Source organism: Glycine soja, chromosome 2, assembly GCF_004193775.1.
Source record: "Glycine soja cultivar W05 chromosome 2, ASM419377v2, whole genome shotgun sequence".
NCBI classification, from domain to species: Eukaryota; Viridiplantae; Streptophyta; class Magnoliopsida; order Fabales; family Fabaceae; genus Glycine; species Glycine soja.
This window is the reverse complement of record NC_041003.1, coordinates 34,492,510-34,564,598: the sequence shown is the minus strand read 5'-3', so window position 1 is coordinate 34,564,598 and position 72,089 is coordinate 34,492,510. Positions and strand designations below refer to the sequence as shown.

Genomic DNA, 72,089 nt, shown 5'->3' with positions numbered 1-72,089 from the left:
GACCTCAACTTACCACTCATGAGTCCGAGCCTAGAGTTATACAACAAAACTTTATGTCCAACCATGAAGTCCTTCTTAGCTATCAAGTTGTCATGGAACTTCTTGGTCTTCTCCTTGTAGAATTTGGAATTCTCATAGGCTTCTAGACAGATCTCATCTAGCTCACTTAGTTGCAACTTCCTTTCCTCTCCAACCTGATCAATAGAGAAGTTGCAGGTCTTTACAGCCCAGTAGGCTCAGTGATCTATCTCTACAGGAAGATGACATGTCTTGCCAAAGACAACCCGATAAGGAGACATTCCTATGGGTGCTTTGCAGGCAGTCCTATGCGCCCAAGGAGCATCATCCAGCTTGGTGCTCCAATCCTTTCTGTTCGGCTGCACTATCTTCTCCAAGATCCTTTTTATCTCCTTGTTTGAAATCTTAGCCTACCCATTAGTTTGGGGGTGGTAAGGTGTGGAAATTCTGCGCACGACCCCATACTTTTTGAGCAAGGCATACATGGATCTGTTGCAAAAATGGGTGCCTTGATCACTAACGATGGCTCTAGGGACTCCAAACCTGCAAAACAGATTAGATCTAACAAAATCCATAACAACCCTAGCATCGTTAGTTCTGGTGGCTTTGGCTTCCACCCATTTTGAAACATAATCAACAGCAAGGAGAATATAAACAAAACCAAAAGAGACAGGGAAAGGCCCCATAAAGTCTATACCCCAGACATCAAACACCTCACAAAACAACATGGGTTGTTGAGGCATTTGTTGTCTCCATGAAAGTGAGTCGTCTGCTCTCTGACAAGGCTCACAAGTGCTACAAATTCTCCACGTATCCTTGAAGATGATGGGCCAATAGAAACCGCAGTCAAGCACCTTGTGAGTTGTCCTCTGTATGCCAAGATGGCCACCTGGTGCGGAAGAATGATAGAATTACAGGACTGTGTCGATCTCATGGTCTGGAATGCATCTCCTAATAACCTGGTCACTGCACAACTTCCACAAATAGGGGTCATCCTAAATATAATGCTTAGCATCACTTTTAATTTTATCAGTTTGAGCTTTAGATGCTAAGGAAGGAAAAACAGAAGCAACCAAATAATTCACAATATTAGCAAACCAAGGAGTGGGGAAGGAATCAGAAATATTATACAGAATGTACAAATGGTCATCCAGAAAATCATCCCGAATGGGTGAGTCCTCAGACGCACGCTCAATCCTACTCAGGTGGTCAGCCATGAGGTTCTATGCACCGCTTTGATCACGGATCTCCAAATCAAATTCTTGGATCCAAAGCATCCACCTGATCAATCTAGGCTTTGATTTAGCCTTCTTCAACAGGTACTTCAGAGCTGCATGTTCAGTATAAACAATAACACGAGTACCAAGCAAATATGAACGAAATTTCTCAAGAGCGAAAACTATCGCTAATAGCTCCTTCTCTGTGGTAGTGTAATTTGTTTGGGCAACATCCAAAGTTCTGGAAGCATAGTAGATCACTCGAGGAAGCTTGTCAATCTTTTGAGCAAGGACAGCCCCCAATACATAATTGGATGTGTCGCACATCAGCTCAAATGGGGCTGTCCAATTAGGTGCCTGAATGATAGGGGTGGTAGTCAACGCACGCTTGAGGCAATCAAAAGCCTCCTTGCCCCGGTCATCAAAATCAAACTTCACCTCATTTTGCAGCAGATTGGATAGTGGAAGGGCCACTTTGCTAAAGTCCTTGATAAAGCGCCTATAAAACCCTGCATGGCTAAGAAAAGAATGAACCTCTCGCACACAAGAGGGGTAAGGCAATTATGAAATAACAGTTATCTTTGCAGGGTCTACCTCTATGCCCTTACTGGAAATGATATGCCCTAAAACTATACAGTGTTCTACCATGAAGTGACATTTTCCAAAATTCAGCACAAGGTTAGTTTCAATGCATCTACTAAGAACTCTATCCAAACTGTCCAAACATGCATCAAAAGAGGATCCATAAACAGTAAAATCATCAATAAACACCTCTATGCAACTCTCTAAAAAATCACTAAAAATGCTAAGCATACACCGCTGGAAAGTACTAGGGGCGTTGCATAGGCCAAAGGACATCCTTCTATTGGCAAAGGTGCCAAAGGGACAGGTGAATGTGGTCTTTTCTTGATCCTCAGGAGCAATATGAATTTGTAAATAACCAGAAAAACCATCAAGAAAACAGTAATGAGACTTACCTGTTAAGCACTCAAGCATTTGGTCAATGAATAGCAGGGGAAAATGATTTTTTCTGGTTGTCTGGTTGAGCCTCCTATAATCAATGCAGACTCGCCAGCTGTTCTGCACTCTTGTGGGGATAAGCTCATCCTTCTCATTCTTCATCACTGTGAGGCCTATCTTCTTAGGAACAACTTGGACTGGACTCACCCACTAACTTTCAGAAATGGGGTAGATGATTCCAACTTGTAAGAGCTTGGTCACCTCCTTTTTCACCACATCTAGAATGACAGGGTTAAGTCGCCATTGTGGCTGCCTCACTGACTTTGCTCCATCCTCTAAAAGTATCCTATGCATGCAGGTAGATGGGCTAATACTAAGAATGTCTGCTAAAGTCCATCCAATGGCTTTCTTGTGCTTCTTGAGCACTAGCAACAACTTCTCCTCTTGCTTAGCAGCAAGGGAGGCAGAGATGATCACTGGAAATTTTTCCTTGTCCTCCAAGTAAGAATACTTGAGGTTTGCTAGTAAGGGCTTCAACACTGGTCTGGGTGGTGGCTGAACAGTGGGAAGAACCAGGGTAGGAGAAGAAGAAGGTTCCTCAGCCTGTACCTCATAAAGCAAGTCAGAAGTATATGTACTTCCTGCAACATGGTTAGTGCATTTTGACTCTAAAAAATCAACATCAAGAGGTACAACACCCAGATAATCAGAACCAAACTCAAATTCAAATTTACTCTCAGCATAAAAATCAGATACAGGATCAAATTCAAACTCAGATTCAAATTCATTGCATGAGGAATGAAAAGTATGCAGATCAGACAAAAATGGATGTTTCCTACCATGACGAGAATCAAAATCAAACATATAATCATCAACAATCTGATCAAGTATCTCAGCACGAAAAACAAAATGATCCTCAGATGGATGTTTCATGGCATCAAGAATGTTAAAATGAACAACAATATCACCAAATTCCATAGACAATGTGCCAACATAAACATCTATCTTGGTTCGGGCTGTTTTCATAAATGGTCTGCCTAAAATAATTGGAACTGAAGCACGGGAAAATCCCTTTTCCATATCAAGAACATAAAAATCAGCAGGAAAAATAAGTTCACCAACCCGAACCAACACATCCTCTATGAAACCTACGGGGTAAGCAACACTTCTATTTGCCAAATGAATCACCACATCTGTAGATTGCAAAGGTCCAAGAGATAAAGAATTGAAAATGGACAGAGGCATGAATCACCACTTCTCAAATTTTTTGTTCCCAATAATGCAAGGTATACAGAAAGTACCTGGGTCCTTACATTTCTCAGGAATGTGAGGAACAGATTTACATATCAAAGCTGACACATTTCTGCCCATACTAATCCTTCCATTGCCTTTGAGCTTCCTTTTGTGGGTGCACATCTCCTTTAGAAACTTTGCATATCTTGGAATTTGCTTGAGGGCATCTAGCAAAGGTATGTTCACCTCTACTTTCCTGAAGGTCTCCAAGATCTCCTTATCCACTTCTTCCATCTTTTTGTTTGGAATTGCTCTAGGTGGAAATGGAAGAGGGATAGGAGGCTGCTGCAAGTCAGAACTATTAGAAGAAGGTCCACCTGCATGAAAATTTTTGTTAGCTCCCTCATAATCAGAAAGCTTTCTCTTTTAGGCAACTATCTCATTCTCTTTTTCAGGTGTAGAATGAAGCTTGACAGGTTCAGGTGCAGGTGCTGCTACTGGTGGAGGCACTCTAATTTGCTTGCCAGACCTCAAGGTGATGGCACTCACATTTTTCGGATTCTACACAGTTTGTGAAGGCAAATTGTTAGAATTTTGGGACTGAGCTTGATTCAACTGAGTAGTCATTTGCCCCATCTGATTTGTCAGACTTTGAATGGAGGCTCTTGTTTCTTGCTGAAATTGCATATTCTGGATGGTCATTTGCCTCACTAACTCCTCTAACGAAGGTTAAGAAGGGGCCTCAGTTGCTTGTTGTCTTTGTTGTTGTTATTGCTGTTGCTGCTGCATTGGAGGAGGAACATATGGCCTGCTTGGACCAGTAGCATTCTGGAAAGGAGGGACAGGCTGTTGTTGTTGTGGAGGGCTTGCCCATCTCAGATTTGGATGATTCCTCCAACCTGGATTGTATCTGTTACTTGAAAAATCATAATTATTCTGCTCTTGTTGGTTTTGATGCTGAGGAGGCCTATTATAAATGTTTGTAGCATAAGCTTCAGGTTGCTCATTGACTCCAAATTGCTGCAAAGAAGGACAGAGATCTGTATGGTGATCTGCAAAAAAACATAGACCACAGACTCTTTCAATAGGTGCAGATGCAGATTTCTGATTCATGGCAAGCTGAGTTACTAGGTTGACCAAGGCATCAAGTTTTCCCTTAAGCTTTTTATTTTCAACAGATGAAGATGAATCCGTGGCCACCTCATGGACTCCTCTAAGGACAATAGCATCATTTCTTGCACTGAGTTGTTTTGGAGTTGGAAGTCATCTTCTCAATCAAATTCCTAGCCTCAACAAGAGTCATATCACGAAGAGCTCCACCACTAGCAGCATCAATCATACTCCTCTCCATGTTGCTAAGTCCCTCATAGAAATATTGCAGAAGGAGTTGCTCAGAAATCTGGTGGTGAGGACAGCTTGCACACAATTTCTTGAATCTTTCCCAGTACTCATACAAGCTCTCTCCAATAAGTTGTCTGATGCCTGAAATGTCTTTTTCTGGTGGCAGTGGTCCTAGATGCAAGGAAGAATTTCTCCAAGAACACCCTCTTAAGGTCATCACAGCTGATAATGGACCTGGGAGCAAGGTAGTACAGCCAATCTTTCGCCACTCCCTCCAGAGAATGTGGAAAAGCTTTTAGAAAGATATGATCTTCCCGGACATAAGGGGCTTTCATGGTGGAATAGACAATATGGAACTCCTTAAGATGCTTATGAGGATCTTCACCAGCAAGACCATGAAACTTGGGCAGCAAATGTATTAGTCCAGTCTTGAGAACATATGGAACACCCTCATCAGGATATTGAATGCACAAGCTTTCATAAGTGAAATTAGGTATAGCCATCTCCCTAAGAGTCCTCTCATGAGGTGGGGGTTGAGCCATGTTCTCAGTATGAAAATTAGTAGTCGAATGCTCAAAATCAGAATGTTCAGAATCACCAGCAACAGAATACTCAGAATGCTCAAAATGCTCAAAATGCACAAAATGACCAAGATGCACACTATTCCTAAGTAATCAATGAAAGGTTCTATCTATTTCAAGATAAAAGGGTTGTAAATCACCTAGATTGCCCCTACTCATGCACTATATGCAGCAAATCATGTGTTTCTCAACAAGCACCAGGGGAGGGATAAAACTACAACTATAGTCAAACGATATCCAAATGAGCTGAAATTTTGTAAGCAACACCCTAAAATCATGAAAAGATAGCACAAAAAATTTCAAACAAAAATTCAAAGTCTAACTAGGAAATCTGTCGAAGGAAAGTTTAGAAAAATAAGACAATAATACTTGAAAAAAAAACTTAGTAAACAACTGATTTTTCGAGTTTGGGAAGCCCCAACTGGCTAAAGCCAATTTTCATAATATGGGAAAATTTTTCTACCCCAAATGCATATATAATAATAGTCATTCTGATACCCGGAGCAAAAGTTATGACCGTTTTAAGTTTTGCTAAAAACAAGTTCCCAAATTTTTTGTCTCTCTCAAATTCAGCCACACCAGGTGCTTCTGGTATTTTTCATACAAAATATGGATCAAAAGAAACCACCACACAAAAAATCAGCCAAAAATAATAACTCTAACTATCAAAAATAAATCACCAATTAAATTGCAAAATCAGTCGCTAGTTCTCAGTCGCTAATCACTGTTCACAGCATTACACAAAACTGAAACAGGGAAGTGCTAAACAGGGGACGCGACTGAAATGCACAATAGAACACTGCATAAAACAAAACAACACACACTCACAACACTAAACAACAGAGCTACACTCAAAACAACTAAACACTATTATGAACCTTTGGACCACTACTCCCCGACAACGGCGCCAAATTTGATCGAGGTCGTACCCAAATCAAATAAACATTAAAAATGCAGTATCTAGGAAGTGATCATAGGTTGTCTCTCAGTGAGCAATGATCAACCAAACATTCATAACATATGTTAATCAACAGTAATGAATTGGGGGGGGGAGTTTATTTGTTTTGTAAATTAAACAGCAAGCAAACTAGAATAAGAAAATATCAGAATCAAAACATTTTGTTTCCCTTGATTCAAAAACAAGTCTCTTATCCTAGGTTACGAGAATTTATCCCTAATCAGTTCAACCACTTAATCCCACTCGAAATTAATTGACTAAGCGAAAATTAACATAAGGCTGTCATTATGTGATTAAGCAACACATACACCAATTAATCCCTCTCACATGTCCATTAAGCATGAACGAAATGATCATTAAGCAAGAACGTAAATTAAGCACAACGGAAATTAATCAAGCATTAAGCATGCATGGATTAATAGCAACAAATACAGAGCAATTGCTGAATGAGAAAAACTTATCAGAATTCAATAGTAATAACAAAACCTCAAAGAGAGTTGTGCTTGATCCTCAAGAGAAAACAACATTGGAGACTTAGTCTTCCATTAATCAGCAGAAATGAAAACGAATTCAAAGACAGAAGCAAAAAGACGAAATTGCAATTGAAGCAGAAAACGAAATTTAATTGCTACGCGAACAGTGCGCTGAGCGGTAACTGAAAATGCAAAACCCTAAAATTCTCTCCTATGTCCACAGTCTGTTCTACTAAAACCCCGGTGCTATTATATAGGTCCTCAGCACCAAAGCTTACAAATAAATCTCTTTTAAGTCCAGGCCCAAAAACGAAGTAAAATAAAACTGGACAAAAAATAAAATTGTCTGCTCTCTTCAAGTCCAAGCCGATTCAACCCAATTCCAGATCCAAGCCCAATTGCTTATAATTCTCCTGAAATTAAATAAAAAACATAAAATTAGTCAAGTAGACCCAAATGATAAAACTGCATAATTAATTTGACAATTAAGACTAATCAGTAATTAAAACGATGACAAAAAGAGTTAAGAAATAAGAAAAAATAATGACACATCAGGAAGTCATCATATAAGGTCCAAATAGCTTCAAAACAGGTCTTTTATGTTGCTTTCGTCTAGTTTGGTTTTCTAATCTTGGGAGAATAGGCCTCTGATCAGATTTTAACCATCCTAGATGGACCACCACACCCTCCTGAAACTTCAATCTCCAGTCAAGATTAATAAGGCATCTATCTAGTCTCACTCCCATTCTGTCATTCCTCCAAGTCAGCATATTCCCTTAAAAGCCCATATCTAACAAGTTCCCATGATGTAAGAATTCATGAAACTTGTCCATATCTCGGTGACCTTGCATATTAACACCTCCAATACTATCCATAGGGAAAAAGTGCAATTAAAATCCCCTATGATAGCCCAACTCCCATTCACTTGTCGGCCAAGCTCATAAAGCTCATCCTATAAGTTCTGTCGTTGGGCAACTTGAGGGGCCCCACACACTACTGTAAGAAGCCAATCACTGCTATTCCTCCATTTAACTTTCATATGAACCAGTTGTGTCGAGCTTTTAATCACCTCCACCTTCCAGTCCTCTGATCTCCATAAACACCATATACCCCTTAATGGCCATTCGCTTCCTGGATAAAAGAGCCTCAATGACCAATATTGCGAATGATATTCTTAGCCCTATCTCCACTATTATGTGTCTTCAATAGGTTAATGAAAGAAGAATTATTTCGCTTCATCAAATCCCTAATCAGAACTCCAAAACCCTACAATTCCAACTGATAAAATTCATAATTAAAGAGTGGCTGAGTTTGGTACATCACTACTTTTACATCATGAGAGACTTCACGCTCCAAATCTTACATCATAGATTCCTGCACTCCTACCATATCAGTACATTCCATAACTGCCTCCCCTTGTAACTAACTTCATTATCTAGTTGCCTATTTTGAAGAACAAAAGCTGCTACTTCTTCGTCTATATGCACATTCACAACGGATAAATTATAAGCATCACTAGATTAATTGTCCGTAGGAGGCCATCTTTAGAAGCCTTCAGCTTTCATCCGGGACTAATTCTCTTTTCGCAACACCATCAGGTACCTTTGAAGCAAAATTCTTCACTAACACCTCACCCACATGGTCTTTGTATTTAATGAGTTGCAGTACATTCCTTTTAAACTTTTTTTTCCTCCTGCGTGAAGCTCCCCACCTTTTGTCAATTGCGGATTCTTCCCCCCATTAGTGTTACGAACACGGGTTACATTGCTTTGATTGGCTTTCTCCTTTTCCTTCCCCATGAGAATAAGAGGACTGTGCTTGGGGGCTATATATGTTTTGCTGGAGACAGCACGTCCAGACCTATGCGGCTTTTTCACGTTGTTTCCTGTTGCCACTGCTTTGGCTTTGTTACTCTCTCCTCCCTTGTTGACTCCATCAACCATCCGTTGACTTTCTCCATTTGAGCTTGATCAAATACGTTCTAGTTTCCATTATTAGTTGTGAGGATATCGAATTTGTTATTATTTTGGTGTGTTAATTAATTTGTTTATTAGATTTTAGAAACACGTATTTAATTATCAATGTTTAAGAGGTTTATTGACATTCTATCTGTTCTTATTGCCCACCATAGACGTTTCATTTTAAATCTTATGATTAAGTTTTTATCACTTCAATCCTTAAAAACATTTACTCTAATATTTCCCCCCAAAGAAAACAAAAATAAAAAAAATTACACTATTTTATCTAATGTTTTCTTAGTAATTCATAATCTTTAAAAGAATTCCAATGGTCCGACTTTATTTACTTCCAGTCAAACCCCAAATTAGTCAGGATTTTTTTGTCTCCTGATGAACTGAAAGGTTAAAACAAGAAAATATGATAAAACAGAAAACAAGTTAACAAAAAATAAATAAATTAACCATGGCTCACTTTTCCCATTAGCACCTTTCATACCATTATTTCATTACTTGAAGAGCTATATTTAAGTTACGAGGCACAAATTGGTTCAGTTAAACCCGCAAGGCCCAAAAGCAGCCCAATTAGCCTTTTAATTCTCCCAAAATGAGAACAAAACCCTCCAGAGCATTAGGTTGGAGAGAAATTTTTTAATGCCCGAAAATCATATTTACTGGACCAGTAAAATCTATTTAGTTGATTATCATAAACATTTAGTTAAGTTTTTTAAGAATTGAAGAGTTACGTGATATTTTTACCTTTTATTTTAATTATTTACCACATTAATAAGAGTAATATGATATTTTTCCTGAAGTAAAAGAAAAATTAAATTCGTGAAAGTATGATTCTCACTTCTTCCATGGAAAAGTTTTTGTAGGAAACTTTTTAAAAAATATTATCAAGAAGCATTATTTCTCAGGAATTTTATTTTTAAAATTAAAACTAAGATTCTCAACCTTGATTTTCAGGAAATTCAGAACTTCTCCCCCTACCAAACGACTCCTTAGTGTGAGAAAAGAGAAGGAGGGTTCATGGTTTTACAAAGACATTAATGACACTATTGAAATAACAATAATTGCACTAAAAGGAAATAAAGAATATGTTAATCAAAGATTTTGCTATCTCGGTTATGATGTAAAATGATATTTATGTGAAGAAGAGAGTTCTAATAAGTAAAGCACAAGCATTGCAGTTATATATATATATATATATATATATATATATATATATACATTTGAGAAATGGTACATATCTCAGTTATGTATATTTTTGTGTGAGAAATTTTACATATGCACTCCCTAAACTTTACTAGTTTTTACGATAGTTATAATGAATTTTTAGTTTTAAATAAAATGTCCTTAAATTTTCTTAAACTTGTAAAAAAAAAAAAAGTTTTACACAATTGTATAAAATTTGCATATGCATCATTATTTACTATCACCGCATCACATCCATCTCCATTATACCTTTATAACTAATTAAGGTTATTAAATTTGAAAGACTACTTGAACTTATGAAACTTCTGAAAATTCAACCCATTGCAAGAATTTACTAATTATTAAAAATAACTTTAGAAAATTTATTAAAGAGATATATGCATAAGATAACACTATTATAACATATTAATAATTCAACATTTTAACTCTATAATAAAAATAAACTACCAAACCACAATTTTAAAAAAAAAACTACATAAATAATCAAATCATACTTTTTAAAACATAAGTTCATAAAGTGAAAACATTTCAAAAAGAAGTTGATTTCTTTAAATCATTTGAGTTATAGTAAAATACAAATACTGAAGGGTCAACAGGGGCAAAAATAACAGTTATTTCTAATTCACTAATTTGCTTCTTGAATCGAGAGTTTATGGGAGTTTAAACATTTGAGTTTTTCCAGATAAGACTTTGGCAACAAATAAACTAATTTCTTTACATGTTTACTAGTAATTAATTTGAGAGTTTGATAACATTAACTTTGCATCTTCATCTATCAAATAATTTATTATTATTATTATCATCATCATTATTATTATTATTATTATTATTATTATTATTATTATTATTATTATTATTATTAAGGTTTTAATTAAATTGTGGTTACGGATGCAATCGTAGTTGCGATTTTATTACAATTATAGAAAAATTTGATTGATATGGCCACAATTGTGGTTATGAAGCAGTTGCGGTAAGTAAAAAAAAAAAAAAACTTTATGGTGTAGTCGCAATTGCAATTTAAAATCATGATTATCATCATTATGAAAATAAAACATGTAGTTGAATAAATCGTAAAAGTACTTAGTGAACTGAAAAGGAAACAAATTAAGCTAATAAAAAACAAAAAATTAAAACAACTAAAAATTGTGGACAACGAGTTCAATTATAAAAATAGAGGAAAAAGATAATAACACCTAATATATACTTGTATTTTTTTTCAAAGTTAGGATGCACCCCAACTGATAAATTATTTGTGCTACCAACAAGGTGTCCTCATATTCTGTTATAAGGTATATTGACAAACATTCATCTTTTAAGGTTAAGGTACCAACAAAGTTTGTATTTGAGCTAACATATAAGTAGCAATATTGCATAATTCGGTAATTCCTCATATTCTGTAAATAACATTATTCTTCTTACACAAAATGAAAATTTGTCCAGCTACATATACATGATAGAGTTTATGCGAATTCGGTAATATTTTATTTTCCTCTGATTTCTAAAACCCATGTAATACGAAACTAGCAAGGAAATTCAAGCTACGGGTTCCACATTAGCCGAGCAGAAACGCGAATGCCATTGTTGGATACAAGCTCTGCTCAAATTTGTTGTTTTCCAAATCAGACATTCAAATCCCAATCACTCGTCTGGCTGAAAAATGGTGTACGTTGAACTGGTCTCAGTCTTCGCAACCTGCACATCAATCGACCACTTAGTGAGGTGAATTTTTAAGAATGTGATAAGTAATTCCTGTCTTTCCATATACGGCCATCAGGGGTTGAAGGGAAAAAATTTTAACTGATATTTTGAACAATTACTGTGCTTTCCACCTTATTATGGTCTGATAGTTTTAATGCCAAACGGGAAGCTTTTCCTCTATAAATCATCAGATGATAATTAGAAAATACGGGTTAGAAAGATGGGCCAAATAGTTGTGATGTGTCTAAAATTGTGAATATCCGGCTACACAATGAAAAAAGGTACCATTTCTCATAAAGATTGGCCATCGGCAACTATTCTCTCGTTATATTTGAACATGAGAGAAAACATTCAATTTTATCTACACTACCTTGTTAGTTTCATGGCATAAAACAAGTATATATAAACATGCAATCACCTAACTTAGGGAAAGTTATTATGTTATGGTATTGATTCAATCAAAGAATATTTTAACGTAGACATACATATTTATGCAGATTATTTACTATATTACCATTTTTGTGAGTGATTTTTCTGTTCATATTTGAATTTTATTTCTGATTCAATAAATTTTTATCTTGAATATCAGCTATTACTTAATTTATAATATGAATCATTATTTCAAAACTACAATGACTAACTGAAAGGTTCTGTGCTATTTGCAAGCAATGTTCAGCAACTATACCTCAGCTACACCAGAAAGGCCAGCAGAAAGTATAGGAACCTGTGGCGTCCAGAGAACAGGATCTACCGATGGATCAACAGTGTTGTAGGCAGTCAAAAGTGGAGCAATCAATAACGATGTCGGTGGGTAAACATTTCTTTGAAGAGGCAGCGATCCACTCATTCCCATTGCAATGTCAAGTCTTTCATTGCCACTGTCATTATTCAATGATTTCTCTGCTGCCTTCCCATGGTCCAACTTATTGATGATGGTATCTTTATTTTCATTCTCGTCATTATAATTGCTATTTTCCTGTCTCGTTGATGCTCTCTGTTGCAAGTTCTTGTAAGCAGCTGATTGTAACACAATACTTAAAGCCGAGACAGAAGAATGTTCATGTTTGATCCTTTCACAGGGCATGCCTAATGCTAGCAACTGGTATGGTTCTGAAGGATGGACGTTTTGTTCCAATGTTTTGTGTTCAATGCAAAAATCTCCAGCAAAACCATGCTTTCTAACATCTGAAAATCTTACTCTAGAATCAGGTTGCTGACTTTTATTTGACCCCCACCATTTGATGTAACTTGTTAAATCAATCTTTCTTTCTATGCAGAAACTACTTAGATATTTGGTTTCTGCAGCTGAATCTTCACCTGCATTTTTAACATTCAGAAGCAGGACAGGATGATCATAATCTTGAATATAAAACAGGTGAATTTAATTGAATATTTTAACTCCCTTTCAATAGCCAAATGTGTTGCCCAAATGAATTTGATTTCTATAATTTGGTTCAATAGAGCAAAGTTCAAATTTGAATTTGACTAGAACTTACCATAATATCTACTGTTGAAGTAGTCAGATCCAGCCATACGACCATATGTTGGATTCCATCGACTAATTTTAGTACCACCACATGTAAAAAAGAAATGCAAAATTAGACCATAACATTCACATATATGCATTGAACGAAAGCCATGCTAGGTCACAGAGATATAGCAGAGCGGAAAAGGACAATCTATTGATCAATGAAGAACTAGTTGTGCTGACAAACCCAGAGAGGCCTGAGATGTGCGTATAATGTTAATATAAATAAAATTTCAATTGCCAAAAGTTTCTATTGGAGATGCCACATTGACTTAACGATATGGTCAAATTGTATATATAAGTGAAGCACAACCCTCACGACACGAGCTAGCTTTTAGAGCAGAGTAAGCTCAAAACAAAATAAATTCTAAAATGGTATCAAATCTTATTCTAATAGTTGGGATTGAGCCTATCAAGCCAGTCGTTATCAGGTTGTTATCAAACCATGTGCAGATGTCCAATCCTACAGACTTCACACCTGATATGTCTAGTTTTGCATATTGGAGATCAATGCGTGATTAGTGATATTGCCAAAATAGTATAAGCGAGAGACATCCCTCACTCCATGAGTTAGCTTTTGGAGTTGTTAGGCTCCAAACTAAATTATAAAAGTTTTTTTAAAACTAATATGAGGTTTCATGATGAATGTATGTATAACAATAGATGCCTAAAAACCCTGACAATGGTGTATGTATAACCTCAAACTGATTTCTTCCACCTAAAAAGTTATTAAAGAAAAATAGCTATCAACACCTTGAAGGCTCCTTTAAATGGAGCAATGATGAGCATTACAAAAGCACAAAGATGATGAATGAAAAATTGTGTACGTGAGCCTGTATGTGCACTTTAATTGCAATCATTTGGTATTCTTTTCACAGAATCACACCTGGAGAGTCCCCGGTATTTGGAAAGTCCTCTTGAAAAACCACTGCTCTTCCTGCACAAAGTATCACAAGTAATCAGTAGGATGGTTTCATGCTAGAAAATATTCCGGTGCAGTATATACACACCTCCGTAAAGATGCAAGGTATTCCTCTCTGGATACATTCTGCATTTCTTCAAGATCTCTTGCATAATCAGTCACCTGTAGCATACAGTTCAAACTTAGCACAGAATTATTAAATTACCAGAAAAGAATAGGTGGTGTGTGCTTTTACTACCAGATGCACTAGATTTATAGCACCAAACCCTTGTTTCCAACAAAATATCAATCTTATGCTAGTGATATATAAGGTCTTGCAAATGCTACCGTCAATAGTCAACAAGGTATCTGTACCAAACTCTAGAAGCACCAATCCCAACTAATGGTTTTTAACATCAAATTTATGCAATCTCCAAAGCATCTTTTGATATCAAAAAGTAAAGCAGGATATAAGCAGACATCATTTGCACCCAGCACTATGAAAAGACAAAGTACCAAACTATATAGCATTTCTGAACTGAAGTATCCTTCAAATCAATATTCTCATTGAAGCAATTTTCTTACTGGAAAGTTTATGAGAGCACTCGGACCCCAATATCTCAGAGCAGCAAGGTCATATGCTCTAGCTGCTGCCTCTTCATCATCATATGCCCCTGTTTGAAAACCATCAGCAACAAGCAGCAAGTTCATTACAAAACCAGAAGAAAGGAAAAGAATAAGGAGGGGGAGGGGGCAGGGTTCAAGTAAAGTGAGCATCACATATCCAACTTACCCAAGTAAACTGGCATCATAAATAAATTGTTGTCCAATCAATTCATGCACCACAAAAAAATAGATTATGTAAGTTAGTTACTGTAAGAGATATTTTCTTTTTCTTAATATTAAGAAACAGGTTGAGAAAGAAAGTTACACCTTAGTACTGACCTTGCTTTCCTTTCTTATTCTGATTCTGGTTCCAGGTACTTTTGTCCCAAAGATGTGCTTCATAACGACCAGTCCATCTATGCCTAAAAGTAGTTCATGAAGCTAGGACAATGAGTCCATGATCAGAGACACAAACCATTAAATCCCAACACCAGTGACAAACATAAAAGCATTTCAACCTTGAAAACAAAGCCTAATGACAGAAATAATGTGCCAATAGGCAGATCTGCAAAGCAATGATAGCATATTGATAAAAAAATTATTTCAAAATCGATTCTGGTGTGGGATATATCTATTGTGGCATGTTTGGAAGTGAGATTCTGGAAGAAAAGGGAAGGGAAGACAAAAAAAAAATTAAAACAAAGTCTAATGACAGAAATAATGCGCCAATATGCAGATCTGCAAAGCAATGATAGCATCATGATAAAAGAATATTTCAAAATAGATTCTGGTGTGGGATATATCTATTGTAGCCTGTTTGGAAGTGAGATTCTGGAAGAAAAGGGAAGGGAAGACAAATTTTTTATTTTTAAATTTGTGTAATGCTTATAAAAAAAAAGAAACAAAATATTAGAACATTAAATTTATGCTAATATTATTTCATTTCTCTTATTTACTCTCCACTCACTTTCCTTCCAAAACTTGACTTCTAAACATACCCTTAACATCTTCGATGTAGCTTTTCATATTCATAGTACGAATAAATTCTTCATTTGGTTCCTAGCTGCCTAAGTCGCACGCACTATTTCACTAGTTTGTCACACAAACACAACGGTATTTAATTTTTTTCTATAAAAAGAAACATTTAATTCTTTCTTACTGTAATTTTTTTCTGCTTTGTGAGTTACCATGACAAATGCTAGGGAATCGAGCTGGCCACCTGTGATTTCTCCTCCTAACTATGGTTTTACCTTGCACAAGACTCAAATACCTTGCTTAAAAGATCTGAGTTCAAATCCACTCGCACCAACAACATGTTGGTATAGCATAATCTTTACATTTTAATCCCTAATTAAAAACTACTCAGTTTACTCCCTATACATGCACTTTTTAATCCATTTTTAGTTCCTGCCATTTGAAATTATACAGACTAAAATGGTTTAAAAATTGTACATGTAGAAACTAAAACGAGTTAAAAAGAGTATGTACAGGAACTTAAACAAGTGGTTTCAAACTAAAGAACTAAATGGTAAAAATTGTACAAGTATATGAGGACCAAATAAATAACTAAACTATATGTTATTATATCAGGCAAATGGTCCCGAAATGCATCTTTTTTCAATCCAAAATGAGCAAACAAGAATGCAAAGCAGAACATTCACTTGCCACTCACTCCACTGCAAAGAATCATCTTTAAGAGGCGAACGCAAACGCAAATCACCCAAACGGAACATTAAAATTACATAATCCTACACACACACACATATAGTGGATCGCTTTCTCAGCAAGGGAAGCGAATAATTGACCTGGTGACGCCGCGGTAAATGGAGCTGCGTTTGCCCACAGCGCAAGGAGGCATCTTGCTGATTCGCTCCTTCGCAGTGCACACTCTCTCTTTCTTTGCCTTCTTCATCCGTAACTGTCCATCCTTCGCCGCCGCGGTTGCTTCCGACAGAGTCTCCGAACTGCCGTCAGCTTCGGACTTGCCAGGATCGGAAGAAGAAGAAGCCATTGACGTAAACCAAACCAAACCTAACCTAACCCTAACGTTAGTGAGAGAAAACGCTTTAGAAATATAGTGTGGATGTGTTTCCATTGGCAGGGGAGGGGGATGATTACTAACTGCATAGGATTCGCTGGGAAGGAGAGGAGAAAGTGGTGAAATTATGAAAAAGGGCTTTGGAGGTTACTGGCGTGCGGTCTTAACTGAAAGTAACGGCTAGGATGGGATGAGGGGTAGAAGCGTCATTTAGGGATTTTGAAAACATAATGACTGTCGTGCATGTTCTGAACACCCTTGTCTCCTGGTTCCGAAGCTAGGGTGATGCTTGATGAGCTTGTAGCCCTTGAGGGAACAATTTTTCAAAAAGTGTAGGTTTGGACTTTGGGTTAGTTGGTTGGTTTAGCTTTCGTGATGTGTGGAAAATAGATTACCAGGCCAACGTTTAACAAATATTTAATCAATATTAATAGTTACATTTAACCAATTCGCATTTTTCATCTAATTTGTTGTTCTCACTAGAGGAGGATTCTTAGGAATTCTAAGCTAGTTGAGAGCCATGGGTGTTTCCCGAAAGGAATCCCTTTTATTAGTGAAATGTGGCTTGACTATATGGTGTTAAGCTTATTTAATTAAACTTCAAGTCTCTTCTAGCATCACAATATGTGTCACTTATGATATGAAGATGCTTGCTTACTACACAGGTTTGAGTGTCTTGGAGTGTCGTTAGGCCTGATTGTTGTAGGGCTCGACATGCATGTCAAGCAGTATATGCTTCTGCACCCCCGACATGTTAGAGGTGGTATTTGTGATTCGGTAATGTCGAGGGGTGTCTCCTAATCAATATACTTTATAATTGTTGGCAGTATTACTCATAAGTTAGTTGTGATGACTGGTCTTATGCTTAGTTGGTCGACCTTTTAGTGCAACCCTTGGAATGGCAAGATGCATGTATGGGCATATAAATCAGCCTCTGATGTTGTTGAACTCTTAGATAGGTATTTGTATAGACAAAGGTCGATCTTTCTACACGGTTCACAACCCCTTAAGTGTCAATCCTTAAGGTTATGGACGGTAATAGTGTGGGTTGAGGATGAGTTTTTGTCCTTTGTTCTAACAGTTTTTCCCTTCTTTTCCCTAAAAAAAATGAGGTAAGTTCGCGTTTGAATTTAAATTAGACGAGTTTATATTTTTTAGACTCCTCCCTATCCTCATCGAGTTTTATGAGGATTAATAAGTTTTTTTTTAAAATAGTTTGATAGTGTTATTATGATATCACCTGTAATATTCTGTTTTTTTATCGACAAATGTTTGTTTATTAGCTTTGTTACAAATGTCAATGGAGGGATTCAAACCTAGGTTGAACTTGTAACCTCTCCCTCTCTTCCTTCTTCATTCACCCTTAAAGACCTTCTTTCCAACTGTAAGTTAACTTTATATCTCTCACTAGTATTACTCGATGAAATTGATGGTTTGTTTTTTGTTAACATAAAACACCACATTATTGTTGAGAATATATTCGGTATCTTTAGTTTAAGAAAAATTAATTTAGTTTAACTTTTAAGAATTTATTATTTGTTTCAAATCGTTAGGATATTTTTAGATTTAAAAATATTATAAATTTGTTTATAGTATTTTAGAATTTTTTATAAGATTAGGAATTGACTTGCGCTTTGGTGAGCCTTCTTAAAACTCGAACATGAATCAATACCTAATTCGGATTATCTCTAGGGATAAAATAATCTTAGTTAAGTCTCATTAATTTTCGACCATTAATGTTGATTGCTTGTGTCGGTTATAACATCCCATTTTTTGTAAAATAAATTAAAATGTGTTTTATTTTAAAATAAATAGATTTATAAAAAAATAATGAGGTTTTTATAATTAAATAAATCAGGAAAAATAATTTTATTAATTAAAATAATGGTTTGAAGGGAAAAAAAGATGTTTTATTTATTCATTTGATAGGGAGTAAAATAAACTTCATTTTTATAAAATAATAAAATAAAGAAAAATAAAATAAATAATAGACTAAGAGTACCTTAACAACAATAGTCATATTAGGTCAGTTTTTACATTTTATGATACGTCTCTACATTGTCTCTTTCTCTCAAATTTGTTTTTTCTTCCCTCTCTCCCAAAATTTTCTCTTTTTCTCGTATACACTCAAATCTATACTAGTAAAACTACGATTCCAGTCTCGTTAACCGTTAGATCATCGTGAAATTTGAACACTAGGTTCGGAACTCAATTTATCACATCTCCACCGTTGGGATTTCGAAATATCGTTTGTGGTGAGAGCAATGTCCCTCATACAGTGCTCTCTTTTTCCCATATACACTCAAACTTATCTCGGTAAAACTATGATCTTGGACACATTAACCATTGGATCATCATGAAATTTGAATACAAAGTTCAAAACTCGCTTTCGCACATTTCCACCATTGGGATTTGTGAAATAATGTCGACAGTGAGAGATGTCCCTCTCACAGAGACAGTGAAATGGAGACTTCAATCTCTTCTCCTTCTCTCTAACACTTGGAAACCCTAGCAGAGTAACCAGAGGAAAAGCTTGAGGAATCTTAGGGAACCTATAGACATGCCGCTATCATTGTCGAACTACACATGTGAGCCCGCTTAGAGGTAAGGGATGAGTTTATCGCAGTTGGGGTTAGAATGAACATGTGTAAGGATCTTTAGAAGATTAAAATGAGATTTATTTTGGGATATTTATTGAATTATAATTCTTCCTTTATGATTATAATTACAATATTTTGTGTTTGACGGACCAATTGATGCCCTTATGTGAATTGATTAATAAAATTGAATGCTCATGGTGTTTCCGTGTTTTTGGCCTATGATTTTGATTTCTTTGATTTTGATATGATTATGTGAAATTGTTTGAGGGGTTTTACTCCTCATGTTGTGAGAAACATTTTTGTATAATTCGTTTGTGCTTTGGATAAGATTTACTAGATTAGTGTGATAAATTGTTATATTGGGATTATAACATTGTGATTGAGATTAAGTGTCTGTGATAAATTGAGTAGTGTTGAATTGTAAGATATATGTGTATTGAGATGTTATGTGCATTGAGTTATGAGCTATGAACCGTACAATCACACGATTATAAGACCCTTTAAGGGCGACGAGTATTGCGATGAGAACCACTGTGGGAACCTGACAAGTTTAATCACTTTGAGGCACGACGAGATAAAATTATTTTTAGAACAATTGAGGAGTCGTGTGTTTGTACAATTCATAGATAGAGTCTGCATGCTAAAACATTTTCGAGGTTGAACCTGAATTAAGAGGAAAAAGGCCCTAATGGACTCTTTGGAGTCTAGGCCTTGGAGGTAAATATACCCGGTTTGAGTGCTCCTTTAAGCCTATGTCGATCCCACATGCTTGGAGCATTCTCGCAAAACAGTGTGACTCTGACTAGTCTCCCTATGATTTTACCTGGTGAGAGTGACCTGACTTACCAGTGTGTGGTTTGTCTTGTCATGTACTCCTAGGTGCCTGACGAGGTTTTTCACTGACATGGTATCACATTGCATATAGGATTGAGTCTTAGTATATTTGTTGCATAACGCTTGTGTATTGATTAATATTGATTGGTTGAGTGATATTGTGTTTTGATCCTTAGGTACGTGAATGATGTGAAAATCTGTAATACGTGTAGTGTTGAGATGTGATATTACTCGATAAGTGGTGGAATGACGTGAGCTATGTTTATATGATATGTATATCTACATGTTGTCTCGTTTCTCTCTATTAGTTAGGAATGTGATAACGCATTCCCCATGTGTCGTTTATGTTTGGATCCTGTGATGATATTGAACCTTGTATTCATGGGAGCAAATGACTAGGTGGATTGCTTTAAAGAGTCTTGTGCTGAAGGACATCAGGACACAATGCTCTAATAGGATGTGATATTAGGGCATGGGTTTCTGTTTTAATTGCATGATGTTTTGAGCCGAAAATTTTTCTGACAAGTTTTATTTGGTAATAGTGAAGTGAATGTGAACCTTTTACCCACGTGAACTCTTTTATGCTTAAAATAAAATCTCATTTTATGTAATTTTGTATTTTCATGTATTTTATCATATAAATATGTATATTTGGGTAAAGGGTATCACATTTAGTGGTATCAGAGCAGGTCGAACCTTTTGGCCAATGTGTTATGTGCTTACCATATTCTAGTGTGCGCTTTGTGTGATTACTTATGAGTACTTATGTTGAGCATGATTATTTGTATTTTCTTCTACATTATTAAATGAGACTGAATAATGCTTGTGATGTGCTTTACATCCTTAATGTTTATTATACCATAAATCCACTATTGAGTCACGAGTTATGACACCGGCCATCTCTATAATTCGTGAAGTGCGGTAGGATATCATGGCAAGCCGTTAGATGATACAAGTGGTCTTGAAAACTTGATATGTGTATTAATGACGTAAAGAACATTGAACCTACAGGTGTGTTGTAAATGAGTGTGTTTAATTGATGTGTTAACATGTGTCGGCTAATCCCTTCTTTTCTTTGTGTGTGATCATAAACGTGATTGTTGAAACTTTTGATTCCTTAATACATCCTTAGTGATTGTTTAATTCTTACTTCTTATATGTTCGTTATATACTTGTTATAGGAACCTTATAATTCTATGTATGCTTGTAGTATGGTGCTCTGCCTTAATTGCATAGATAGTATGGTTGTTTGCGATTTCTCATTCTTACCGATGTTAATACCATATAGTTCGATGACCCATATCGAGATATATTTCATCAGGAATACTCTTTTGACCGTACCTTCCAGTTCTGGTACAACCCATTTCCATATGTTGCGTGCTGAAGTCATGTAACTCGATTATACTTGCAAGCTCGAGTATAATTCTTTCTTTGTGTTGTGAGCCTACATCAAACAAATTTTACTACTGATGTTTCTGTCACAATCAAACGATTGTTAAAGTCTCCATATGTGTGTACACTGTGGTCATGCTTTCGTTTCTAGAATTAATTTGGAATATTTGTTGTTGATTCTAAACGAATGATCCTTCTTGATTTAAAATTATTGCATCCTAGTCAATCAACTGTTAATCTTGTTATGGATTGATTATCTTTCAATCATGCCTTGTTAAATTGCTTGATAACTTGTCATGTTGTTACTTTCATTACGAATATAGAGACGAAGACTTTCACCCTTGTCAATAATGTTAAGGTGTTCCGAGAGGAAACACCCGAGTATGCCTGATCCTGGTTAACCATATATGGAAATCAAGCTTAGTGAGTGTCATACTTGTGTTCCTTGAGGATATGCTTAGTTTACCACCTAAGTGCAAGATTGAGAATCTTACAGGTGTAGTACCCATACAAACTTGTAACCATAGTTCCAGGGAGATGATTGGTATAGAGTTGTTTAAGAGTATAGAGTAGTTGGGAAAGTTGTGAAGAGTAGTTAAAAGGTTTAGTGTGAAATCGCCCTAGGAAAAAGCTTTACCCTTTTTTAAAATTTTGAAAAAGGAAAAAAGATTTAACTGGACGGAAGAATGTGAAGCGGCCTTCCAAAAATTCAAAGAAACACTATCTGCCCTACCGACTCTAACAAAGCCAGACCCAAGAGAAATGTTGTACTTGTACTTGGCAATAGCGGAAAAAGCAATCAGTGTTGCACTGGTCAAAGATGACAATAAAAGTCAGAAGTCTTGCACTTTGTAAGTCAAGCTCTTCAAAATGCTAAGGTACAATACTCGAGGGTGAAAAGGACAATTTTAGCTCTAGTATTCTAAACTCGCAGATTATGCCCATATTTTTAGGCACATCTAATCATAGTCAGGAAGGATCAACTAATCAAGCAAATACTACATCACTTGACCTAGTAGGAAAGATAGTAGCATAGGCCTTTGAATTGTCGAAATATGGTTTGCGGTACCAAGTGAGATAAGCACTCAAATCCAAATGTTTGGTTGACTTCAAAACTGAAATGACACTAATGAAGAATAAAAGAGCCAAGAAGAACTACCTTGGACCTTGTTTGTTGTAACAGCTGTAACTTTTAATAAATAAATAAGAAATAAATAAATAAATAAGTAAAAAAAATAATTAGGACAAAAATTTCCACTATATAAATCAAATGTTAACCTAGAGCAGCTTTTACAAAACACTTTTGTTCCTTTTTCTTCTTTTGACGCAGAAGAACCATAACAGAGCAACCGGAGGAGGAGCTCTAGAGAGCACCAGAAACGTCACAATTGCTAACGGAGAACGATTGAGGGACTACGTCGAGGTAAAGGATGAGTTATTCACGCTTGGGGATTAGAATGAACATGTATAGGGATCCATAGAGGATCAATTTTTGGGTATTTTGGGTTGTTTCTTAACTGATTTTCCCAAATTTATGCTTGTCATGTGACTGAATTTCACTTTTTACAAATTTGATTTATTTACATATATTGCAAGTTTTGATTTCATGTGAATTATTTTCTTGTTTCAATGTTTTGATTTCAATTTAAATTACATAATAATGATCATATATGTAGGCACATTATATGAATTGCTTACCCACGTTTGTCCGGATGCGTATATGACTGATTTTGAATTATATCTAATCATCTAATGAAATTAGATTTTTTTAGTAGATACATATATTACTAAATATTAACGCGTATGATTGTTTGTTGTTTGGCGTTTGTAATTTACCATTTTTTTAAGAATGTGTCAGTAAATTATTATCATTGGAATAAAAAATTTGATTCAAATAATTGTATTCTTTTTTTTGTTTGTAATCAAATTTTTTTGAACCACGCATACGTATTAGGCTTTGTTGAAATATATATATATTTTTTTTTGCTTGCAATTCACTCACTGTAGCACGTTGGTGTTGTACATATACATAAAGCTTGTTTCTTTTTGGTTTTGTACATATATATAAAGCTTATTTCTTTTTGGGTGCAAGTGTCTGTACGTGGGTTTTATATATATATATATATTAGATATTAAGCTTTTTTTAGTGAAAGTGCCTATACGTGATGATTCCTCGTGGTACCATTTGTTGTTTGAGGTTTCTATAATAATAATAATAACAAATAAAGTAAGGTTATAGAAATTATTTTCTTTTCATAAATAAATTAAATATTATTATAAAATTTTTATTTTATTTCTTTTCAGTTATATATGTTACATAAGCTAGTAATTATAATTATTTTTTATAAATGGCTGTACATAAATAAATGGTGTACAGTAGTTATGCTTTCCGTTTAAATATGTTGTAAATATTCCTTCATCATTGGTTGTGCAGTAGTTACGGTTTCTGCTTTAATACTATTCAAATATTATTTTATGTAATTATATGTGTTAATAATTGCAAATATTACTTCATAAAAGCTGTGCAACAATTACGGGTTCCGCTTTACAAATTTACATATATATACATATTTGTTAATTCATGTAACTGTACTATGTATGATATATATTATTACATATAAATATATTTATACGCTTTAAGGTTAGATATATTTCATTGATTATAATTGTGCTTACCTATTAGTTAAATTCTTACTGGTTAATTAATCGAGACTTAGAGGTACATATCATTATTTTATCCCTAAATATTTTGATTTGGTTAGTGCGTATATACTACTTGGAATTCGTATTACTAATACATTTCAGTTTAATTTATATTTTTGTTGTGTCAAGTAAATGTTACTATTGAATAATATGTGTAGGATGCATGAGATGCGATAAATATTTTATTATGAAAATGTGATTGAGATGATGTGTAAGTGATAATCATTTGATACGTAATGGATTGTGAATTACGTGACTCTTGAGATGTTGTATGTTTTGAGTTATAAACCATGAATTATGTAATCACACAACTGTAAGACCCTTTAAGGGCGACGACTTAATGCGCGATGAGTTGTGATGGGATCCACTGTGGGAACTCGATGAGTTTAATCACTTGAGGCGCACTGAGTTAAATTATATATATTTTTTAAATATATATATATATATATATATATATATATATATATATATACAATTGAGATTTTGAAAACAATTGAGTAGTTGTGTGCATTGCATTATTCATAGGTAGAGTTTGTGTGTTCAAATGTTTTTTTTGGGTTGGACCTGAATCAAGAGGGAGAGGCCCTGACGGACTCTTCGGAGTGTAGGCCTTGTGGGTCATCCAGTTTGAGTGCTCCTGTAAGCCTGTGCCGATCCCACATGGTTGGAACATTCTCGCAAAACAGCGTGACCCTGACTGGTCTCCCTATGATTTCACTTGGTGAGAGTGACTTGACTTACCCATTGTGAGGCATGTCCTGTCATGTACTCCTAGGCGCCCGACGAGGTTTTTCACTGAAAATTGGTACCACATTGCATGTAGGCTTGAGTCTAGAGTAATGGTCGTATAACGCATGTGTTTGACTTTCATTGGGTTAACAATTGTGGTTTGATGTTATTTTTTGGAGTGGATGAACTAGAATGGATGTGCATAATGTATGTGATTTTGTGAAGTAGTGTTAATTATATAAATTCAGCCGTAAGTATTACATGTTTTACATGCTCTAATATTTTATTATATATGAATGTGATAACTCATTCCCGGTGTGTGTTTGTGTTTTGGCTGATTGCCATTTGTTCAGGTGAGCCATCACATGATAGAGACATGCTCTGATAAGTGTGACATTGGGGCATAGGATTTACTTCGCATGCTATATTTTCCGTAACCGATATAGTTGTGTTATGTTTTTGTTTTAGTTTTTTTTTAATATTATTCATTCAATATGGACGGCCTTGTTTTGAGCCGGGATAACTTTGTTGTTTTTATTCGAACAATTTCTACTATGTTTTCATTAAATGAATGCAAATCCTTTATCTTTTGAAATCAATTTAAAGTCAATATGTTTAAAAAAAAAATCTGCATGATTTTATTTCCCTTTATTCGTTATTTGTGAGGGTAGAGGGTGTTACATTTGTCAATGGCCCATCCAGTAAAACACGATGTGGAGCAAGAATCTTATAGGAATCCTGATATGGGGTGGTACTTGAACAAGCATTAACAATAGCACTTCCACTCACAAATAATAAAAAAAATACAAAATACGTGTTCAACGACTCGAAACTAATGGTCAATAAGTTGAACGGAAAATTCCAGGTCAAAGAGTTTATTTTGAAAAAGTATGTTGACTAAATCAGAGTAATCAAGGAAAGGCAAGAAGCTTGAATTCATCTACATCCCAAAAGTATGAAACACAAGAGCGGATTTACTTTCAAAGTTATCCAGCATCAAGGAAAATGTCGGAATAGAAAATGTTGTCCACTAAGAAAGTTGGATGACACCAATCCTTGAATACATACAAAATGGCATTGGCCCAAAAGATCGAAAGGAAAGGTGGAAGTTGGAAGTTGGAAGTTGCAAAGAAAAGCTACCAAATTTTGTATAATAGATGACAAACTCTACAGAAGGGGATTCACCCAACCACTCTTGAAGTGCCTAAGAACGACTAAGATAGAATATATAATGAATGAGATATATGAAAGGTTTTGTGGTCAACATTATGAACATAGGACTTTGGCAATAAAAATATTGAGAGTCGACTATTATTACCGACTATAGAAACTGATACAACTAACTACCTGTAGAGATGCGAAAGATGTAAAAAATGTGCCAGCATACCATGCGCACTAGCAAACAAGTTGCAGAGCTTACCATCCCCATGGTCATTTCTATGGTGGGGAATTAACATACTAAGGCCTTTTCTAACGGCTACAGGCAAGTTAATACCTTGTGGCTTTCGTCGAATACCTCCTCAAGTGGGTCGACGGAGAAACACTTTCCACCGTAACATCCTAAAAACATTGAGAATTTTGTATTCGAGCAAATTATTTGTAGTTTTCAAATTCTTGATGTCATATTGACCAAAAAATGACACTCAGTTCATCAGTAGGCAACTTTGTCAACTGCTATCAAAATTGAATATCAAACAAAGGTTCATCTCAGTAGAGCACCCCCAAACCAATGGTCAAGCTAAAGCATCAAATCGAATCATCATGCGAGGTCTAAAAAGAAGAGTAAAAGAGGCTAAAGGAAGTTAGGTAGAACAATTGCCACATGTCTTTTTGGCCTACATGACAACCCCACATTCGCCACAGGAGAAACACTGTTCACAATGGTGTACGACACTAAAGCCATCATTCCTGTGGAAATAGGAGAGCCGACCTCCAAAATTGCAAATATGACCCTAAATTAGAATAAGGAGAACATCAGACTCGAGCTTGACCTCATTGAAGAAAGAAGAGAAGTATTTTTTGTGAAAGATGTTGTGCTAAAAAGAAAAATAGCTATTAGATACAATAAAAAGGTCATCTCGTATGCTTTTGAAAATGACGACTTAGTTTTGTGTAAAGCTGGCATTGGTGGGAAAACAATTGTCAGGGAAAACTTGCAAAAAATTGGGAAGGACCATATAGGGAAATAGCTAAAATAGAAAGGGGAGTTTATATTTTGGGAACACTCTTAGGAGATAAAATTTCATGCATTTGGAGCACGTCCAACCTGTGCAAGTATTATAGCTAAATGAAGAAAATAAGCAAGGGCAAGAAATTACAAAATATATTCCTAGATGCATTTTGAGTTTTGTAGGGAAGTTTGGCAACACATACACTGCCCATGTATCCATTTCACTAAGGAAATTAATAAAATGAGAAAGTTTCTACAACATCATCTCAAAAACAATAACTGGAGAAAAGTCCTATTGTAGGAAAATGACATGTTCAACTACAAGTAGGCATATCGGGAAATGGGTTCCTAAACCAAGATAAATCTTATAAAAAAAAACCTATGAAATCTATAGGCACCCTAGGAAATGGGTTCCTAAAACAGGGTAGAATCTTATCAAAGTAATTTACGCAAAAAAAAACGATTTGAAACATAAAGGCACATGTCGGGAGCAAAAGCAAGTGTGAGAAACATAAAAGGTCAAAAGCCATAATGCAAAACAGGCAACAAAATATGGTCGAAAAAAATCTTATTATTTACCATTGGCAATATTACATTAACTTCGGATCAAGTCCTACATCAGAACAATCCACATATACAACAAAGGAAACAAAAAAACCTTCATAGTATATTTCACACAAGGATAAACATTCAAAAGAAATACACAAAGGGAAAAGAGAATATAGAGATGATGAGGACCATCTCAGAAGCAATCCATAACCCACAAGAATTTTCTAAATGGAAGAAAGCCAAAACATAAACCTTGATGCCATTCTCCAATGCAACATCCAGATCACATGAGCAAGCCAGAGGAAGAAAGTCTTTTGATGCCTTGGACCCTTCCATATTCTAGGTGGAGTGAGTGCAAAAGAACGCTAAACCACACCATTTTGACCTTGAAGGAGAGCTCTTGGGATGATCTCCAGACACCAAAATTAGGTAAAGAGACTTGTTGGTGTCTGAACCTTTAGTCACTCGATCCATTTTGAGGAAGATCAGAGGTGCTTCCTCGTGTTCGCAACTCTAGGATTTTCAAGACAACAAGCATGTTGGTCAATATGACTAGAGTGACTAATGAAAGGAAAAAGAGGTCGAGCATCAAGCAAAAAAGAAAGTGATTAGAGAAATTTTTGAATGAAGGAAACTTTAAAAAAGGGAATGATGCACAAAAAGGGAAAGAAATGTGTACTTATAAGCAAAAGAGGAAGGAAAAATGTCAAATCAATAAAGAAGCCTTCTGTTGGGAATCGCGATAGTTACAAGAACAAAGATAAAATGTGGAGAGGTGTTGAAAGACACGTTAGCACATTAATTGGAGCCAAAGTTGAAAACATAGAACAATTTGTGTTTCAAAATAGCTCCAATGTGAAGTACTTAACAAAGGATCATGATAAGGAAGCCCAAATCTCAAACCAGGGTAAGACCTTATTCAAAAGACATACAAAATCTTTAGGCACCTCAAGAAATAGGTTCCCAAAACTGGGAAATAAATAATGGGGTCAAAACTAGAAAGCCAAAACTAACATGCCCGAACAAAGACAAATTGCATTAACATATCAACATAAAAATCGACTTAAGAAGCCAACGAACGACCAAAGGTTAAAGGTAAAAGACATATCTAAAATGAAGGTATAAAAAATTCTACCAAAGTTACCAGTCATGTGAGCAAACGCCAGAAATAATATACACATAAGATTCTTACAAAATAAGTCAAATAATACGACTAAAAGAACAATACATTGATATTCCTCCGTTTTATTTCGCGGTTGTTACATTTAAAAGAACAGGTGTTACAATGGTCACAAGATAGAACGGAAATTTTGGTCTTGATGACAACAAAACAAAAAGAAAGTGACTCGGCATAGAAACCCAACCTAAATAAAGACAAGAGCCATCATGAGCTATAAGGGAAGGATACACACCACGAAAATCAACACATCATCACAACCTATCCCGATGTGTAGTGGACTCGTGCCTTTGAAGGGATTACCTCAAGACAATGCTCCAATCACTTATTGAAGCCATGGGGAGTAGAGTCGACATCTTTTATCTACACAAAATATCTTGATAACAACAACACAAAAAGCAAATGCAACAAAAACACATCAATAGATCAATTCAATTTTCTTCATCAGCTACCAAAACATCTTAAACCATCAAGAACAAAGAACAAAATCTCATAATGTTGATTAAGATATTTGAATAGCTTATGAGGATAAAGAATCAAGAAGAAGTGGAGCAAAAAATGGAGCAAGGGCAGTCATTTATAGGTCAAGGCATACGACCAAAATTGACACGCAAAATGGCACCGACCAATCAACAAACAAGAAAATTAAAGGAATCATCAATGAATGTCGGCTGCAATATAGGAGATTGTTACGTAGATAATAATAACATACATCACCAACAATATATGGTCAAGACTTAGCACAAAAGATAATACCAAATAGAAAATAACAAGTGTTCACAAATAACAAAGGAAAAATAAACATTCAACACGGAAATAATTGTTCAACAAGTTATTATGTTCGCCCAAATACATCCAAAACTGACATATGGGCCCTTTAAGATCCCTCAAGGTCGGCATTAGCATTAGAAGTCCTAGAAATTTTATCATCAAAGTTAGCATCTAGGGTATCAATAAACCCATAAGCCATCTCTTCATCAGGAGTTTCGTGTCCCACAAAATATTCATTCACGATCCCCGAAGCTCCAAGATGAGTTGGATGAACCTCACCATCAAACCAAACACATAGTTATCCATTAACAACTTCACAATGAGAATTGTAGAGAGATTTTTTGATACCGACTTTAGGATGCATAAACTCAACCTGCTTAAGGGCATTGTTGAAAGAATCCTCAACAGCCTTTTTGAAATTCTCTTTCTATTGGTCTATGGTCGCTTCAGCATTTGCAAGCTTCTCAGTTAGCTGATTCACATTCTCCTTAAGTCAAAGAATTTCCTCCTCTCCTCATAGTGCAGAAGTTTCTAAGCCTTTAGCCCAAACCTTATAATTATTGAGCTCTTCTATCAGTACATCAGCTTGATCCTCGACCCTCTTTAAGGTGGCATCTTTTCCTCAATTAGCTTTAGAGGGTTGACGTTACCCAACGATTTCATTAGATCCAGAAAGCTTTTATAGCCTAGAGTAACATGAGTCAGATATTGCTTTACCCTTATCAACATCGAGATAGTTGAATCCAACTCGGCATGGTTACTCTTCTGAATCATATCCCAATATTCCGACAAAATAACATGATCAATCTCTTCGCCCAAAGACATCCACGAAGGAGGACCATTGAACTTCCTAATAGGCACCAAACTAGAACCGATTAAATCCATGTTATAATCAATATTGACGACCTTTTTCCTTTTCAAAGGAGAATGAGGCATGTCATGAGATGTTTTAGAATGGGTCTCAGTGGCGATGCCTTTCCCTCAGTCAGATGCTTATGACTTAATTGAAAGTTTCTTCTTTTCACCCCTCACTAGCAGCATAAAGAGCGACAATCGACATACGCTTGTCCCTTGATTTCCCCATAAGTTTTCTTGCAACAACAAAATGTTTACTAATGTCAACAACATTAAAATTCAAAATAGAAATAAATCACAAACAACAAACACACATTTAAAACCAACTCCCAATCTTTATCAGAATTTCATAAAATCAATTTACAAGGGATGGCATCTCCAATCTCATTAATCAACTCAACAATGGAATTTGCAAAAGCGAACTCTTTTGAAGACAACTCTTCATCTTGTTTCCCATAAAAATTGATTGACTCATTATAATGAATGGAAGTCTAGTAAAGTTCAAAGCGAGGCTTAAATTGTTCGTCACCCTCACCCTCATTGACAACAACGAGGTCATCCTAACAATCTTTAAAAGGTCTCAACTAGAAATACATCACCTTAAAAGTTTTTTGCAGCTCTTCATAAGCCATAAGGATCACCATATCTCTGCAACCCTTCAAAGAGAGACATGAACAATGAGAGGATTTCTTACTACACCATTGAGCAAAAAATAATGGAATACATTGAGGGATAAAATGAAGATATGTCAAATACATAACATTTCAAATTCAAGAATAAACCCTCAGGCAGGTGAAGTTAAGAAGGGAAAATCCTATGGTAATTCAAAACCCTGGTTTGGAAATAACTAAAGGGTAATCACAAACCAATCTTGTCAAAATAGGTGGCATACATTAGCATAAAAATCCTTATAAGTATGTCATGTTTCCTTCTTCTTCGAAGAAGTAGAAGGCACTCCAACATCTTCTCTCATACCTTGAAAGAAAATTTGGCCATCATCACTAGGCCACCCACCAACATTATTGTCCTTAGTAATTGGAAATTGAGGGGTCAAAAGGTCAAGGACCATGGGAGCCAAAACATAATGGATTCCAACGGATTTGCTCATTGTCCCAATTGACATCCACTAAGCCAGGAGCCTCATGGAGTTCTAAATTAGATACCATATCCATATCACAAAAAAATGGATTGGATTCATCGTTAGAATCAACCCCTTCACCCTTAAGGAAAATAAGTTGTCTTTCTGCCCTAACAAATTCAACACAAATTTTTGTACTTCCATCAAAACCAATAGACTTAAGGGTGTGGCTAGTTTTCTCTTTAAGATGATAAATTTGATGCATTTTTTCTGCATTAGATAGATTTACAATGGGATCAGGAGGGTTCATAGAAGATGAACCCTCACTAACTTGCATATATTGGGGGTACAAGAGGGAAGCCCAAGCAAGTTCTAGCCTATCCTCATATCAGTAAGGTTTCCCCGACGACTTCAAATACTCACAACATATCCTCACTTTTGAATTAGGCTCAGCCGTCAAAGGATGCTCCTTACGAAGAACATATTTTCCGACCCCACCACTCGCACCTCAACATTAGAATCTGTATTGACAAAAGAGACAACCGCAATTTCACATTAATTCAAATGCCTTCGAGGACACAACTCAATTCCCCTCTCAGTCGCATCCTCATTGTCCCAAAAATTCCTGCCACCCCCACCTCTATCACTAGCAATTGGAGAATTCTTAGGGTTTCTAGAATGGTTGAGGGCACCACGACCAAATGATCCCTTCAAACTGATCTTTTGGGAAGACATCTTCAAGAATGAGACCAAACCCAGAATACCCTCAAATAAGAGACTCGATAGGACATGAATAGACAAATGGGAAAGGTAAAAATGTAAGTAGAAAATACACACCTGTAGACAATAAAGTTTGAGAAATACTAACCATACACAACACTTGCATGGATTTTCAAAGAACTCCCAAGCACGAATGCAACAAAATGACAATTATGATGAAGTAAAAATAGTTAAGACAAACAAAGTAGATAAAGAAACAATCAAACAAAAAGCAATTATGGGCTTTTGAAAATCAAAAGAATGAGCAATTAGAGCATGGTTACTTGATAATTCATGCCAAAAAAATCAAATGATGGGACACTCAATAGCCACAACTACATAAGAACACCACGTAGCATCAACACTCAACTTTACACTCGTTAAGCTGACATTGTCTCTCTGAGATAATATCAACTTAGGGGCAATTGTTGTAGGGTAAATATCAACTTTACACTTGTTAAGCTAACATTGCCTCTCTGAGACAATATCAACTTTACACTCGTTAAGCTAACATTGTCTCTCTGAGACAATATAGACTCAAGGGAAACTATTCGGAGGTAAATGTCAACTTTACATGTCATGTACATGTGGCATGCAACTTAACGCATATTGTTAGACTTAAGGATCACGAGCTGACTACAAGCTCAACAATGACACAAGTCAAAAACGCCTTAGCTAACCAACTTATGATAGGCTTATGATAAGTTTATGACAACCCTCAGAATAGGACCCCCAACGCAAATATTTGTAATAAGTCATATGGCTATTAAAGCCATGATAGCAACACTATAAATAGGTATCTTATAACCACACCAAGGATAGATTTAAACATTCACACTTAGTTATCCATAAAAACTTGTAATGAATATAATGTACAAAGAGTTTACAAATTTTTCATAAAAACTTGTCATTACCATGAAAAAAAAAAGATCCAAAAAACTCCTTTACACAATATATCTCTCCACATAAAAAACCCATCAGGTATTTCCTTACTAGGAGTAAGCATTTTCTTATCTTCCACATGTTCCAAGCCTGATGGTAGTCTAGAAATACATGGGAGCAAAGATTCTTAGATTCCTCCTAGTTTTACATATATAGCAAGCGGATTCAGAGGTGAGATATTTTTTTTTTCTCAGCTCATTGGTGGGGAGGGCCTCCTTGTATATCTTTTAGAACAAAATTATGATTCTTTCAAATCCATCCAGTGTCGAACATGGGATCTTTAGGGCTGTTGAAATTGGAGATTGCCTTGTAAGCATTAGCCAAAGCTCTTGGAGGTTTAAATGCACCTTCTCATTTTCTCAAGCTTAGTGGAATAAAACCACAGTTGATAGTGCTAAATTGGCAAGTCATGTCTTAAGGACAGGATGGCTCGAGGGTAAGGCCAATAAAGTTGTTGCTTTAGGTCTCCCAAAATAGTTATATTTAAGGTTATTAAACTCGAGAGTTTACGTAGACTTGTGAGAGTTTCATAGACTCAACTCGTGACTCAACTTGTAGACTCATAAGAGTCCACTTTTTATAAAAATAATAACAAAAATATCTATAAATAACATAGCAATTAAACATTTCAACAATATAATAAAGCAAAATAGTAAATCATAAATTTCACAATACTTAAATAATTAAGTCTAGTAATGCATCACTACTAGATAATAACTTGTAGATGATATAGTAGTGGTTGATCATTCTCATCAAGGATTTGATGTTATTAGAGAACAAGAGTTTGATGTTATTAAAGGTAAGAATTTTTGTATTTGAGAATAACACACTAAACGAAGGTATGTTGAACACTAAAAAGACAAAAGCAACCCAAAATGACTTACATTTTGGTCTAATTTTTTAACTTGTTGACTCGGTGATAAACTCGATAGTTTACCAAATTTACTTAGAGTTTCTAGAGTCTACTAAAAAAAGAGTTTACTCAAGAGTCAACTTACATATGATAAGTAGACTCGTACACTAATAAGAGTTAATGAGTTAACTCGAGAGTTTCATAATCATGGTTATATTTATTAATAATATTTTAAAAAGTATTAGTTACTTGATAAATGGTTTTAGTCGATTAGAGTAAAGAATAACTAAATATTTTTTTTATCAAACAAAAAAGGACCTCTCAAAGTATTGAATTAACAACATATAGTTATAATTAAATTCATGTACACATGATAAATTATGTAACTATATAAATTTCAACAGTTACTTTTTTAATTCATGACTATACATTTTTATTATATTTTCTAATGTGAATCCCTTTTTTAGAGAATAATGTTATGATCTGTAATCTTTTCAATTTTTTCTAAAGAAAAAAAGTCAATAAGCTGAAAAGCTAGTGCCAATATCATATTTGTTTTCTGTTTCCTATATTACATTTTAAACTTTCTTTCGATAATTTAGAATCCGATTTTGTACATGTAATTATGTTAAAACCTAAAAGTTAAAACTATCCTTGTGTATCTATCATAATAATTCAATAAATGATTTTGCATCCAAAAAAAAGTCAAAAATAAATTTCAATGAAAATATGATAATTTTAATAAAATTGTTATTAGTTTTTTTTTTGTCAAAATCATTATTATTAATTATTTTATATTAAAATTAATAACAATATTTTTGGCAAAAATAATAATTTTAAAAGTCACATGAAAATAAAATTAAAAAAAATGCATTGGTAGGCTCTTTAAGGAATTGGAATGGTTGGCCAAAAATGCTCCTTAGCATGACAAGACATATGCCAATGCAAATGTTTGTGGTCCATGCTTTGAACTTTTGAAGTGACAAGCACTAGTTGGTGGTGCAATATCTGTAGATTGTTTGCAATCAGGATTCGCCTAAACACATGGGAAACTAGCGGTGTCTAAGATGAAGAACGTGAGCACAAAGGATCTGCTTTCCTTATTTGACGTTAATTTGAGCCTTTCACCAGAGCCTTGACATGTGATACGAAAACATTACTCTTCCCACTATCCGGTGGATGTAATGTATCTCTTCCTTGTATAGTTAAATGTACTGCATTTCTCTTATGTATGTATGCACAAACAAGTGGATGAATTAGCACATGTTAAATTAGTTAACAGTTATATTAAATATTTAGAAGAAAAGTTTTTGTGGTTAATAATAATTTTACTCAACCTGTATAAGGTCGTCTTTCATAAAAAAGTACTTGTGATATCATATAAAAAAAAATCAAATAAACAGATCCAAATGCGAAAAGACTACTTGTTATAAGACGGTACTACGAGGAAGGATCACTATATGCTGTCTTAGCTTTACATATACTTGAAGACTTTTTGGTTCAACCCATGATTTACACTTCTGATACTGTTTACAAAAAATCAACATGTTACAATTAAATCAGATTTATAGATGGTTGAAGTCTATAATGTCCTACAATAAAAATAAAAAAGAGATTGTCAAAAGATTAATTAAAGAATGCATGCAAAAAAGTACCACTTCCACAATTATGTTGCCTGCCAAACTTGACCATAGATTGAGTTTTATTGTATACTATTATGACTGAACCACTTGATGATATTAGTGGAAATAAGCACCAACTTACCAAAAAAAGAGTGGCTTCATGAGATCAGCTCTTAATCATTAGACATGATAATGGTAGTAGTATCATGACGAGCAGATCACTACGATTCATAATGTGTGATTAGAAAATATCTGAAGCATTGATGTCAATATCCACCATTACCAACATGCATTGGAAATAAACTATATAAGTTGTATACAACACGTTCAATTAATTCGGCACCATTTGAACCTTAGCCGCTAAAGGCAGAAAATATCAAAGAGAAACACTATTCTCCTTTGAAAAATGTCAGACATTCTCAACAAAAATGAAGCCCCAGAAAACCAGAAATTTGAAGTCACATTTAGTAGGAAAAGTGTTGTAAAAGCACTCAACCCTTCACTAGAGCCATTTTCAATCACTCTCTCAAATCTTGACCTGCTCTCAGGTCGTTTTCCTGTTACATACTTGTATTTCTACCGCAAACTAGAATCAGATAACTTCAAAGCCTTTGTTGATGCTCTTAAGAACACTCTAGCACAAGTTCTTGATCACTACTATCCCTTTGCTGGCCAAATTGTTCAAAATCCCAAAACTAGTGAGCCTGAAATCATTTGTGACAACAATGGTGCTCTAGTCATTGAAGCTCACACAAATATCCCATTAAAGAGTTTAGATTTTTACAATCTCAATGAAACTCTTCAAGAAAAGGTAGTCTCAGTTGAACCAGACTTCCCCTTGCAAATTCAGGCGACTGAGTACACTTGTGGAGGCATTTCCATAGCATTTACTTTTGATCATGCATTAGGTGATGCCACTTCCTTTGGCAAGTTCATTGCTTCATGGTGCGAAATAGCTCAAAAGAAACCACTCTCGAGCATACCAGACCATACTAGACACCTTCGTGCGCGTTCTTCTCCCAAATATCAACCATCCTTGGATCAAACTTTTATGAAGTGCACCATGAAAGAGATACAGAACATGCCAATGAATCATGTCTTGCTTAAACGCCTTTATCACATCGAAGCATCAAGCATCGACATGCTGCAGAAACTTGCTTCTTTGAATGGGGTCAAGAGAACAAAGATTGAGGCCTTTTCAGCATATGTATGGAAGATAATGATTGGTACAATTGATGAAAGGCATAAAACGTGCAAGATGGGTTGGTTGGTGGATGGAAGAGAAAGAATGGGAAGAGGCAAGAATTTGATGTCAAACTACATTGGTAATGTGTTGTCTTTGGCTTTTGGGGAGGCAAGCATTCAAGAACTGAAGGAAGCCTCCATATCAGAAATTGCTAAGACAGTGCATGAGGCAATTTCAAAGGTCAATAATGAGGATCACTTCTTGGACTTGATTGATTGGATTGAGTGTCATAGGCCTGGTTTGATGCTAGCAAAGGCAGTGTTGGGTCAAGAGGGGCCAACCCTAGTGGTGTCCTCAGGACAAAGGTTTCCTGTCAAAGAAGTTGACTTTGGATTTGGGAGTCCCTTGCTAGGGACAGTTTACACTTCCATTCAAAAGGTGGGAGTTAGTTACATGAACCAAAGGCTAAGTGCCAAGGGTGATGGTTCATGGACTGTGTCTGCCATCTTGTGGCCAGAACTGGAAGCTGCATTGCAGGATGACCCAATTTTCCACCCCATGTCTGCCTCTAATCTTCAACTTTAGTGCAATTATGGTTCTATATATTGTCATTGTCAGTTTTTTATTAAGAATTATTCTAATAAATATTGTCTATCTTGATCGTTAGTTTGTCATTAATGGTTGTGTAGTTAAACATACCAATATGCCAACCATTACACTCTAAAAACATACAGTTGTCTTGCTTCCTTCCCTCGGGACTTTGTCATTTAGTACAATGACTTGGGCATGATGTAAGATCAATGTAATATCCCTAATTCACTTGCTTAACTATGCAATTAATTAGAAATTAAATTTAACTTCAATATAAGCACAACCTGAATGAAGTAAAATAATTTAAAATAACATAAATGGGACATATTTCAGAAACTTATGAACACCGAAATAATGTATAAAAGAAATTAAGCAAAATAGTTAATTTTATGAAAAGGTTTATTTAAAAGGAAATGAATATTGAATGCCAACTGCCGTAAGACGCTCAGTTGATACAACTAGCAGCGTGCTTTTATTATTATTATTAGTAGCAGCAGCTTAAATTAGTTTATTAGCCTCTAGTTTATTTTTAGGTTGGATTTAATTCTTGAACTTTTGATCCTGTTGTTTAAATTACATCAAGAGCGTTAAGAAACCATACTGTGGCTTAAAATCACTTAAACAGTCAAAAAATTGTTCATTTAGGCAGGAGGACCAAATTTAAATGATAATACTACTTAAATTAATTTAGATAAAGAGACAAAATTAAACTGATTTTAATAATTAGAAAATTAAGTTGAACCCAAAAAAATTTAGAGGACTAAATCAAACAAATTTTAAAAATTACAAAATCAAATTAAACCCTAAAAAAAAATAAAAGATCAAATTAAACGTAAAAAATAAATTAGAGAGGACCAAAATCTAATTTAACCTTATCATTATCAATCTAAGTGAATGTTTTGAAACATTTGATAACTTTTAATCCTCATTAAGAGAAAAGATAAAAGTTGCATAGCTTTTATGTTTTTTTAACTTTTAATCCCCATTAAGAGCACATCTTTAATATTCAAACAAATGCTAGGATATAATATGCTGGAAAAAAACCAAGCCAACCAAAAGGCAAAACAGATTAAGTGCGGACAGCAGCTTCAACACTGAAGGAATTCTCACCTCATTTTTTTAACCATATTATTGGTACAAAATATTCACTGACTTTACTGATAATTAATCTTCATCAAAAAACCTAAGTGGTCACCTTTAATGAAATTATCCCCTCTCAATCACGTTTTTTCTATCCACAAGACTCGAACATAAGACCTTACTTAAGAAAATCGAGTTCAATATCACTCAGACCAACGACTTGTTGGTCCTCTTGCGTTATGTTTGATTGACTATTTCACAAATATATGGAAAATAATGTAAAAATAATAAAAGATTAACTCATTTGTTAAGAGTTAAGACATACTATATTTGGTAAGAATTAACAGCAAGGTTAAAAATCCTCCCGAGGGCAAAAGATGGCAAAACATAGCCATGTACACAATCAACCATGACCACACATCCATTACAACAGCTTTTCTCACCACGATCTTTCTCCCACCAAAAATATGCATACAGTATGTATCTGTTCATTTTCTCAGCCCTACTCGAGGCATCAAGCTCAAAGAATGTGCCAAGTTCCTCATTATAGTGGTTGCTCAGCAGGAAAGACAATCCTGCTTGTAATGCTTGATTTGTTATCCCCCAGCTTATATATGCAGTTACGTATAAAAATGGCATTATCAATGCCACCAAACTCAGGGCGATACGACATCTCAGAAGTGTATCGCCAGCTTGAGTATTGGACTCGTCTATCAATTTCTTTTGAATTTCCTTTGCAGCTTGTGAGACTTGGAAGGTTGTATAGGTACATGAGAAGCTGCTTTATCCTTTCCTGTACTTGTTACCTTCACCTTTCTCTTCCCACCACCACCAGTGAAACTCTTGTTCCAACTTTTCTTGCCTTTTTCACTTTCTTCTGGCCTTCCTACATTAGGATTTTTATCGTTAGAATACCTACTTCTCTTGGGTAATCTTAATCCATCATTACTAGTAGACATAAGTGACCCCTTTTGGCCAGGCATGTCTGTCTCAAATTTCTTGTCCCTCTTTCTCTTGTTGTCCTTAAGTGAATTTTTCTCTAGGTTATCTGAATTTTCAGGCTTCCTCCGCTCTGGTCTACAAAGAGAGAGGAGAGGACTCTAAATCAGCTTCCAAGAAACAGAAACTCAACTCATTTTTCACAAGCAACTGAAACATACCTCTTGGCAGATGAATCTTCAGGCATATTTTTTGTATCATTAGTGACTGCTTCACTTGATTTGCCATGTCGATTCTGCAAGTCAATAGACACCATAATAGAAAGTTAGAAACTGTTATTAAACCTGTGAAATCAGTCAACAGAATACCATCTACAGATATTACAAATTTCAAATGAGCTAGAAAGTAATATACAAAATCCAAAGAAACAGAAAAAAGAATTTCCCACCAACAACTCATTAATATGAAATTTTGAGCCCCTATGTTGCTGACATTATGGAGCATACAATGCTGTAACATGGCTAGACTGAAACCAAACTTAAGCTACAGAAGAACCACCAAAAAGAGTACCTCTAGAACTGTCTTGAGAAAAACCTTATATTTCTCTGGGGTAACCAGTTTGACAGCAGCAGAACCACACTTCCGTAATAATATTTCAAATATAACAGTGACCTGCAGAAAACCAAAAACGCATTATTCCTATGGTTCTATCAAGTATACAAGTGAATGTGTTCATGTTGTGCAGGTGCATCAAATTAAGCACACACCAGCATGTTAAGGACAAGGAGCTAAAGCTAAACATTGGATATTGTACATGCCTTTGATTTAAAATGATTTCTTGAAACAGATGACCAGGGGAGGATTTCAGTAATAACTTCTGAGAGAATATTCTGCAGTTCTCTTGCTTCTAAGCTAGATACCATCACTTTAACAAAACCCAAGACAGCCTGTTATAGATGTAAGATTAAACTCAACAATGACAGAAAGATGCTCAAACCCAAAATATGATCTTGAAAAGGTAGAACACTCACTTTTATGATTTCCACATCTTTTGTTTGCAGCAAAGATAAAAGAGAAGGGACAAGATCAGAAACGGAGATAGGAAGATTTGTATCCTTGTATAACAATACAGACAGCGCAGACACTGCTCCGCTTTTTATATGGGGAGATGAACCAGAAAGATATCCCATTATCTGTATATTGAGAGTATAAAACTATAAGTCACTGACACATTCCACAAAAGGCATATTATCAACTATTACAACATATTATGTAAGCTTTTCCATATACAAAATAAGTTCATCCACACACTGTGAACACTGCATTGATTACATGATTATTGGCTTAAAACAAAACAAGAAAAATGCATGATAATTGTGGAAAGTTCAATACTTAATAGAGTGATATCCCACAAACATACATGAACTTACCATGCTAACTAGTTTGTGATACGGTTCAATAGAACCAATGAATGATGAGTCTCTCAAGGTAGAACTTATATTTAAGAGGTAATCATATGCTTCCTTCCTGGTTTCATCCTTTCCCTAAACAGAACAATTGAACCTAAATCAGTACAGTTATCACCTCTTCTGAGTCATTCAATACATGGAAGACAAATCTAAGCAATGAACTTCAAGGAATGTGTATGGCATGTACTTGATATACTTACATCTTTTAATGTGAGAATGATTTCATTAAGAATAAGAAAAGCCTTTGAGTTCTCCTCTTCTTCTAAACTAACCTGCAGAATGCACATATATACAAAAGAAAAAGAAAAAAAACACTTAATAGTGTACAATACAACTACATATAAGTGATATTCATCCCTCCCATCCTCCTTCAATGATCAAAGAACAAGAAATACAAAGATCATCAAATAACTTGGCGTACAAGCAACACCCAGCGAGAAAACATCTTTAATATGCAAGAATTTTCTGCAGGCTCTTTGCAGAATATTAAAAAAGAAAAAAATACAGATATCTAACTAACAAAAGTGCCATGTACTTTGCTAAACTAGTTTCAGTGTAATTTCAACAATCAAAGGAAAACAAAAAGCTATAAAATTTCTAAAGAAACATAATCATATAAACTGCTATGCTGAGAATGTGTAACAACCTAAATTCTGACAACCTACAATATACAGTGGTCATATAAACAAGCACAGCAAGTGATGCTTCAATGCTGCAAGTTGGTAACAATAACATTAATCTTACCAGTTTATTTAGTTAAAAAGTTTGCAGTGCTCAGAATAAGAATTTTAATTGCAATTTGAAATTACTATTAATAGAAAAAATTGAAAATTGAAAAGTATTTTAGTACGATAATCAAGATACCAAGTTAAACTTAAATCTTGAATGTGAAGCTATAATTGAACTAGAACCAAACTAGTCAAAACTTAGTCAGGCTAGCTATCCAGTTTTGGTTGGTTTAGATTATTAGATACAGCAATAGTTGAAAATGGCACATAGACTTAGCAGTAGAAGGAGCTGGATGCTGAAATGAATTGCCAAAAAAAATATAAAAGCATGTTACAGATTGTAATATTTAAGACATGAGGAGATTACAATAAATTGTATATAAGAAGGAAATATGATCATAATTCATGACTAAGAATTCTGACCTTCACTGCATGCACCATCAGCATGTGGAAACAAGCATATCGACTCCTAAGAGATGCAATAGAGGTTGGAGGTTTTAAGCCATGTAATAAATCAATTAGCTCGATGTACCGAGCAGAAGATAAGCATGGATTCTCCTGCATCATTCAGCGACAATACTGAGATGGATAGATATCAAGACTGACAAAAAATGAAACAGAAAAATCTCGCACAAATGCAGACCTCTAAAATTTTGCACAGAGTGTTGTATGCTTCGTGATGAACACTCTCATCAGTTGCCTACATAAACAAACATAACATGATATTCTTTTACAATATTATAAAGGTGTTAGGAGTCCCACATTGAGTAGAATAAACTACTTGATGTGGGACTCCTAACAATAGGTTAGTCAAAAGAATAAAAAGAGAACCCAAAAAAAAATGTATTCTTCAATCTCTGAAAAATACCTGAAATGAATGTATAGTGAAATTGTAAATTATCTCAATAAGATTATCCTTTGCTCCTTGAACAAGACAATATGCTAATTCCAATATCAGACACCTGAAGAACAAGTGACTTTAAAATCAATTATACAATAAGAAATTGAAAGGTAGTAGTTAGTTTTCGGTTCATATGGTTTCCAGATTATCCAATTCAAATTTGGAAAGGCCAGATTATTGCTCAGGATGATGTAAGCGCTCAGCCATTCAGATAAGAATAATAATAATAAAAGAAGGTTGGCTTTTGAACAAATTAACAAACAACTCTCAGTTAATTTTATCCAGCTACAGAAAACAAATGTTATAATTATCATGAACCAATTGTCTAAAACTTAAGCAGTTGGGTGTAAATACGAGAATGATTTTATCAAATCTCTTAATATGCTTCCCTATGCTATAGTCCTTTAGGCATGAAATATGCACGATGCACCAACCTATTTTTATCATAAATTTAACTTCTATTTAGAAGAATGCAGCTCTTCGCCACTTGGCCAAGTTGGCTTTAATACCATGTCAAGAAGCAACTCTTATAAATTGAAGGTGTTGGTATAAGCACATGAATGGTTTTACTACATCTTTAAGCAATAAACAGTCAAAATCAGATGAAAAATAGTCTTTATATTGGTAATTCCAGCCAATCATTCAATTATTTTCCTATACGAGTAAATGGCATATTTCTATGGTTAAACTTAGTGGAACGGTCTACATAATCTTCTATCTCAAACCAGGTACTGCAGTGTAGCTCTCAAAGGAAATAATAAACCTGTGTGATCAGAATTGACAAGATGCTGACTACATTCTTTTAGTGAAGTTATTATGCAAAAACTCTAGATGAAAGGCGGGCAGAAAATAAAAGGGCTTATTTCTTCTAAGAAACAAAAAGAAATGATAGGCCAATATATTATGGGAATTCCTGACTTCCATATCAACACTGACACAATTATTCTTCTATAAATTAATCATTATACCTCTGAGAATATCCCTTCAAGTCATTTTGATCACTATCTACCACTCCAGCTGGACTTGTCAATATTTCACCTTCACCTTCACAATCTACAAATTGAAAACTCTTAAGCAGAGACACAAAAACCTCTTTGGTTACAGAAGAATCAGTGACAGAAGCAAGGCACCCAATTGCACCCTGAAAAATGAAGAGGAAAATAATTATTCCAAATTACTTAAACACTGTCAATACAATAAAAGTAAATAATGACCAAGATCAGAGAGCAGTTGAGAACTGCATGTAAATAATTCATATTTCATAAAACATCATATTTAGGGCAAGGAAAGCTAGAGGCAACATTACAAGCCACAATATACTGTTAGCCTAGAAATTATCCAAAATTATTTTAAATGGCCCAAGTAGAATACTATTCAGACGTTTGAGCTGAAAACAATAATTCATGCATTTTCTGCAATAAAATAGAACATAAGACAAAGGTATCATTCTATATGGAAGAATGAGTAACATAAGTGATAAATGCAGAACCTTTAAACAAAAGCGTGTTTCAGGAAGTGAACTGATAAATAAATCTGACAAAACATAAAGCAACTGATTCGAACAAGACACCAAAGACTTTATGTTTTTGGTAGCAGCTTTCTTTGAATAAGTAGGTTGCATGCCAAACTCTGACAAAAAATCATATTCAGCATGGCAATCTTCCATACTCTTTTTAGGGATAAGTGCAGCTTTGTTTTCATTCACAAGAATCTGCACAAAATTCATGAACATTTTAGAAGGAAAATCAATATTTTTTATAAAAAAATATAACCACAAAAGTACATGGGTCTCCACCAAATCGTGGAAGTGTGACCTGTAATGCCGTGGAAACATTTTGATGCATAGAAGGATCCTTTTTGAGAAAAGTAACAAGGACATCAGAGAGACGAGTAAAATGTTGGTGAGTATCAGTTGCATGACGACAAAAGCTAGGTAGCAATCCCCACAGTTCATAAGCACAAGCCAGCAAATCCTGACTAATCCCTGGCTTTTTGACTGAAAGAAACAGGAAAAGATTTGCTCAACAATTTGAATAAAATAGTGATTGTCAAAAAATTGGGATTGCATGCACAACATCAACTGGAAAATATATGTAAAGTAAGAACAACCAAAAAAAAAACTAACACAATGCATTTCCCTCAACATCATCAGAATATTCCAAATCATCTAATTGCTACAAATTAGTTTCCTTTTACTATTCTTTGTTCCCAAACAAAATGGAAAAGAGTTATCTTTCACTGTCTACAAACTCAAGATTACTTTGAGAAACTTCTCTGATACGAAAGTAATAGAGGTCCAACATTAGGTCCAAAGGAGGGAAGCCCAAGAAACTGACCAGTCTATCCTAGAATAAATGGTTATCTGGTTGATTATCAGTCCAGGAGTGTATCCATGATACATTCCACATCATTTTCATAATCAAGCTTTTAGAGTAGCAAAAACTAGAATGTATTGAAGCCACAAGACAAAAGATGGAAAGTGTACACAAGCAAATTTAACACTCCTATGGGTGTATGTTTTGCTTGTACACAAGCAAATTTAGTAGTCCTATGGGTATTATATATCTGCTCTGGGCATGATGCAGTGCATAAGGCGTAAGCAATTAAGCATTTACTGGCTCACATTGTTTTCAGTTATATAAACCCCAAACATTTAAAGCTTCGAGCTTGCGAGAGAGCAATCAGCAGAAAACCAGACAAGCTTCATCCATCTCTAAGCCCAAAGAAAAGGAAAAAGGGGACTGGGAACCATGCTCAAAGCAATACAAGGGGCAAAGGTAGAGAGAGAATAAAAATCTAACGTGCCCCGGTGCCAGAATGCTTCTTGCTATGTGAAGGTATGGGGGAGGGTCATTATACGCAGCCTTAGCCTTGCATATGCAAAGAGACTGTTTCCGGATTCTAACCCATGACCAACCAGTCACTAAGGTGCAACTTTACCATTATGCCAGGGCTCTTCCTCAAAGGTAGAGGGAGAATAATCAGAAGAAAATCACTCAAGTTTACTCCACCTCTAAGCCAAAAGAAAAGAGGAGGAAAAAATAAACCATGCTCAAAGAAGTGCAAGTGGCAACGGAAGATTATAAAAGGAAACATATTTTAGACAGTAAGTAGATACAGAAAATGTAGTAAATATACCTTTTTGACTAGCCTTCTTAAAGGACTTGGCAAGAGACATGATATGCTCCATGTAGTATGCAAGTGATGCACCAGTAACATATTGCTTCAAGATAGGTACAAGCCAAATATTTGAGTAAGTATAGCTGTGTTCATTAAGAGATATAGGTACAAGTGTAAGAAATCTCTCTATCCCCATAGCATAAACAGCAGACCCAATGCATTTCTCAAGCTGCAAAAAATTGAAAGCAGATGAACCAACAATCAGTAGAGCGGTTTGAGCTTAAAATGTACCAGAACAGAAACAACAGTAATAGTAGTCCGAAGTAATCGATGTTTTAGAGAGTACAGGCTGAAACTGAATTGGTAAAGAGAGAGGACACAGGGTTAGAGGTTCAACTAGGGTTGAGTTGTGGATGAAGTGGCATTCAGAATATGCCTACGATGTAACTCAAGTATTATGTAGGAGATAAATAATCAAGTTAAATTAATTAAATATACATGAAATAATTCAAACATTATGAAATTTATTTACATGCTAGATATTTTTTTATTATCTTTAAATTAAATAAGTAAGAAACAAGTAAGGTTAACATTTATAAGATAAACTAATTTATTTCTATTAGAATATTCTTACTCTACTAAGTAAAGTGTATTGGTTTTTTGCTTAGTGTTAGTTATCAACAGCAAGCTGTCAGTCTGTTAGAGTAACTAACTATAGTTAGTAAATAACTGTCAGGGTTAGGTTTCTGTTAGTCACTCTATATATAGAGTTGACACAGATCTTTGTAACTTGGCTTGATAATTTTCTGATCAATGAAATCAGTTTTACAATTTATCTCAATTTCTAACATGGTATCATGGAGCTCGGTTGCGATCCGCAACAGATTTTCTTCTTTTCTTCTTTGTTTTTCGACTTTGACCTCTGTTTTTCCCTCCTACACCACCTATCGCTGCCACAATGACAACTCCAGTTGCCTCCGGTGGTGGCGGTGGTCTTCCTCCGCCAAACGGTGGAGATGTGCCACCGACTCAGCCTGCTTCAGTAAACAAGAACTTCAATCACTCTAAAAATGAGAGAAACTAAGGGATATTTGGACTGAAAACCGTGTGTCAGAGCACAACGGATGCTCCTTTATATATATTAATTACAATTAATACAATTAATTATAGGAGACATAATCTTGATCCTATTTTGATTCTCAACACTCCCCTGGAAGCTGAAGCTTACTAAGCAATCAGCTTGTTACAAGAAAATTTATTCCCAACAAAAAAAAACATAAAAATTGAGCTCCGCTAAAAAAGACAATAGTTTGAATGGCAATTCAGTGATCTTGATGAAGTCGGGGAGCATTGCTAGAAAGAGAGAGTTGGAATATTCATCAGCCTAAGAAAAGCAAGTTCTGACTTTATTAAAACCATTGTATCGAAACTTCAAACCAATATTTTGAAGATGACTCAGGGATCTTTTTGATATCGGGGAATATTGCTAGGAAGAGAGAGCTCGAGTATCCATCAGCCTAAGAAAATTCAAAGCAAGTTCAGATCTTCTTAAAACCAAGATTTGGAAGCTTCAAACAAATATTAGTGAATACCCAAAATTATTTTAAACTTGAAAAAGAGAAGATCTTCATCAATAACAAGATTCGCCTGAGTTTCACAACGGGCAATAAGACGAGCAAAGCAGGTATTGCAACAAAGGTTCTAGGGTTTAGAAGCCATCAAGGGAAAGAAACTGTACACGAGCAAGCAGCAACTACAAAAGAAACACGTATGCAAAACCTAGACTAAAGAGGCAAGCATGCAAAAGAACTTTGGTGAAGGCAAAACTACAGGATTAGGGTCGTCCAAGGTGGTCGACCTCAGCCGTAAGTGCGGTGGGAACAAAAATCCAACCCCCCATCAAGTGCGGGAAACGAAAACCTAAAGGCATCAAAACCCGGGGTCACAAAGGGGGCAACGTCAAACCAACATGGAATAGCCCCTAACAAGATGGTGAAGTCGCTTTCTGAACAAAGCGACAATGCGCCGGCAGAAATGTGCGTGCAGAACCTGTTTGGCATGGAGAAACAAGGCGTATACAGGAGCATGGCTCGTCGTTTGGCAACACTGAGACCACTAACGTGTAGATCGTCGAACAGCGAGTACAACGGTGTAGTCACCAGTCAGAAAGATCATTGGAGGATGGTGGCAGTTGACGAAAAAGGAGCAGCTAGTAGAAGGGTCTACTGGAATGCGGAAAACAAAGGAAAGAAGTAAGTCAGAAAAAGTGCGGCGACTATAAAGGTGAGGGACAATTTTTGTTATTCCCTCAACCTAGCTCTAATACCATGTAAAAATGAGAGAAAGTGAGGGATATTTATTGTGTTAAAGTATACAGAAGATGCTCCTTTATATAGATTAATTACAATTAAGTATAGGAGATATCGTTCCTATAATTTAGATATGATAATAAAGACATAATCTGAAATTGATCCTATTTTGATTCTCAACACACTTCATTACAAAGAAGCTCGACGCAGTTAACTATCTCTTCTGGAAGTTGTAGGTCGAACTTGTGATACGTAGTCATCAACTTCTTCACTTCATTCAGGATCTACAGATTCCGAAGGGTTTTGCGACGATCGCGTATCAAGATGTCGGTCGAGTCACTAAAGCTTATCGTGCCTGGGAGCAACAGGATCAATTGATGCTCTCGTGGCTTCAATCTATTATTTCAGCTTTGATTTTGTTCATCAGATGCACGAGTTCGTGGTTCTTGTGGGATGTGGATTTACTTTTCTTTGATAAAGTGAGAGGAAATGAGAGAGAGATTGGAGAGAAAACTGATATTATTCACTCTGAAAAGTCAGTTACAGAATTAGTTATAAAGAGGTATATATAGACCTCTAATCCTTTGAACTAAGCAAAACAGAATTAACCATAAGGAGGGAAATTCTGTTAATAGAAGCTAACATCCTAACACCAGTGGGGTGCTGTTAGCAAAAGCTAACAGCCCTTACAAACTGTTTTCACAGTTATACAAACATATACTCTAATACCCCCCTCAAACACAAGGGGAAGAATTTTCAGAGGAAAAACTCTTCACATTGAGTTTACACCTAAGAACTTCAAATCTTGCTTTAGAAAGAGGCTTGGTCAGCACATCTGTCACTGATCTAGAGCTGGGATGTGTAAAACTGAAAGCTGCTTGGCCAGAACTTTTTCTCTAACAAAGAAGACATCAATTTCCATATGTTTTGTGCGACTGTGGAACACAGGATTGTGAGCAATGGATACAGCACTTTAGCTGTCACAATAAAGAACAAGAATAGTGAAGGGAGCTTGCAATTCTGTTAGAAGAGCATGAATCCATGTCAACTCAGCAGAAGTTTGAGCCAAACTGCGATATTCAGCTTTAGTACTGAACCTGGCTATGACTTTGTGCTTGCGAGACCACCAAGATATCAAGTTTGGGCCAAGAAAGATGGCAGCCCCCGAGGTGGAACGCCTATCATCCACATCAGATGCCCAATCAGCATCACAAAATGCATAAAAAGCCAAGGGTTTTGTGAGAGAAGCAGGTTGAAGAAGTAATCCATGAGACAAGGTACAAATGAGATACCTTAAGATCCTTTTAACCACTGTCCAATAAGAGTCTAAAGGGCTAGCCATAAATTGACAAACTTTATTGACGGCAAAACTGATTTCAGGTCTAGTTAGAGTAGCATATTGTAGAGCACCCACCACAGATATGTAGAGAGTTGGGTCATGAAACAAATCAGCACCATGTCTAGTTAGATACCATGGGGGAGGAAATAGAATGAGCTTCAGCCATGTGAGTTTTGTGGAGTAAATCACGAATATATTTGCTTTGAGTCATCAATATAGAGTTATTAGGCAAGTACTTGATCTCTAGGCCCAAAAAATAATCCAAATGACCCAATTGCTTAAGAGAGAAGGCAGTGTTCAGATTGGTAGTCAGCTGCTGAACAAGAGGGGTAGAGCTACCTGTGATGATGATATCATCCACATAGACTAAAAGATAGACAACATGCACTTGATGCTTATAGATGAACAGAGAAGAATCATATTTGCTTCCCACAAAACCAAACTGGAGTAAAGTAGATTTCAGCCTGTCAAACCATTGCCTTGGGGCTTGTTTCAAGCCAGAGAGCCTTCTTAAGCTTGCAAACTAGGTACTTATTTGCAACCTGAAAGCTAGGAGGACGCTGTGTCATAAATACTGACTCCTCAAGAAACCCATTTAGAAAAGCATTGTTCACATCAAACTGAAATAACTCTCACCCATGTGAAAGAGCAAGAGTGAGAACAATACGAATTGTGACAGGCTTGACCACAGGAGAAAATGTCTCATGAAAGTCAAAACCCCATGATGAAAACCCTTAGCTACCAACCTTGCTTTAAACTTGTTGATGGAACCATCAACATTTTCTTTTACTCTAAAAACCCACTTACACTCAATGGCATGTCTATTAGAAGGTAGGGTAAGTCCCAAGTTCTGTTTTTCAGCAGAGCATCATACTCCTGTTGCATGACAGCAAACCAATCCGAATTTTCTAGGGCCTGTTCAATAATTTTGGGTTCAGAATGAGCAAGAAATAAGAAAGGATGCAGTCTAGGATTGTGGATTCTAGACTTGGACCTTGTTTGCATAGGATGAGTGTTAACAGGGATTGAATTAGGTGCTGGAACAAACTCAAAAGAAGATTCACTAAGGGTTATGGTCTCTGATGATTAAGGGTGGACAAAAGCAGACTCAAATGAAGGTTGATTGGAGACAGGAAGAGAGACTGTAGGAGGGTTGACTGGAATAGGAGAAAAACGAGGGGGAATAAGAGGTGCAAAAGAGGAATGTGAAGGGGACAGTAGAGAAGATTAAGGGGTAGGAGCCATAGATGGTGGAGACAGGTTAGGATTAAGACTAAAGTAGGAATCAAGATTCTATATTGAGTTAGAGGAGGAGGCAAATAAGTCAGAGTAAGGAAATCTTATTTCATTAAACAGGACATCTTTGGAAATGTAAATCCTACCAATTGAAGACAAACATTTATAGCCTTTGTGAGAGGAGGAATACCCCAAAAATAGACACTCTTGAGAACGAAAGTTAAGTTTCTGTGTATGAAAAGGCCTCATTGATAACACTGGCAAATCGCGGATAATGAAAATAGAAGAAAACAGAGTCAAACACCAAGAACAGAGAGTAAACCACTGAGAATCTTTATTGCTTATAGAAGAAGAACTCAGAACAGAGAATTACAACTGAAAAAGGTTCAACTGAATCCCAATTCAGTTGAACTTCTGTACCCAATTCTAACTGAATCCCAATTCAGTTAGTCCCAAATCCCAATATGCCAAAAAACTCCTTTACCATCAGTTAGAGCTCTTATTTATAGTACTCTTTAACTAACAGAATTCAATTAGTTATTCCTAACAGAACTCAATTAGTTATTCCTATTATTGTCAGGCTGACGCCTAACATACACTTTGGTAACAAGAGGTTTAGGCCTTCTCTTAACCTTATCAATACTCCCCCCTCCCCCCAAAAGAACCACCTTGTCCTCAAGGGGAAACTGAGGAAAAACCTCTAAAATCTGAGTAGCAGTTCTCACAAGCTGGTAATTGGTCCCATTGAACCAAAACTTCCAAATTTCCCCAAGCATCCTCTCTCCATTGAAGAATTTCAGCCAGCTGAACCTGTAGTTCCATTTCTTCAGAAAGTAAAGGAGGTAGTGGTTGAGGGTGCTGAAGAGGCTTGAGTGACTTTTTCAGCAAAGATACATAAAATATAGGGTGAACTTTAGCATGAGCAGGGAGCTCCAACTTGTATGCTACAGGACCAACCCTCTCCAGAATCTAATAAGGCCCGTAACATTTAGGGGATAGCTTTGCTACTGGTCTTCTAGCCAAAGATCTCATCTTGTAAGGCTGAAGCTTCAAAAATACCCAATCACCTACTTCAAAATCAATCTGTCTTCTGTGTTTATTAGCTTGTGCTTTCATCAGATTCTGGGCCTTTAAAAGATTCTGCTTTAACTCTTGTAAGACCACATCTCTGGCTACCAGTAGCTGATTCACTGCGTCAATCTTGGAAGTAAAAGTGCACCCTTTAATCAAAGTAAGAGGATCTCTTCCATATAAAGCCTTGAATGGTGTCATGTCAGCAGAAATATTGAAAGTAGCATTGAACCAAAATTTTGCCCAAGATAACCAATCAACCCATTATTTTGGCTTTGGTCCCACAAAACATCTGAGATAAGTTTCCAAACTCCTATTAACCACTTCTGTTTGTCCATAGGTTTGAGGATGGTATGCAGTCCTATACTTCAATTGTGTTCCTACTAATCTGAACAATTCCTGTCAAAACTGACTGAGAAAAATCTAATCTCTATCTGAAACTATAGAAGCGGGAAAACCGTGGAGTTTGACTACTTCTCTGACAAACACAACAGCCACATCCTTAGCAGAAAAAGGATGACTTAAAGCATAAAAATAAGCATATTTCGTTAATTCCACATTCTATTTCACATGCCCTCCCAATAAAAAAAACTAGATACCCTTTTGAAAGTTCTGAAGAAACCTGAGTGGCCCCCAGCAACACTATCATGGCATTCAGCCAGAATAAGGAATTCTATTTGAAGATTTTGACAACACTAATCTTCCTTTGTACAATAACCTCCCAGCTTGAAACTGGAATCCAGGGTGAGAATTACGATCCCCAGCCAGATCCTGAATAACCTTCTATCATTTTGGTTCCTGTTGCACCTCTTGAAACAAATCCTCAAAATCAACTAACTGTATTACAAAAACAGCAGCATATATAGCCTTTCTGGAGAAAGCATCGACGACTGGATTTTCCTTGCATGGCTTGAATTGGATCTCAAAATCTAATCCAATGAGCTTCACAGCCCACTTAAACTGCTCCTCAGTAAAGAGCCTCTGGTCTGTGAGGAATCACAAACTCCTTTGATCAGTCTTGATAACAAAGTGTATCCCCATAAGATAGTGTTTCCATTTTTGTACAGCTTGCACAACTGCCATCAACTCCCTTTCATAGACTGACTTCAGCTGTGCTCGAGGGGAGAGTCCTTTGCTCCTAAAAGCCAAAGGCCTGCCCTCTTGCATAAGAGCAGCCCCTACTCCTTTGCTAGAAGCATTTGTCTCCAGAACAAAGGTTTTTGAAAAATCAGGAACTGCTAATAAAGGCAAACTGACCATGGCAGATTTTAAAGTTTCAAAAGCTAGAGTAGCTACTAGTGTCCATACAAAGCTATCCTTTTTCAGTAATTCAGTCAAAGGCTTTGCTATTTTACCATAGCCTTGGACAAATCTTCTATAGTAGCCTATCAATCCTAAAAATCCCCTCAAACTCTTCGAATCTTTCGGAACTGGCCAGGAACTCATTGTAGCCACCTTGGATTTATCTGCTGCCACCACAAAACCAGAAATGATGAGGCCAAGATACTCTAAACTGGGCTTAGCAAAACTGCATTTCTTTCTGTTGGTAGTTAAAGAATGAGTCCTTAAAGCTTCTAACACTTGCCTCAAATGATCCACATGAACCAACTCATCCTTGCTATAGATTAGAATGTCATCAAAAAATACCAAAGCAAATTGCCTAAGGAATGGCCTCAATACGTCATTCATAAGGCCTTGAAAAGTTGATGGAGCATTGGTAAGACCAAAAGGCATGACCACAAACTCATAGTGCCCCTCATGTGTCCTAAAGGCTGTTTTCTCAATATCTAAATCTTTCATTTTGATTTGGTGATATCCAGCCTTCAAATCCAATTTAGTGAAGATAGTAGCTCCACCAATTTCATCCAAAAGCTCCTCTATTATTGGAATTGGAAATTTATTAGGTATGGTTATCTTGTTTAAAGCTCGATAATCCACACAAAATCTCCAGCCCCCATCTTTCTTTTTGACTAAGATAATAGGGCTAGAATAAGGACTTATGCTAGGCCTTATGACCCCTGATTCCATCATTTCCCTAACCATCCTTTCTATCTCATTTTTCTGATAATGAAGATACTTATAAGGCCTCAGATTGGGAATAGAAGCACCTTCTGTTAATTGGATGGCATGATCATGTCTTCTTATTGGAGGTAACCCTTGAGGATCAGCAAAAACATCCTCAAATTCTGCTAACAAATCCAGAACAGCTGCAAGAATTTCCACTTTTTCAGTGGAAGCCTCAGTAGAAGATTCACAATGAATCATTAATCCTTCTCCTTCCTCCTTCAGAATCTGCATCAAAGCCCCTAAAGGAAGTGCAGTTCCTGTCAATGCAGGATTTCCAGAAATCTTAATCAATTTGCCTCCCTGTTTGACAGTAAGTTCCAGCTTGCCAAAATCAGCCTTGATTTCCCCCAAACCAGCTAACCAACCCAACCCCAAAACAATATCCACCCTTCAAAGTAAACAAATAGAAATCCTGTTCAATTTCTAGTTGCTGCAATTGGAACTTTAATTTGGGACACTTTCCTTTGCACCTCACTTTATGGCCATCTCCCACCTCCACAAGGTAAGGAGTATCTTGAACTCTCAAGTTCAGTTTATCCACCAATTTTGTAGCTATAAAATTGTGGGAAGCCCCACAATCCAACAATATCACAATAGAATGGCCCTGTAATAAACCCTCCACTTTCCAGGATTTTGAAGTGGTAAATCCAGACATAGAGCATAATGATAATTGCAAGGATTTAAAAGTCTGCAAACTGTCTTCTTGTTCCTCTTCCTCTGCCTCTTCTTCTTCTGCTTCTAGAATTATCATTCTGAATTGCCTATTTTTGCATGTGTTCTCTAGTAAATGGCTCATCACATCTAAAACATAGTCCCTTTTCTCTTTTCTCCCTCATTTCTGCCCCAGTTAAATGCTTAAATTCCCCACTCCTATTCCTCCCACTTTCTACAATTTGGCTTTGCCCTGTACCACTCCCTGTACTACTCACAGCAAAAACTTCATTCTTCTTATCATTTCCCAATTTAGATTCCAGAGTAACAATTTTAGTGTAGGGACTGCTTCTAGAATAAATAGAAGTTCTAGCATAGCCATAACTATTCTTCTTATTAAGCAACACATTCTTTTGTTCTATCAATAAAGCTTTTTGAATGATTTCTGATAAGGAATGTAAATCATACAATTTTACCTCTGCTTGCAACTCTTCCTTAAGGCCATTCAGAAAAATTCCTCTAACGAATTCTTGATCAATAGTCCTCAGTGCTCCCACATACTTCTCAAAATCTTCCACAAATTCCTCCACAGTGCCTGTTTGCTTGAGATAGCAATTGTTCAAACGGATTTTGAATCATGGAAGGTTGAAATCTCCACACAACAGCAAGTTTGAACCTCTCCCAATTAGGATTTGGATTGCACCTCTCCCACCATTGATACCAACTCAAAGCTTTTCCCTCCAAAGCCATCACTGTCGCTTGCATCTTTTCATCTTCAGTAACATTTTTCAACAGAAAATATCTCTCCAGTCGATGCATCCAGCCAAACACATCTTCTCCAGCAAAAATCGGAATCTCCAGCCTGCGCCACTTCTAACTTCGATTCGTATCCTCAAGATGACCACCACTGCTGCCGATTCCTTCAAGAATTGGACCTCCCTCGCGATCACAATCTCGATTTTGGCCAAATCGCGCGACAATCTCTACGATTTGTTCCTCGTGTTTCTTCGCCAGAGCTTCAACAAGCTCCAATCGAATCTTCATCTCCTCACGCTCTTGCTCCCAATCTTTAGAGTTTCGCGCCATACTCCTAGTCTTCATACACAGCGTCTGGAATCGTGGATCTCAGGGCACCAGATCGGTGCTCTGATACCAGTGATAACACTGGCAAATCGCGGATAAAGAAAATAGAAGAAAACAGAGCCAAACACCAAGAACAGAGAGTAAACCACTGAGAATCTTTATTGCTTATAGAAGAATAACTCATAACAGAGAATTACAACTGAAAAAGGTTCAACTGAATCCCAATTCAGTCGAACTTCTGTACCCAATTCTAACTGAATCCCAATTCAGTTAGTCCCAAATCTTTACCATCAGTTAGAACTCTTATTTATAGTACTCTTTAACTAACATAATTCAGTTAGTTATTCCTAACAGAATGCGATTAGTTATTTCTATTACTGCCAGGCTGGTGCCCAACATACACTTTGGTAACAAGAGGTTTAGGCCTTCTCTTAACCCTATCACTCAACAAAGAAAAACAGGCACAACCAAAGGTTTTAAGAAATTGAAAATAAGGGTCTTTATTGAAAAGAGTAACAAACGGGATAGGAAAGTTTAGGGAAGCAATGGAAAGTCTATTAATTAAATAGACAACAGTAGTAAAAGCATAGTCCCAAAACTGTAAGGGTAAGGATGCATGATGTAACAAATAAGGCCCATGTCAACTATATGTTTATGTTTTCTTTCAACCACATCATTTTGAAGATGAGTATGGGGACAGATAAGTCTGTGAGAAATGCCATAGGAGGTTAGGAGAGCAGAGAGATGTCTGTATTCACCCCCCCCCCCCCCCCGAAAAAAAAAAGTCAGATTGAACACTTTTGATTTTAGTATTGAGTTGCAGTTAAAAGTTTGAAAAACAAGAGTTTCAGCTTTAGATTTAATAGGAAATATCCAAGTGTATCTAGAAAATGCATCAATAAAGGGCACATAGTATTTAAAACCAACATAGGATGTCAAATGAGAAGGTCTCCACAAACCTGTGTAGACAAGTTCCTAAGGAGATTAAACAGAAGTAGAGGTGTTAGATAGCAATCTATGAGACAATCTGAGACTTTCCCATACAGCATAAGGAGCAAAAGTCTGAAAAAATTTATTAGATGAAGAAATATTACAATGATTGAAAACTAGCTTCATGACATGACTATTAGGATGACCTAACCTAGCATGCCAAAGACTAGCATTGCTAGGAGATGAGATTACAGAATTCGAAGCTACACTAACATTTTTATTGACAACAGGAGCTACATTAGACAAATAGTTGTCTGAAGTTGAAGTTGAAGTAGACAACAGTAGAGAAGGTTGTCTTAAAGCTTGAGATTATGAAAAGAGTAAAGACCATCAGCACCAACAACTCCCTGAAGAAGGATTTTATTGCTCTCCCAAGATTTATCAAGACATAAGTAAGGATGAAATTCAAAGAAAACAGAGCTATCTTTAGCAAACTGACGAACTCAACAATTTTTTTGATATTGAAGGAACATGTAATAATTTGTGATGTTTAAAGGTAATTTGAGAGTCATTAGGGGACACAAATGAAGAGGAACCAGCACCAGAGATACTTAAACCTTCACCATTTCCTATGAAAATTTGATCAAGTCCATCAAAGTGAGTGAACTGCTTGATATTTTGTGATTCACCAATCACATGGAAGCTAGCACAAGAGTCTGGTATCCAGGTGGAACTAGGACGACCATTTCCATGAGAGGAGGAATTGGTAAGCATAGCATTGGTTGATTTGATGCTGGAACAGCAGGCTTGGAATTGGGACTAACCCAAGTATTAGAGGTTTTGGCAGAATTAGAGGAGTAGGGAATAGGTGGAAGTGTGGTTGGATCAAAGAAAGTAAGCGATTCATAAGGCTGAAAACACGTATCAAACCGGAAGTGACAAACATTTGCAGTGTGGTCATACTTAAGGCAGATTTGACACTGAAAATTGGTAAATCAGCCACCACCTCGACCTCTGCGAAGGCACCACCACTACGTCCGGCACCGCGATCAAGAAAACCACCACGACCACCACTGCCGCGGCCATACGCTCCCCTAGAGCCACCAGAATCACCAGACTTGTATGAATTGGGGTGTGAATAGCCTTGAGTGTAATTCAAGAACGGAGAACTTAGTGCTTGAGTTTCTTTATTGTAGCAAACAATATGAGTTTCATGACCGTAAAGCAAGGTCTCAATCTCGGCAATGGACAGAGTATGCTTCTTGCTCTCAATAACTGAGATCATCAGCGTGTAATCGAACGAAAGGCCTTCAAGTATCATGTCAACATACTCATGGTGAACCGGAACTCCAACACCAGTGAGCTCATTGACATAACCTTTGATTTTACACAGATATTCATCAATGGATTTACCTTCAAGCGAAACTGCACGCATCGCAGTTCGCAGCTGGCATGCACGAGACTTCTTATGGAGGCTGAAGTACTCATGAATCTTTTTCCAAACCCTATAGGAACGATTCAAACCAAGGACACACGAAAGAACAGACTTCGATAGAGTGAATTGGAGCCAAACAAGGAGTGTTTGGTCCCAAACATCCCACGCCTCATACTCAGGATTGACAAGATCAGCTATGTGATCATCTTCTATGAGATAGCGAGGCAGAACAACTGGATTTACGATGAAACGCTACGATTTTGCGATTTGATAACCAGTTCGACATGCTGTCACCAACGGAGATAGTTCGCATCATCGAGCTTCTCAGCGATGAAATTTGGAAAGGATTGCGAGACAAAACTCTGAGAAGCGGAAGCCATGGATACGATGCAAGGATCTGGAATTTGCGAAGATGAGAGCACTACGAAAAATTGGCTCTAGATACTATATTTGATAAAGTGAGAGAAAATGAGAGAGAGAGAGAGAGAGAGAGAAAGATTAGAGAGAAAACTGATATTATTTACTCGAAAAAGTCAGTTACAGAATTAGTTACAAAGACGTATATATAGACCTCAGATCCTTTGAACTAAGCAAAACAGAATTAACCATAAGGAGGGAAATTTCTGTTTATAGAATCTAACAGCCTAACACCAGTGGGGTGCTGTTAGCTTTTGCTAACAGCTCTTACAAACTGTTTTCACAGTTATACAAACATATACTCTAATAACTTTCATGCTCATACGAATGCAAAGGCAAGACAACTTCGCACTGATCTTCGTCAGATCTCTCTTGAAGGTCAATCTGTTTCCGATTTTCTTTCTGCTATTCAAAATAGGGTTAATTAAGTTTTAGTCCCTAAATTTCTTCGAAATTCAATTTTTAGTCCCTAAACTTTTGTTTGACTGGTCAAGGTCCCTCAACTTTTTTCCATTAAGGTTTTCAGTCCCTAAACTTCTATTTGACTGGTCAAGGTCCTTAAACTTTTAGAAGTTTCAGTTTTTAGTCCACAAACTAAAGTTTGAACCCATTCTTTTTATTTATTTGATGAGATTTCAAGGACTAAACACTGAATTTTTCAAAAGTTTAGGGACTAAACCTTAATGGAACAAAGTTTTGGGACATTGATCAGTCAGACAAAAGTTTGGGACTAAAAACCTTCATGGAAAAAAGTTTAGGTACCTTGACTAGTGAAACAAAAGTTTAGGGACTAAAATCAAATTTCGAAAAAGTTTAGGGACTAAAATCTTAGTACAAAATATCGTTGATTCTCTTATTGCAATTGGCGATCCAATTTTTGTGAAAGAGCATGTTGATATTATTGTTGAAGGCTTGTCGGAACATTATGATTCCTCTATTGCGTTCATCACGAACAAGCTTGAACTTCCTTCTCTTGATGAAATTGAAACTGTGCTTCTTGCACATGAGTCTCGAATTGAGAAATTTAGCAAGAAAAATGTTATCTCTATTAATGTTGCATCAACTTCCTCTGCTTCTCAAATCTCCAATTCTAACACTGCTCAATCTAATTTTGTGCAACAAACCTCCAATCGGAGTCAGTATTTGACTTATTCCCAAACTGATTAAAATCAATATCAGCAGTTCAGTGGTGGTCATGGAGGTCATTTTTGTGGCTGTGGTGGTTGCTATGGTGGCCGTGGTGGTAGGAGCTCTATTCAATGCTCCATTTATTTCAAGTTTGGTCATGATGCTGCTAATTGTTGGGATAGACCCTCCCCTTCCTTCTGTGGAGCAGTTTACCCTATGTTTGCACCTATGACTCAACCTAGGAACCCTATGCAAGCTGTGACTCAGTCTGTGCAAGTCCCTCTTGCCACACAGAAACCCTATGCAACTGCTTCTATGCAGCATGCAGCTTCTCCTATGCAGTATGCTGCTTCTCCCATGCAATATGGCACTGCCTTTACACCTATGCTCCCTCAATATACTGCTCCTCAAAAGTTACAGCAGCAACCTTAGGCAATCCCTCCCAAGTCCCCATGATTACCAACTATCAAGTACCACAGACACAATCAGCTCCTACACCATCTACTGTTCCCAATCATCCTCAAGCAATGCTTGCTGGTACCACTACTAAGCCCTCTAGCAGCTGGTTTCCAGATTCAGGTGCCCCACACCATGTCACTTCCAATGTTCAGAACATCCAGCAGTGTGCTCCCTTTGAGGGTTCTGATCAAATCATAATAGGAAATGGTCAAGGTTTGCCTATTCAATCTATTGGTTCCTCTTCCTTTTCATCCCCCTTTAATCCTAATGTCACTCTTACTTTGCACAAACTGTTGCATGTTCCTACTACCTCTAAAAATTTAGAGTGTCAGTCTATTAGAGTATGCTGTCAGTCAACTATGAAAACAGTTCAGTAAACTAATTGTAAGGGCTGTTAGCTTTTGCTAACAGCACCTATCTTAGAGTTGGTTAGAATCAGTTAGAGTTGGTTAGGTTCTGTTAGTTAGTTCCAATTCTGTTAATTAGCTACAATTCTGTTACAATAACAGAACAGAGGTCTATATATACCTCTTTTGTAACCTTCTGTAATTAACTTTGATAATCAATAAAATCAGCCTTTCTGTTAAACAAGTTTTCTCTTCCTTCTCTCTCTCAGTTTATTCAACACAGTCAATATGCCAAAGATAACTGTCTTTTTTTAATTTCATCCTAATGTTTGCTTGGTGAAATCTCAGGGATCCAATGAGATACTTCTCAAAGGAAACATATGTTCTGATAGCCTGTACAAATTTCCCAGTTTGCTGTCAAGCTCTTCTTCCACTGTCAAGACAAGCTCTCCTAGTCCTTGTTGTCCCACACAAGCTTCCTGTCATTCATTGTGACAACACAAGTAGTGTATCTCTTGTAAATAACCCAGTACTTCATGCTCGCACCAAACATATGGAATTAGACTTATTTTTTGTTCGTGAGAAGGTTCCGAACAAGCTGCTCCAAGTTTATGTGCCTGCCACAAGGCAGTATGTTGACATCCTTACCAAAGCTTTATCTCCTAGCAACTTTGAAGCTTTCAGGGCCAAGCTCACACTGTATGATCCCTCAAATTCTTCTCGGTCTCACCCACCATGAGCTTGGGGGGGTAATTAGAGTATTCTTACTCCAACTTAGTGTTACTTATCAACAGCAAGCTGTCAGTCTGTTAGAGTAACCAACTATAGTTAGTTAATAACTGTCAGGGTTAAGTTCTGTTAGTCACTCTATATATAGAGTTGACACAGACCTTTGTAACTTGGCTTCATAATTTTCTGATCAATGAAATCAGTTTTACAATTTCATATTATTATATGCAACAAATAGAGTATCTTAATAAAGTAATAATTTTAATTTATAACCAATAAATTAATATAGTCAGTATTATGAGACATTGGCCGTGCCAAGTGTCAACAAGTAAAAGTGTTTAATATAAAAAGAAGAAAAAGAAAAAAAAAACACATTATACTGAAAATTAAAAAAATTATCCTCATCAAGTCTTACAGTATATGAGGCTCCCGGTGGCCGTGATGATCTAAAAGCAAATTGACATCACACACAGATATATCCTTTTTTTCACCTAGCATCCTTACCAACAATTTAGCCAGCCAGATTTGCAAAATATTTACTCATGTTATCTAGAGCCAAATGTTAATGACTTAAATGTTCCTTGTCAATAAAGGAAAAAATCAACATATTGACTTCATAAACTGAAGTTACTGAACTACTCACAAATTTTAAAATGAGTGAGAAACAACACATGATGAATCATATTACATGTTTAAGACAGAAATCAATCTAACAAAAATTTAAATCAATGTGGGAACAGCTAAAGAATTTTTCATGGGTACTTACATGCTCATTATGAACCTTGCCTCCAGAAATTTGAGTCATCAAGTCAGCAAGTTTAAGCACAATATTCCTCATCAACACAAATGAGAATTCTCCTTCAACAAAAAAGGATTATAAGAGATTAAGATATCGACAAAAATGTAGTTTTATGACTATTATATTTCTAAACAAGAAAGTTTATTATTAATAACGAAAGAAGGGCAATAACCAAGAATAAGACATAATCTCCTCACAATTAAGCACTTCAATCCCTCAGATCAATTAATCAGATACAAATAATCAACCCCATATTTTATTTTTTTTACAAAATATAACATTGATAAGAACTTATTAAAAAAACATTAATAAAATAGAAAAGATACGATATCTAGCTAGAAAAAACCAAAATGAAAACAGTGAGCCAAGTTTGACAACCCATATCAAAGCATGCAACTGAAGTTTGACAATGCATTGAAGTTGTGAAATCTCTCAGCATGTCAACTCTTCTAAAACATGTTCAGAACACCAAAGTGAGACCAGAAAGGCACAAACACAACCATAACATCTATAAAGGGAAAAGAATGCAACTGACAGCGTATTGTTTTGTTCCAACAGAAAAACTGCACAATGCCAAAACTAGTTAGGGTGTGTCTGACTGTGTTTGTTTTTTTTAGTTTTTAAAAATTATAAAGTAATTTTTAAAAACTGACTTTTAGAGAGTAGAAGAGAGGGAAGATGTAAAAGTGTGAGGAAGAACATCAGTAATAAAAAAAATAGAAGTAGAAAATCAAAACTTGAAGTTTTTTTTTGTTTTAAAAACTACACTTATCAAACAACTATTTTTGTGTTTTTCTTTTCCAAAATAAAAAAATTCAAAAACAGAAAACAAGCACACCCTTAGTCTCCTCACTCCTTCCAAAACCTATGAAACTTTTCAACAGCAAAAAAGAGGAGACACACACATGACAATGCAAAAAAAATGTGAAGCCTTTTCCAGTCTAACCTTGTACCCTAGGGTTTCCAAAATTTACTATATAGTCACATAATTTCCAATCTTTTGTTATTCTATTCTACACCACAATCATCATTCTCGCCTAATAAGCAACCAAATTTTAAGTTAACTGATTAAACTGAGGCTGAGCAACCTCTACTAAAACATGGCACCCTTGTTCAGTCCAGATAACCTGGTACATAAGTTAAGAACCTGGAATATAAGATATAGCAACATATTTCTTTATAAACATTATTGGTGGCAATAAATAATCAAAACACTACAAATCAAACAGTAACATTCAAATCAAGACAATAGAATACAAAATTCATGTGGACAACAATTTCTGGTAAGAAAATTATATGTAAAACATCTTGCAATCCAGAGTAACTTGCTTAACATAATTATGCCACTGTCTCTCACAATCACAACTAACACCAATTAGATACATTAAAAGAAATTAAAAAAAAAACAATTATTATATATATTAAACTAATATAATGATAGAGTTCCATACCAAGCTCAAGAAATAAAACAGATATGACTGACAAAACATGATCATTTGGAATTCCATCAGAGGCAGAAAGGGCATTCTCAAAAACTGCACATGTTGCTTTTATTGCATTAGCTTCCACAGTTTCCTGACAATTATCATGAAATGTTTGATCTGTGCCCATTAACAAGCTTAAGGAACCAACATGATGCTTGAGCACATCATTCAAAATACTTGAAGCTTGTGATGCAGTGTTTCCTTCAAAAGCTAGAAGACCTATGTATAACATTGGCAGCTTGAATCAGAAGAACATAGCATAGAAAAAGGAAAATACAAGTGGCAAAAACAGCAGTATCAATAAAATTAATCAAGTATTTAATAACACAAATCCCCCAAAATAAAATCATTAACTAAATAGAAAATAACCTTCAAATGCTGCATGGAAGCTATCAAAAGACAAATTAAGCAGGTGTTAAACAAAAGATCACTTTCAGAACAATGTTCCCAATGAAACAATTAGCCTATAATTTTATCATTAACCAGAAACAAGTTCTTTAGAAATAAGAGTAGATTCAAGCTATGGAAATCTTAAATTTTGAAGAGGACACAACTTGCCAGAAAAAAACCCTGCAGACTGCAGCAGGAATCCATGGGGAAAAGCCACCAACTATTGCTACGTGGCTATGGAAAATGTTTTACAGGGGAATGATTAATAATTTTTTATTTCTAATTCACTATGTAGTGATATGATCAATCGTAACTTAATACAGCATATTTTTGATCGAAAAATCAGAAGATAGTGCTTAGCATAACCAGATGAAATGAAATAATCAGAACAAATCACTGGAATGAATTGATTACAATTAAATGATTTCTGTAATTGATGGATGTGGAGGAACCATACATACCCATCACAGATCTACAAACTGGAGGGAGATTCTTGATCCACAAGTTTGACTGTCCGTTATAAAGTAAGTCCATTGCAACTCCTAATAATTTTGCTGCAAAAATCACAGTATCCAAGGGGTTCCTATCTCCCAAAGATACAAATGAAGCAAGAGAGACTACAATGTCCTCTGTCTCTAGCACTATATTTTGGATTCTCAAAGCTTCAAAAATAGCTTTAATAGTTTTAAGAGCATGCCTTGCAAGTTCTGAAAACTTAAAACTAAATAATTTACGCACTTCTGAAAGAACTTTCAGAATGACTTCTGCAGAAAGATATGGAGCAATCAGATTAATTAAATTCAGTAAATGTAGGACCTCCAGGTGTTCATGTTTCAAAACCTTATCTTCTTTACATTCATCAGAAGTGCTCAAAGCATTTAATTTCAGTGCCAAAGCACTGCAACTTTTCAGCTCAGACAAAACAAACTTGCTAGCTTCCTTGGTAACTGTGGAGGATTTGATAGACTTGAAAACCTTCTCAACAGATTCTTGAGCACATCTGCGTACCTAAAAAGCAAACAAACCACAACACAATTTAAACAAAGAAAAAATCCATAAGCTCAGAGTAATGAAATGATTAATAGGCATGGACCAATGTCTCGAAATCAAAGGTCATATCATAACCAAATGCTGATTGCATTGTAAGGTAAAACCATCACCAAATCTATACATAATTGGATATAAACAAGGTTTAAAACTAAAGTTGCAGACACATTAGCAGCACCAAAAATTGCAGAATATTGAAAATAGATTCAGTTGATTCCTTTTAAAAGTGACTGCAGAGGCCTCCAAGATCACCATAGTAGCGCCACAATTGTGATTGCATCCGCAATTCAAAACATTGGATATAAATGAACAAAAAAATAATAATAAAAATACATTGTTATCACAAGATTGGGAATGATACAGAGGCAGGGGCCAAACACAGAATCCTGATTACATTGCAAGGTAAATACTATCATCTAATGAATCTACCGCAACTTAAAACATTTTATATGAATAAACCCAAAAAAGAATAAAAGATTGTCATAAAAAAAAATTGAATAATACGATGGCAGGGATCAATATCTGCAAAATTGAAGGCCATAAATAACTAAATGCTGAATGTTAATTACATTACAAGCTAAAAAATACTATCATCAAATGAATCTACGCATAATTGAAAATAAATTAAGCATGAAAAGGCATAGCTAGATAGAGAGTAACCTTGGGGCGCTTGCAAATGGAGAACTTGAGCAAGGTTTCAAAACCTAATCTAATTCCATCCCAATCCTCCAAGTCACAAAACCCAATCAAAACCCCCAAACACTTCACCATGGCCCTCACGCACGCCACGCCGACTCCCTCCCCCTCCCTGGCCAGTGCCACGATGAGGATCGCGGCCGCCTCGTGGGACTTCAGCGCAGCGATGCCGCCGGGCGGGACGAGGGGGAGGGCGATGGCCATGAAGGACACGAGAGCGGAGAGCGCAACGGGATCCAGCGCCGCCTCTGCTGCGTCAAGGGCGGAGATGGCGGCGGCGAAGTAGGCAGGCGGCGTGAGGGGGAGGCGCTCCACGGCTAGGTTGGAGCGAAGGGCGGCGGCGGTGGCGAGGAGGTGGCGGTGCTGCGGCGCGGCGGAGTTGGCGTAGCGGTCCATGAGCTGCTGGCAGAGGTCCGCACCGTCCTTGAATGGCTCTGTGTGTTCGTCTTCCATGGAATTTGAACGGTTCGGAGAATTTTGTTCCGCCGGTGGGTGGGTGTGTGGGTGAGGAAGGCAATGAGGGCGCAGAGGTGAAGAAGGTTTAAACGTCTTAAGGGTTTATGCTTTCCAAGCGGAAAAAAAATTATATATATATATATATAATAGTATAATTATTAGACTTAATTTTACCTTTAATTTTTTATTTTTTTTAATAAACTTTACTTACAACAAATTAATTTAATAAATTTTACACTTAATTTTTAAAAAAAGTTATGAATTTTATTCTTTGTAATTTTCCTCTTTACATATTATATCTTTTGTCCTCAACTTTTTATTTTTTTTACAAATTTTTTATCCAACTTTTTTATTTTGTTGATGAATTTTACCATCAAGTTTTTATTTTTTGTTAAATTGTATCTCAACTTTTATTCTTATTAATGGATAAATAAGAAATATTGAAATTTACAAGTTTCTTAAAAATAGAGTTAAAAATTGAGAGTTAGATGTATTAAATTAAATTGTTGAAAATAAAATTTGTCAAAAAAATAAAAAAGGTTGAAGTAAAAAATATAATCAAGTATAATGATTATGCACCGTACAAGACGAAATACTTTATTTTTCAGTGTTTTTTTTCACTCAGTTTTTTTAAATACACTTCTCTTTTTTTGTGCACAATGAGTAATACTACTTCTTGTGTGTTTTTTATGTCAATTGACAAATAATATATATGTGAAATGAACAATTAATTAAAATTATATAGTCAAAAAGATAGAGTTACAATATTAAGAAAGAAGTTTAATTAAATCTTCTATCTTAAATATAATTATGTCTATTATAATAAATTAGTAAAGCAACATAATTGAATTTGGATGTCCTAATATAGCAATTACAAACCCTTTTCAAAAGGAACTTATAATCCAACTTGACAAAAGTTGGTCAATGTATAGTTTGTTGCATATACACTTGTGGTTGAATCTGTTGTTGTAAATTGGTACCTAATGGCAAATTATATTAGCAAATTAGTGTTTTATGCAATCAGAAATTTGAATATTGACATATTAGTGTCAGCACAAATGTATATCTCTAAAAATATTTATCATTAGAATTTTTAGTATAATAGTTGGTATTATCCTTCTTTAGACTTTTATATCAAAAAGTATATTATCAATAATTATTGAATTTGTGAATTGGAAACAAGAGTACTGAATTTGAAAACATCATTTTCTAAAAGCACTTACAAGAAATATTCCATGTCATTCAAAATGCACTCAATTATTGTTATAGTGTGCAAATTTGCATGATTATCAGGAATATGATTAGTATTTTATAGAAAGATAAATATTATAAATACAATGAATCAATTTTGAGATACTTATCATAAATTTTGGAAAACTTTCTTAAAAATCACATTCATGTGTTTGCATGTTTAGGTCATATCCAATTTTACATATTTAAGTAAAGTTGTGAGAAAATTCATCACATTCTTAATAATTTTAACTAATAAGGCACGGGTGCATACGCATGGATCATGTTTGTTGTTTGCACACATGTTTAAAAATGATTAATAAGTACAATTGTTTTTTTAAAATAAATAATAGAATATATTAGATAAAATTAACCAAATAATTTGAAAAATATACTTTTCTTTTATTATTTTTTAAAAAAATGATAGAAAATCAAACATTTTGATGGAAATTAAACAAAAAAAGAAATTTACTTATATATTTAAATTTTGAAAAAAAATAACATGATAGAAAATTAAACAAAAAATTTTAAAACAACACTTTTATATTTAGTTAATTACTTTGATATAATATTATTTTGTATTTAAATTTGTATGATAATAATGTAGATGTGAATAAATTATATTGTTTTAATAGAGATCATGTGTATCCTCACTTGCTTGAGTCAAATAAGATCAATATTGACAATAAAACTCTACTTTACCTAGCAAGATTCAAACTTGAGTTGAGACCACATATTAAACCAGAAAATAAATTTGCTGTTGATTCACATATTTTGTGGTTTAATTTAAAATATTTAAAATTATATCTACAAACTAAAATGATAAAATAAAAAAAGTAATACATTGATTTAAAAAAATAAAAGTTAAATAAAATTAAATAAAGATATTAATGGCCCATTCATATAGAGTATATACACCTATTTTTCTATCGATTGATTTAATACATGTTTTGTGTACATTTTTCTAATTTGAGTAAAATTTAAAAATACAACTTAAACAATTCAATACTAAAAAAATCTAATTAATTCATATAAATAAGTAATATAAATAATTATATCTAAAGAGAAAAGGAATATTTACAAAATAATTCAATTTTTCAGAAGTTGATATTTGAACAAAATAAATATGCTATTTAAAATTGTTATATCAGTAGGTATAAGGATAGATACAATTTTTTAGAATCATTTTATCTTTATATTTAAGATACAGAACAAAAAATATATTAATACAAAATAAAATAAAATTTTAAACCTCGGTAACATTAAATATTATAAAGAAAATGATAATTTTATATAAATTATCTTCATTTTAAACATGGAAAATAATGCTTTATCAAGTAAATTATCTTTTAAAAATTATTTTTATTTTTCAAATATGTAAAATATCTACAAATTAAAAATCATAAAATGTATATAAAAGTAATACGTTGAAAACTCATAAATAAAACTAATCAGAGTTAAATAAAAATATTTTATATTTTAAAATATTTGATAAATTTATAACACTTTATGTGTTTATATATAATATATGGATAATATTTTTTCTTTTTATCAATTGAATAAATTCTCTTTATCTATTTAACTTTTTCTTGTTTTCTCATACAATAAAAGTTTGTCGTGCATGTGTCAAAAAAAAAGTCTCATATAATATAAGATGAGAAGAAGATAGAGAAATATGTGATATAAAATAAATTATGATAAAATAAAATAAATAATTATAAAAATTTATCATAATAATATATTTGTTGATCATACTTTCTCTCAAAACAAAAAATAACAAATGAAGTAACACACTAAAGTTATTTTTTATTTTTGTAATTATTTATAGAAATTTATGCAAATTAACCTAATCCTTATGAAACTTATCCTTAATCTATCGAAAGTAACAAGGAAGAAGACTATATAAAAAAAATACTTAATAAAATATATTAATTGGCACTCCTTTAGATCAGAAAAAAGTACATGATTTGCAAATCAACATAGTTGATCGATCACCCACAAACACATTGCATGAGCATTATATTCCAATATCCATGTACATATTATGTGGCATGTACATTCTAGATGTCAATGCTTGACTAACCTAAGGTACAAACGGGAATGTGCCATACCCCTACACAAATAGACTTGTACATAAAGGAGGTCATAAACCTAAAACCTAATCGCATGAGATGTTTTCACATAGACTCTTGCATCACATACAACCCTTGACGCAACCTTGTGACATTTTGTGATTCTTAAAGCAACACTGAAGATTATATAACCAAAATCATGACACAACAAAAAAAGCTCCCCTGCATCACATTATTACAAATATGCAAATGATTATAACTTCTTTAGATAAAGCAGTGGTTCCATATTACAGTTAAATAAAGAACAATTAAAACCTTTCATGTTAGCCTTCAACCAATTCCAAGACTTGAATTTAATTAGGTCACAAATTTCTATATCTAGCATGACATTACTAAACAAAATATCATTTCACTTCTTCCAAAGAGACCATACAGCGGTCATCCAAACTACCCACCATTGACACTTGGATTTGAAACCTATAAAGTTACCCGAATGTTGCCAAAAATGTGTTTCATAGTGAATTGGAAATACTCTTAATTCACCTATCCAATTATAACATTCCAAACCTCCATAGCAACTGAGTCAGACAAATTGATACAAACTTAAATATGATAATATATAGTTTTTTGTTTTTTTTAGTAATATGTTTGTTAAGATGGGGATCCTTCCAACTACAATGTGATGTAATTATGCAGGAAATTTTATTTTCATGTTGGACTTGGTTAAAGACTTTAGGGTATTATTTCATGCAGTCGATCTTTGAAGTGTACATGTAAAGATTGTAAATATGTATTTGAAGTGTACATGTAAAGATTGTAAATATGTATGAAGTGTAGAGTGGTATTGAAGGCAAAAAAAAAAGTCAAGCGCTGAATAGGAAATAAGAAAGTACTTACTATCTATTATATTACTTTTCGGTTTAGTTTGAAACAAATGAATTTTTGGTCTTTGAAACACCTGCATATTATAGCATAAGATGCAAATATAAGTTTCAGTCATGAATGAAACCTTGTTGCAGCAATGTGATTTACTCCGTTATCAAGAAACAACTTACAAAAAGAAAAATAAAAAACACTTTGGGTAGCACAAAAGTGGAATGATCACGTTGGAGCAAGTTGCACAAAATACCATGAACCAAGTACTTGCAAAATCATTACTCCAACTTGAATATCGATTAGTGAGATGAACCTTAGCTAAACATAGTAGTTGGACATGAGCACAAGCACTAAAAATTACTCAATTATATGATATAGCAAGTTTTCTCAACATCAGCCATAAAAATCATGAAATCCATGTATTTATCTAGATGAAACTACTATTAGGAGAGCTTCTAATCAACTTTTAATTCAAACTCATCGGCAGTTCTAGGTACATCCTCCTTGATTAATCTTTCCTTAGCAACCCTTATTTTCTTCTCCCTTCAAGTATACTTGCCACATATTAGAAATCCAAAATCAAAAGAGATAAAAATGATTTAGGGGCAAAGATCATCCTTATTTTGTTAAAGAAGTAGGCTAAGGCTTAAGAATGAGGTTCCACCCCCAACCCATCCCAAGTTGTGGTCTATTCCAATACGGTCATTGCTACCTAAACTAATATTAAGTAGTATTGTAAAATTATTAAGAGGTCAAAACAAATGAAGAATTAACACTTTATTAAAATAGTAACTTTTTACACGAAAGATTTCTAAATCTAGATTCTTAATCTCTAAATAAAGTGTCACCATGAATGAAGGATTCTAGCGTTGGTAGACAAATAAATTAAAAGGGATAATTTATCAATTACAAAGAAGTCCTACTAAATAGACAAATAAAGAATACAAAATCTTATATGATCAATCCTTTTGCAATTGTTGTTACAAACAACTATTTCCATGATGGTATGCTTCAATAATTGCTTCCATGTTGAGTTTAAGTCAACTACACAGAAAGAAATTTCATTTCAAAAATCTAGAAAAAATACATATCCCAAAGATTGTAAACCACTATATTTGAATTGAAATATAGACAAAAAAATACTTCTTATGTAATAGTAAAAAAGATTTTACTTTTTGAAAAATTGAAAGTGCATGGTAAGAAAAGAAATAGATCGAAAGAGGAGATTACTCATCTCATTGTGATAGCTTGCAATCCCAAGCTCGTCCAACCAAGTTGAGATTATTTTTTTTTGGAAAAATGAAGAAAAAGAAGAAATTTCAAGAGAGAAACTTTAAAGGATACAAAACAAAAGGAAGAAAGCAAGGTTCAACTTGATAAAAAAAAAAGAGAAATTTGAGAAAAAAAAGGGAAATAAAAATCTTAGAACTAAACTAAGAAAGGCAAAATGAAAAGTTATAATTTTTATCACCTTAAACATTGCAAGGCTAAAACAAACATTAACTCAATCCCATACAACAACACCATATATGCTATCAAAATAAATAACAAAATAAGTGAAGATAAGTTCAATTTTAAAATGAAATCTTACCGAAAGCACACAATTCTAATTTATTCAAGGAGAAGATTCAATAATATGGTAAAGAGAAGATGAAAACCGCATAACCATGAAAAGAAAATTTTCCTCTTTGTTGTAGTAGCATTCCATAAAAAAATGTTGGACAAAATCAATCAATTGAAAACAATTACCTCTTTCCTTAGCTTGAAAGCAATAATATTGGTTGTTCTAGATCTAAAAAATATATAGCTAAAATCATAAAATAAAAGAAATGGGCATAATTCATCAGCCAGATCATGATTCATCTTTCTCATTAATTTGGGGATTATTTTAATTAAGTTAAAGAAAATTACCTAATTACTCAATTAAAGTAAAAATGACAAAAATAGCTTAAGATTCAACCATCCCCTTTTAAATTACCACTAATGATTTATAATTTTTTTACTATTACTTAAGAGTAACTAATAGTCACTTACATGTTAACATGTGAAATATGCTCATCAAAAC

The 72,089-nt window shown here is 35.2% G+C and overlaps 3 protein-coding genes, 1 long non-coding RNA gene and 1 other non-coding gene across 6 annotated transcripts; 3 read left to right on the top strand and 2 right to left on the bottom strand.

Annotated features, from left to right (window-relative positions):
• The first annotated feature begins 4,825 nt into the window (after positions 1–4,825).
• LOC114404293 lies at positions 4,826–4,930 on the top strand. The gene has a single exon (XR_003664904.1). It is a non-coding gene; the product is annotated as a small nucleolar RNA R71 (small nucleolar RNA).
• A 6,365-nt stretch (positions 4,931–11,295) lies between these two features.
• Positions 11,296–17,086, bottom strand: LOC114392986 (AP2-like ethylene-responsive transcription factor At2g41710). Its single transcript, XM_028354247.1, has 9 exons — positions 16,493–17,086; positions 15,027–15,109; positions 14,875–14,883; positions 14,667–14,755; positions 14,191–14,264; positions 14,067–14,117; positions 13,149–13,210; positions 12,338–12,969; positions 11,296–11,646 (listed from the first exon to the last, which is right to left on the bottom strand). Exons 1-9 carry the CDS (start codon positions 16,780–16,782, stop codon positions 11,593–11,595), a joined length of 1,344 nt encoding a protein of 447 aa, XP_028210048.1. The 5' UTR covers positions 16,783–17,086; the 3' UTR covers positions 11,296–11,592.
• LOC114392998 lies at positions 12,943–15,575 on the top strand. Of its 2 annotated transcripts, XR_003662452.1 has the most exons (4): positions 12,943–13,027; positions 14,059–14,207; positions 14,674–14,942; positions 15,062–15,575. It is a non-coding gene; the product is annotated as an uncharacterized LOC114392998 (long non-coding RNA). The 2 variants fall into 2 exon arrangements; XR_003662451.1 differs by having other exon boundaries at positions 14,059–14,942.
• Positions 17,087–36,085: 18,999 nt separating the features above from the next.
• LOC114392976 (rosmarinate synthase) lies at positions 36,086–37,773 on the top strand. The gene has a single exon (XM_028354240.1). It carries the CDS (start codon positions 36,166–36,168, stop codon positions 37,528–37,530), a length of 1,365 nt encoding a protein of 454 aa, XP_028210041.1. The 5' UTR covers positions 36,086–36,165; the 3' UTR covers positions 37,531–37,773.
• Positions 37,774–38,706: 933 nt separating this feature from the next.
• LOC114392968 (RRP12-like protein) lies at positions 38,707–65,953 on the bottom strand. Its single transcript, XM_028354229.1, has 18 exons — positions 65,355–65,953; positions 64,109–64,655; positions 63,225–63,476; positions 61,741–61,832; positions 45,792–46,002; positions 44,468–44,649; positions 44,143–44,364; positions 43,622–43,794; positions 42,621–42,714; positions 42,396–42,452; positions 42,176–42,310; positions 41,225–41,296; positions 40,986–41,099; positions 40,587–40,748; positions 40,374–40,502; positions 40,126–40,227; positions 39,777–39,850; positions 38,707–39,693 (listed from the first exon to the last, which is right to left on the bottom strand). Exons 1-18 carry the CDS (start codon positions 65,841–65,843, stop codon positions 39,330–39,332), a joined length of 3,471 nt encoding a protein of 1,156 aa, XP_028210030.1. The 5' UTR covers positions 65,844–65,953; the 3' UTR covers positions 38,707–39,329.
• Positions 65,954–72,089: the final 6,136 nt, after the last annotated feature.

Coding starts and splice junctions, on each gene's coding strand:
- LOC114392986 (XM_028354247.1), bottom strand. CDS start 16,782: ATGGAAACACATCCACACTATATTTCTAAAGCGTTTTCTCTCACTAAC. Junction 15,110..16,492: donor ATTTACCGCGGCGTCACCAG/GTCAATTATTCG, acceptor AACTACTTTTAG/GCATAGATGGACTGGTCGTT. Junction 13,211..14,066: donor AAATACCGGGGACTCTCCAG/GTGTGATTCTGT, acceptor TACTAAAATTAG/TCGATGGAATCCAACATATG.
- LOC114392976 (XM_028354240.1), top strand. CDS start 36,166: ATGTCAGACATTCTCAACAAAAATGAAGCCCCAGAAAACCAGAAATTT.
- LOC114392968 (XM_028354229.1), bottom strand. CDS start 65,843: ATGGAAGACGAACACACAGAGCCATTCAAGGACGGTGCGGACCTCTGC. Junction 44,365..44,467: donor ATGTTTCCACGGCATTACAG/GTCACACTTCCA, acceptor AATTTTGTGCAG/ATTCTTGTGAATGAAAACAA. Junction 40,503..40,586: donor AAGATGTGGAAATCATAAAA/GTGAGTGTTCTA, acceptor CATCTATAACAG/GCTGTCTTGGGTTTTGTTAA.